Source organism: Magnolia sinica, chromosome 16 (assembly GCF_029962835.1).
Source record: "Magnolia sinica isolate HGM2019 chromosome 16, MsV1, whole genome shotgun sequence".
Taxonomy (NCBI): Eukaryota; Viridiplantae; Streptophyta; class Magnoliopsida; order Magnoliales; family Magnoliaceae; genus Magnolia; species Magnolia sinica.
The window spans coordinates 63,320,844-63,392,932 of NC_080588.1; the positions used below are offsets into that span (position 1 = coordinate 63,320,844).

Below are 72,089 nucleotides of genomic sequence, written 5' to 3' on the forward strand. Positions count from 1 at the left end.
AAATTTTATTATATTTTTCACTTATTTTTATATGAAACTAGACTTATCAAGTTTCAATTTGGCTTTTAAATCACTTAAATCGGAGTTATATTGAAGGAGATATGACTTTTTGAAGTCGGTCGAAAACTGCAAAAAATCGCAGCGAGGGTCCATCGAAATCCGGTGCACCGGCAGCGCGCCGTGGTCAGGGCAGTGGCGCCGCACCTCACTGTACTGTCTGGTGGTGGTTTTACCATCCGATATTTGAAACGGGTGTATTTTACAAACCGGAATGAGTTATTCGACTTGCAATATATGATTTTGGAGTAGGAGAAACTTATCTATCCAAATAACCTATTTATTTTGTGAGATTTCATAAGGTTAATGGTCAAAAATTCATTTTATTCATATATTTACTATTTATAATAAATTTTAGTTTAAGTATTGTTCTTCATTATTTAAACTTTACGATTAGTGTCTAATATGAAAGTACTAAGAAAAATTTGAAGAATAAGTTGGTGAAAAGTGAGATTTTGAAAAAAAAGGGTTGAAAGGGGATTTGAGACTTTAAGATTTGAGTTTTGAGAAGTCGATAAGATGTTATGATAGACTCTTTGCCTAAGGACGTCTAACTCTAAGTTAGTAAAAATCCGCGACGTTATAAAACTATTGAGTATCATGTCATACTTTTGGAATTATTGATTTATGAGATATAACGGATGATATTTTAATTCAGATCAAGGGACACTAGTGAGGAACTGCTATATGTTACAACGAGCTACGTGATTCAGATAATGACTCATGATAAGCGGTATCCTAGTTTCGCCAACCTGCTTTATGAATAGAACATAATAACTACTCTGTTAATCATACATATCAATCGCATTGCATTATATTTGACTATTACGATTTGGCATTGAAGTCGCATGATGGGAGAGTGTTAGCATTTGCGTAATAAGTGTTGAAATCGCTTGTGAGGGAGTGATAAATAGTAAGGTGCGTCCATCATTTCATAATCTCATTAATACATTTAATAAGATTATTTATTAAGTGTCTGTTTACCTGTTTTATCATTAATTGTGCTGATTGAGTTGATAATATGTATAACTTATAACTAATGAAACTACTAAGTTACCTATTCACTTTCACTTAAGATGACATTTTAAAACACCAACCAGGCAATATTGTATGTGCAAGTACCACCGAGTTATCAAATGATCAGGCTTACACTAGCATGCACCATCGCTAGGATATTTTGGAGTATTGTACGAAAACTGAAAACTTGACATATTTCTTTTATTTTGACCATGTTATTGTGACTTGTATAGTCTCCATTTGGGTGAACACCATTTTTAGAATTGTATAATTGAATATTAGGCATATATTTTCAGGTTTAGTTATATTTACTTAACTTTTGAAGCCACTAATTCAAATTTACCTTGATTTTGATCATATGTGAATGTTAATCAGACTGCGCAGGCACGCAAGAACTTGCCATGTACATTTTTACTAGCTTAACACCTAAAAAATTGAAATTAGACTCTCTGTACTCATGTGTCAATTTTCGCAGCATAATATACATTCTCTCCAAATATATCATACAGGGTGGGGAAATAAAGCTTGCTTAGCGAAGAAGAAACAAGCTAAATTTAGTTTTCCTCAAAGGATCATAAATATTGGAATAAGAAAAGACTCGTGGTGAAAGGAGCACCCCATCTGGCCATTTCTGATGAATCTATTCCCAAATCCAAGATTAGTAATGCAGTAAAAAAAAAAAAAAAAAAATGGTGAATACTTGACTTAAGAGTGCACAGGCACAAGATACAATTGCCATTGTTAGCAACTCTGAATCAAGCCCTCATGTCCTTAGTTTTTATCTTGGTGGGGAACGCCATCCAAGCAACAAAAGAATGTTTAGGAATATTCCCTTCAAATCCACTCCGTTCAGAAGGTCACACATTACTGGATGAAGAAGAAAAACAAATATCATATTGATCCAAAACTTCTATGACCCGAAAAGGATTTCAATGGCAGAAGTTCAATCTCCCATTGCTTTTTGTAGTGTGGTCCACTTTGTCTCTGGATCTGTCGTATTTTTCAGCTCAAGCCTTATTAATAGTTTGCCAAATGGACGGATAGTTTGGATATAACACATACCTCATGAACGGACCGACAGAACTTGGTGACATCAACACACTAGCTAGATCGCGGTGGTGTATGAAACACCACCCAATCCGCTTCCCAACACTGTGGTGCTGACCGTGGGGGCCATGTTGATGTATGCATTGTATATCCATGCTGTCCATCTATTTTTTCGGCTCCTTTTATGCCATGAATCCAATAATTAAGGAAATCCAAATCTCACCTTCACCGTACCATAGGAAACAGAGCTGACTGAACTCCCACCATTAAAAACTTCTTAGGTGGCCCCATAACATTTATTTACCATCCAACCCGTAGATAAGGTGACACACACCTGAATAAGGGAAAAATGCAAATATCGGCTTGATCCAAAACTTTTGTAGCCTGTGCCCTAAAATAATTGGAAAATTGGATGGACGGCATGGATTAAACACATACATCATACTTGGGGCCATAGTGCACCGTATGCAATCTCCATCCTCGTTAAAGGATCCTCCTCGTTGGTGGGCATTTTCTTCAATTTTGAAAAAATCATACATTAAACTGACAGAAATCAGAGAAAACTAATGAACTGTACCTGGTTTACATTTACTTTATTAATGAGGTAGCTTGTAGGCACTATATGTGAATACTATATTAATGAGGTGTTATTTTGTAAAATTCTTATATATATAACTTAGCGGGGACTCTTGTATATGGAAGATTGCCCATAAACTAAAATTAAAAAATACTGACCATTGAATTAACAAAAGAGAAACATTTCACATGCGTCGTCTGGTATGCTAACTCAACATACGGTGCTTCTGTTTTCTGATTGTGTTATTTTTTTACAACATCTGATGCGTAAAAAAGGTGGGCCACATCATAAAAATCACTTGTGCGAGGAACCAGAACCAGAATGATCCATTCATCAGGTGGGTTACACTATTGAAATAAATGGACAGCAAATGCTCTGACTGAATGTATTGTATGTGGCCCACCTGATGATTGGATAGTTCCAATTGTTTCTCCAGATGATTTTCATGGTATAATCCACCATCTTCACGGCTTGGATTTTCCAATGAATTGACATATCAGAGTAAAATGTAAACGTTGTTTATTATAGTTTACATAAAACGTTGTACGTAAACTACCGCTTAATCAAAGGGTCATTTCATCACGGGTTTCCTATTTTCACGGAGAGTGGACGTTTAAAATGTTTATGTCTATTTCTGCGGGTGTACTGTGAGATCACATGCGATGGCCCATGAATCATACGTCAACATGAGGTGGGCCACGTCTGTCAGTGAGGCTGTGACTGTGGGGCCCACCTTGATGTATGTGTTGTATATCCACTCCGTCCATCCATTTTCCAGCTCATTTAATGCATTGGCCAAAATGAAGCAGATCCAAATCTTAGGTGGACCTATGAAACAATGGTGATTGATCATTAAAATTTTCCCATGGGCCACAAATGTTTTGGATCAAGCTGATTTTGTGTTTCCCTTCATCTAAGTGTATGTGACCTTATCAACGGGTTGGATGGCAAATAAACATTACGGTGGACACGAGGAGGTTTTTAATGGTGGGTGGTAAATGAACATTGTTTCCGGTGGTGTGGTCCACATGAGATTTGTATCTGCTCTATTTTTGGGCTCGTGCCGTAAAATGAGCTGGAAAAATGGATGATCGGCGTGGATATACAATACAGACATCAAGGTGGGCCAACAGTCACAGCACATGCATGAAACGGTGGGGATGGAAGTTAAAAGTTGAAACCTTTGTGGGCTGATGGTGATGCTTATATGTTATCCAACACGTTCACGAGTGAAATCCACAGGGATCAAGGGAAACTAAAAATATTATCCTCATCCAAAACCTTTGTGGTCCAGGAAGGTTTTAATGGTGGTCGGTTAATCTCCACTATTTTTTATAGTGTAGCCCACTTGAGTTTTAGATTTCACTAATGTTTGGGCTCATGGCCGGCCAAACCGAGGTACGGAGTGGATATAGCAGAAATATCATGTTTGCGGGGTATTCTTGCTAGCACTGAGTTACGGGCAAGCCATGTCCCATAACGGTGGAAAGTGAAACAATTAAGAAGCAAATTGGCTTGAGTTTGATATGGACAAGTGGACTCAGCAGACTCGTTCAAACCCGACTCCACCGAAACCGATTGGGTGAGTGAATCAGGTAGACTTCACCTAATTTGAACTCAAACCGCGTTGCGTCCAGGTGACCCGGTAACTCAACTCGACTTGACCTAAAATTTAACTCGATACTTACTCGGCTTGATTTAAAACTCAACTCGACTCGAGTTCAGATTGTGTGTGTGTGTGTGTGTATACTAAATCTAATCTAACCTACCCGCCGCATTTGACCTGACCTCTTTTCCTCTCTCCTCCTACTCCTCTCCGATCCCGAGCCCAACAGCCACCCTCCTCTATCCTCCGCTCCCTCCCTCATCTCTCGCACCCGACGGCCTAACAACCACCAGCTTAGCAGTTGTCACAACCCAAAAATCGATACCCGAGTATAGAGACTCTGGTCCCACATTCCCAAGTGTGAACCAATGAAAATGCACGTGACCTTGTTCATTTTCACATTCATTCCACACACAAATAATCAGAGTGGCGCAGTGAAAGTGTAGTAGGCCCATAACCCACAGGTCCAAGGATCGAAACTTGGCTCTGATACCAACCTGTCATGCCCCGAAAATCGACACCTGAGTACAAAGACCACGGTCTTAAGTTCCTGAGTGTAAACCAAATGAAAATGCATATGTGACCTTGTTCAGATTCACATTCATTCCACAAATGAATCATCAAAGTAGCGTAATACTATTTTGTGGATCCAAAGCATGGTAAAGATAATGGAAATCCATCATATAAGGTTAACAGTTAAAGTACAATTTCAATAATGGTGATTGTCCAAAATTAGGATTATACAAGTCACAAAAATAATATAACAAAATTAACACAGAGAGCACGCCTAGCTAAGGACTCCAACATATACATGTATAAAATTTAAATAAAGCAGGGTTTTCCAATTTCGCCCGACACTCCCAAGACATCACGACAAAAGTGCAAGCCGTTTCAAGCTTATCCGTTGGATGCCTCGATAGCACCTACATTGACAATGTTACATGATTGGTGTTTTAAAACACTGTCTCAGATAAGAGTGAGTGGCTAACTTAGTTATTTCATTAGTTCTAAGTTACACATGTTATCAACTCAATTAGTGCAGCTAATGATAAAATAAGAAATCAATCACTTCCTAAGTAGTCTTATTAAATGCACGTATGAAGTTATGACATGATGCATGCCCTTACGATCTAGCACTCTCTCATAAGCGACTTTAACGCCTATTTCACAAATGTTAACACTCCCTCACAAGTGACTCCATCGCCCAATTGCAACATTCGTATGTTAGGCAAGTAGTTGTTAAATTCCGTTTATAGTCCCAACCGGATCACAAGGCTCAGGGCAACCGTAGCTGCTCATCACCTGTGTCCCTTGATCCTTTTTGGAGTTCATCACCTAACCGACAACTCTCCAGCCAATGCGGGACTAACACTGGCCTGAGTAATCTCAAAGGATCCCGATGATACAGGGTTAGTCACATCATCGACATGGTGAAAGACGACCATAATTGATACAAGAGTCGTCACCCAAACGTAATTGCGGTGCAATCGCAGCATTCATTCCATTTATGATATAGTAAGCTCGTATCCTTCATGATTGCTCATTGGTCACTATGAGGATGCTTGTCACCCCAACATAGGTCGACAAGTCAAACACGGTGTTTGTATATACGGAATGGATACGATTGGGTTGGATTTGTTAGGAGACTTTATCGAGGTTTTAATATTCATGGGAAATGAACTTAGGTTCGATGTGAAATACATTCTAAGGCCTAATTTATTTATTTCTTTATATAACTAAAATATTATCATGGCCAGTGTTCGAATTATCTCTGATACTATCAAAATATCTTCGATATTATCTTTATCTCCAGCTCAGCGATATCGATAACACTGGTAGCGATACCGATAACGCTGGTAGTATCAGAAATTCCATATATTAGCAATGTATCGCTAAGTGTCATGCCCCAAAATTCGGGTACCTGAATAGGGTGTCCAAACCCGAATTCTAGACCTGTGACCTATAAAAAAATAAAAATAAACATATAAAGTATGACAATTACATATGCATTTCATTTTCTCCCAGCATAGCCCACAATTTTAAAATCCAAACACATGCTAAGATAACTAATTACATAATCTATTACTACATCGATGCATAATTATTTAACTTAACTTGAAGTAAGAAAATCAAGTCAAACATTACTACATTCAGAGTTCTAAAATAAAATAAAATTGATCCTATATATGTAGAATGACATACCACGTGCATCCAACCACATTCAATGCTCCACTACTGATAGTAGTACCCTGCATCTTCAAAATATTCATAACCTGAAACGGTTAAAACATAATGAGTTGACAACTCAATAGGATCACATCAATCCTGAGTTGAAAGCCTCATAAATATTACCAAATTTAACCTCGACATATTAATCAAAATAAGGTGAACATTGGATGTACAATCATAATTAATGATTTGACATTCATAAATATGAAATGAATAAATTGTTTAACATAGCTTTTCTAAAAATACTAAGATTTGGAGTAGGCAAAACACTCATGTGTGCTGATCCTTTTGGGGGATGACCCACGGCAGAGCACCGGTGTTGATCCTTTTAGGGTATGACCCTCAGCAGACCATAGGTATAACCTTTTAGGGACAAAAGCCCAGCGCAGTGCACCCGTGTGTACTAATCCTTTTAGAGAATCACCCAGGCAGAGCACTCATGCCGATCCTTTTGGGAATGACCCTGAGCAGAGCACTCGTGTCGTACTGATCATTTCGGGAATGACCTGGGCAGAGCACCCGTAAGAATCACTGCATTAAAAAAAATAGTTCACATAATGAATATTCATTATCACCACTAGATAATATTAAATGGAAAAAAATATTATTTGCATTGGTTCAGTCAAATAAAGAATTTCCCAATGTCTAGATTATATAAGGCAATTACTTATGAATTTTTCAATAGGGAATGATCACCTACCTATTGTGATGATAAAACATTCTGATATATATATGAATTTTCGTGGAATTATTCTCTGGATAGCCAAGTCTGCTACAAATCTGATTCGATGTAATGATCACGAACAAAATTGGATTTGTATGCTAGAATTAGTCCGATCAGATAAGATTTACCTATGGCTCCAATACAATTCTCATAATTAAGGTTTTTATTTGTACAAAAACTTCTGAAAATAAATGAATAATTACAATTATACATTGCTTTCAAATTAACTATTTGGGAAGCAACTTACCTATTACAGGATGTAAATATACATACTAAGATCTTTGATATTAATTAATGGTCAAATCTAATTTTAATAGGCCTCATGGAAGGATTTACTTACTATAATGCTGGTTTACATATATCAGACAGTGGTGGTGTAGATGAAGAAGACGATCATGTCAGAATCTGGATTGATGCATTTTGCAACATTGACAGCTGTGGATGGTTCTTACGGGCCATATAAAGCTTGTAGGCTCCACAGATTGAAGCTTTAGATTGATTTTGTTGGTCGATTCTGAACTTGGAAAGTGCAACAGCTAGAAAGGAGAAGAGATTTTTTTTTTTAATCTTAGAGATCTCAATGGTAGGCTTTTCAACGGCTATGAATCGATGGGTAAGTGGGCTGGAAACACTTAAGAAAAATTTCTACGATCGTAAGAATGAAGATTTGTATAAGGAGTCTGAGAGAGGAGGGAACGTGTTTCAACGTGACTTCGTGCATAAGGCAAATTTCTACTTTCGGTTGTTTTAACCATGAGGAGTGGGTAGTGATATAGGGTCCAACTTTCGGTTGTTTTAACCGTGAAAAGTAGGTAGTGATATAGGGTCCACCATAATGGCTGAGAGAAATCAGGCCATTAATCAGGTTTCATAAGTCCTAGAGCTAAAAAATTTAGTCTAAATCAAGTTTCAAGGTGAGCCACGTAAAATGTTTTTAGGCAAAAGGTTTCAAGGGCTACGGTTAATCGAGGGTCCGGGTTCAATGGACGATTTAGATTGAGTGGGTCCCACCATGATAATGGCATGCATGGTAGATGGGTTCACATCCGCAACTGTACCGCGGAGAAGAAGGAAGGAGAGAGAGTCGTGGAGGAGAGATGGGCTGGTTTGTGACGCACGTCACTTTGCTTTTTTTTTTATATAGAAGTGGGCCCCACAGAAATGATGTGATAAATCCACACTATTCATCAGTTTTGGCCGACAAGGTTAGGGCATGTGCCCAAAAATAAGGGCCATCCAAAGCTTATGTGGGCCACACCATATGTAACGGTGGAACCCATTGTTTAAAAAGACGGAGTGTTACACTAAGTATCGCCAACGTATCAATATCGCTAATGTAATCGTCAATATTTTCAATTCTGTAAATTCTGCATCAATATCGCCAATGTAATGCCAATATTTTTAACTATCTAAATTTTAGGCAATGCTTATATCATAAGTGTATCGAAGATATTTCAATATTATTATTTTTTTTTCATGGGCACATGGTTGTATGCAGTGTTCAATGTGTCATTGATAATATATTGATAATATCTCGATATTATCAATATCGCAATTCACAACATACACGATATTGAGACCACAATCTTTCATTTCCTTTCCACTTGTTGATGATTTCTTGGTGAAATATCATGTGTTGTTGATATTTTGCAATATTGATGGAAGGTTGGACGGTTAAAGAGCGCGGAATGGATGGTTGGACTAATTTCTTACAACAACACATGTTTTTAAGGCTCCATTAAATAAAAACTTGTTATGTATACATTCTTTTTACAATTTATTTATTTCTAAATATGCAAATATGTCCATTTTAACTTTTCCTGAAGTTTCACTTAAAATTTTCATCGTTTTTCCCATGTTTCCTCGCATTTCCGATTATCAGCTATATTATCGACGATATCGATATTGTTTCTGTATCCTTGGCTAGCGAAACTTGTAGCGATACCGATACTTCGAACACTAATCATGGCTAACTAATAAGTTGTGGTAGCTTAATTCATGTGTTGATATATAGGGCGTGTGCATGTTGTGACTCTCTACGATGGGATATTTTGTGTGTGTAAGGGGTACATTTTGGTATTAGCTCTCACTTTCTATGTTTGTTACGTTTATTCTTAGACTTGAGAAGATGTATGGTCTTAACGGAGATTTGATCAATTATTTTGATTCACCAATATATGAGCCTCTTACGTAGATCATGGTAAGTTAGATGGTTGATTATGTACTCATGGGGATTAGAATTTTAAATAAAGAATCCATGACCTTATGAGTTTAGCTTTATGTCATGAATCAGAATGATTGATCAATATAGCCTACCAAATTAGTTTTGTAAATCTTTTGCTTCTTTATTCCAGTTCTTCATATTTTCTCATGTACTTCTACTAGTTGAGGCAATTTCTGTATCTCTCATTTCTTTTATTTCCATAGTTTTACATTTCATAAGAAATATATTCTCAAAGAATACTGCAATCTCTTGCTTCAATTATGGTATCAGGATATAGAATGAATTGTTAGTTTTTAAAACTAACAATTTATATGCCGCACTATGTTTTACATATCTTACAAATATACAATTATTTATTTTATGACATAATTTCAATTTTTTAGTATTTGGTAACCCGACCTTAGCAAGACAATCCTACACTATAGGATATTTATAATTACGAATATAATTTTTTCAAAGTTCATAAGGCATTCTTCTAATTATTTTATAGGCTATTGTATTTTGCATGTAACAAATGGATAAAATTACTTTTCCCCACAAATTAAAGGGCAAACTAAAACTATTTAATATTGCATTAAACATTTTTTTAGTGTTTTATTCTTACGTTTTACTATTTTATTTTGCTATGGTATATAGGGTGTATTTGTTTCATGAATAAATCCATTCTTTTCATAATAGTCTCTAAATTTAGAGATTCATACTTTCACTTTTTCCTATTCTAATTTTTTTAATTTTCTTATTTAGTTTTCAACTTTATTTTTAAATTTAATAAGAATTCTAAAGCTTCATCTTTATTTTTTAATAGATATACTTTGGTGCATCTCGAATAATCATTTACAAAAGTGATATACGCTGTCTGGTACCATTTCAAAACATATAATTTTTAAAAGAAAATTTTACAAAGAACTACCTAATTAATATAAAATTTACATCCTAATACCTTTTTTCAAAAAGTTTTTCAAACATCTACCTCATCAATCATTATTACTATCATTCCACTAGCTTCTCACACGAGTGGTTAGTGGGTGTGTGAGCAAAGGGGTTGGCTTCTTGGCTGGAGCCCACCATGATGTTTATGTTAAATCCATTCCAACCACCAGGTGCTTTACCTCAAGTTAAGCCAAGGATTCCAAAATCATCCCCATCCATAATTCAAGTGGACCACATGATTGGAAATAGTGTATAGGGCAACAATCATCATAAAAACAATATCCCTTGGCATGAGTCACCTGACTTATGGACGGGCTAACGTTTAGGCCTAGGCTTAAATTTTTGTGTGGCATCTAATAATGGTTCGAGTGGATTTCATTTCATTATCATGGTAGGTTCTATATAAATCAATTGTGGATGTCTCTCACCTAATTGTCTTCTTTCGTGTGACCTGCCTGAGCCACAAGTTAGCCTAAATTTTTTACTCTAGGACTAAACTAGGATTATATATCTAATAATTGGAGTAAATCTTATATAAAAAACATGATGAGCACAGTAAAAAATAAGTCCCCGGGTCCCTCTCTAGCGGTACACTATGAGTATTCACATAAAGGAAAAAAATCATATAGTACATTGCTCTTGATTTTGATGGGGTCCATTGCGATGTTTAAGTAACAACCTCTCCAACCATTAAATATTTAGTACAATATTAGGGCGGCAACCAAAAAAAATCAAGTTGACTTGTCGTTAAGGTGGAGGAAAATAGTTGAGAAAGAGACGCCCACCCTTGCTTTTACCGAGCCCACCATGATAATTATATGAAATACACTTGAGTCATTCAATTCCATACAAAAATTTAGGCCTGCTTCGCACAAGTCATTCCCATCTATGATTCACTTGGGCCACACTTATGGAAACAATTTGTAGGATGAGAGTTGCCTTGTACACTGTTTCCAATATGTGGTTCACTTGGCTCATAGATGGAGTTGATTTTTGAGTTCTTGACCTAGCATGGCTGGATTCACCTAGTGGTTGGGGTGGATTTTATACAAACATCATGGTGGGATTCACCCAAGCCACTACCCATTTTATATAAACTTCATAGTCGTCATGGAAGGTAGATGAGAAGAAGAAGAAGAGGAGAAAGAAAAGAAATGTAGTTAATAGCTAAATCAAATGAGGGTATATCCAACAATGCTTATAATATACAAGGGGAGAGATCATGTAGAAACACTAGGTTGTTTGATGTGAGGGATTTGGTGAAATCCCTGGATTTGGAATTTCCCATATCTACACCTCTATAAATCCATGGATTTGGAGCAATCCAAAACTTCCCGAAAAAAAAAAATGACAAATCCTTATAATCAAAGACTTTTAAGAATTATTATTATTTTTTTTAAAAGGGTAATTCCTTTGTAATAAATGCTTGTCGACTATAATAAATGCTCTATAAATTCATAGAGTTGTCTATTGATTCTCAAATAATAAATTTAGAAAATCCATAAATTTATCAAATTCACTTTCTCATATTCTTAATCCCAAACACGTTCTATAAGATCTAACTTGCGCTGATGCTATAAAAATAATAAATAATAAATAAAAAAAAAGAAATGAGAGAAGGTGCCATATATTTTATAGTGAAAGAGCTGAGTAAACATCACAAGCACCCTTATAAAAACAAGTCTTCAATCCTATTTACATATAATTATAGAACAAAACCCAGCAGACAATAGCACAATAATAAGGCAATGAGTTTGAGTTTCCTTTTGTGTTCAAAGCTTATACATGTAGGACCATGCCCAAAATATTTCTCAGATTTGAAGATTGTAGCCATTGGATCTTTGGTCTTTTCTCCATTGAATATGAATTGTCGGTGAACTTCTCTGTAATCAGGATGAAAATCCATGTTCATGATTTGATGGAGCTATCAAATCATTGGTTTAGATAAATCAATCATGGACCCACACGTACACACTTAATGCAAAACAGAAAAATTACATGTTTATTACAAACAGGTAACTCAGACCTCTAAAAACAAACACGAGTAGGAACTTATTTTCAAGAGTAAAGCTCCGGATTTGACAATCTCGGCGTTGGGATAGCAACGAGCGGTGTCGCTTTCTTCAGAACAATTCCAAACTTATCTGAAAGATCAAGCTTCATCCCCTCTGCCAATCGCCAATCGAACGAGTGCAAAAGCGAAGCCAAAACGTAAGTTAGCATCCGCTCTGCCAGGGGGACTCCAGCACACATCCTCCTTCCAGACCCAAACGGAATATAACGAACATCATTGCCATTGTAATCCCATTTGCTTGTAGAATTATAGAATCTCTCAGGACAAAATTCCAAAGGGTTATCCCAACCCTCAGGGTTTCTATGTATGGTCCATGTGTTAATAAAGACCCGGGAACCCATTGGGATGGTATAACCACCTATGGTGCATGGTTTTCTTGGGGACCTTGGAACTAAGAACACGACCGGTGGGTGTAAACGTAGGGCTTCCTTGAGGATCGCGTCTAAGTAGTGGAGTTTGGGCACATGTGATTCTTCTACCATGTGATCCATTCCCACAACTTGTTCTAATTCATCTTGGGCTTTTTTCATGATTTCTGGATTATGCATCATCTCAGCCATGGCCCACTCTATTGTTGTTGCTGACGTGTCCGTGCCACCTACCACCAAGTCCTGTTAACACAAATGTTGGATTTTTTATGTCATGGTTAGTTGGAGTGTTTTAACCATTTTTATGTTTTCTATCATGGGTTTTGGCGACCAGTTCATCTGATGGCTACGATACATCCACGCCAGGAGCAAATGGATGGATGGTCCTAAATGAGAAGTCATCCATCTAGTTGATCTGGGCCAGGCTCGTTAATAAAATGGAAGGCGTTTAGTTTAGTAATCGGCCTGGGCAGAGGCTTTGATGCCTGGCCGGTTTAGGACTACAAGGGTATTTTTGTCATATATCATGCACGGTGGGGCACACGTAATGAACAGCTGAGATGTTGCACAAAAGTAGGTGTGTGGACTCGGGCCTGAGCCAGGATCTGCCTGGACAAACCTGGGCCGGGCCCAAGCCCGGCCTATTGTTGACGGGTGGGAGGGAGAGAGAGAGAGATTCCATCTGCACCCCACACTTCAACCGGACGTCTGATAATGTCATGTGGCCTATGTTTGGAATATCCAAGCCGTCCATCAGGTTTATGCAACTATGTGGGTGGCCTGATCCAAAATTCATGCCAGTCCTCTCATCTGATGGGTCACAATGGACGGCTATAATAATCTTAGGAATGCATATATAGTGAGGTAAGATAAGAAAAAATTACATACCACAAACATAGCCTTGACGTGGTTGGGAGTCATGGGCGTTTTCGCGCCTCCTTCTTTCTGAAGCTGCAAAACCAACTGCAAAAAATCTTTGCTTTTTCCCTCTCCTTCTCCTTCCCCTCTATCCATTTTCAGCCGTTGATCTATGACCGAATCAAAGATCCGGTCCAACCACGATGAAACCCTCTTCATGCGGCCCACCACGCCTTGTAAATCAAACCTTGATATGATAGGAAAAAGATCCGAGACGTTAGGGCTACCCAATAAATCTACGGCCTCACCAGCCACACGTCGAAACTCGTGGCCCACACTACGTCTGTCCTCCGCATCGAGCGTGTCACCCCATATCATGCTCGTCACTACATTCAGCGATGCACCAAACGCCATGTCGCTTATGTTGACCGGCGTCCCCGCTTTGGTGCGCACGTAGCGCAGCGTCTCGTGCACCTCGCGTCTACGCAGGCAATAGTACGAGTCCAGCACCTTGGGGCTCATCATCTCTCTTGAGCACACCTTGCGCATCATCCGCCAATCCGGACCGTAGGGACTAAACGCGATGTCTATCCCACCGTACATCAAAGCTATGGCCGCTGCTGAGCTGTCGCGGTCGGCGAAGATGGCATCGTGGTCCTTGAGGACCTCCTTAGCTACTTCAGGCGAGCTCAATACCACACAGATCTTTCTACCTAGTTGTATCTTCATGACTGGGCCATAGATCCTGGCTAATTTGGCGAAGTAACGGTGTAGATCGGGCTCCACGAATGGGAGGCTGCCGATCAACGGTAGACCTCGTGGGCCCGGCGGCAAAGGAGGTGCCCCATTGCGTGATCTCTTCACCATCACCCACGAAATTATACAAAGTGCAAAGGAAAATGCAAGTGACATTTTCAGACCGTCGATCTCGCTGGGCCACCATGATCGGATCTGATTAGCAAGATCTTCCATCATGGTACTAACACAGTTGAACTTGATCTCATCTAAGTTCTACACTTATAATAGCAATGCTTGCTTGAGCTACCTTTTATAGGAAGCGGACTGACTGGTGTACCACACAACAACAACTTAGCTGGTGTGGGTACGTGTTCCTACGAACGGTTCAAAAGAGATCAAAGTTACATGGGCTCCACAATGATGTATTTATCATATCTACACAGTTCATTCATTTTTTGAGATCATTTTAGATCTTGATCCCAAAAATGAGTAATTTTTAATATCAACTGGACCACATTACAAATAGCAGTGGGACAGTGATTCTCACTGTTAAAATATTCGTGGGTCCATCTTAACGTTTACTTTCCATCCAATCTGTTCAGAAGGTCACACAGCCGTGGATGAAGAGAAAAATAAATAAATATCATATTGATCTAAAATTTCTGTGACCTCGAAAGGTTTTCAATGGCAAGCGTTCAATCCTCCACTGCTTTTTACAGTGTGGTCCATTTGATATCTTTATCTGTCTTAATTTTTTTCTCAAGCCTTGTTACGAACTCACCAAGTGGACGGACAGTTTGGATATAACTCATAGCTCATGATGGGACCCACAGAACTTGGTGACGTCAACACATCACACATCGGTGGTGGTGTGTGTGAAATCGGATTGCGTACTGAGTTACTTAAATAAGCTCTTATCGTACTGACTAAACTCTATTGGGCCCACCGTGAATTTATATGGTCTATCCACACCGTCCATCCATTTCTCCATCTTATTTTAGGGGTTGAGACAAACATTTAAGTGTACCCAAAGTTAAAGTGGACCATACCACAGGAAACTGTTGGAATAATGATTTCCACCGTTGAAAACTTTATAGGGCCCACAGTGATGTTTATTTCTCATCCAACCTGTTCATAAGATCAAAAAAACATGGATGAAAAGAAATCACAAATACAAGCTTGATCCAAAACGTATGAGGTCCCAAGAAATTTTCAATGGTAGATGTTCAATTCACACTGTTTCCTATGGTGTCGTCCAGTTGAGTTTGTATTATATTTCATCTTTGGTTTAAAGGCATAAAATTATCCATTAAAATGGATGGACGGAGTGGATAAAATACCTAATCACGGTGGACCCCACTGAGTTTACTACTCATCACGCAATCCGCTTCTGTGGTGTTCTCTTCTGGTGTCAGTGTCAGTTTGTCATTCCATAACTGGAAGCAAACCCTCCACTATCCACATTACACGTGGCATAGAGATAAGGCAGAGAATTTTATAACAAAACTGCCTAACTAATATAGAATTTACATTCCAACACCTTCTCTACAAAGGATTTTAATAAGCTACCTCATCTATCCAACTCATTAGCATTCCACTACCTTCATGTAAGATTTCTTAAAGCCGACTAATGCGTGTTTTTATTCTCCAATGATGTGTGAGTTTTTGTATAACATCCGATCCGTTAAAAAGGTAGGCCACATCATAAAATTCATCTGGGACAGGAACCAGGATGATCCGTTCATCAGATGGGCTACACCATTGAATTAAATGGACAGAAAGTTCTCTAACTGAATGTATTGTATGTGGCCCACTTGATGATTGGATAGTTCTAATTTTTTCTCCTGGTGATTTTCATGATATGGTCCACCATTTTCACGGCTTGGACTTCCAATGAAGTGACACATCAGAGTAAAATGTAAATGTTGTATATTACGTAAAACGTTGTACGTGACTACCTCTTAACCAAATGACAAATGTTCATTGATCATGTTTTTCCTATTCTAATGGAGGTTGGACATTTAAAATGTTTATGTCAATTTCGTGGCTGTTGTGAGATCACATGCAATGGCCCACAAATCATAAGTCAACATTAGTGGGCCACGTCTGTATAATAAAAGGGAGCGGATTCGGTCCCCTGGGGGTAACACCCAGTTCGGTCAGTCCATGATCATGGGCCCAATTTGATTTTTGTGTAGTATATCCACTCCGTCCGTCCATTTTTATAGCTCATTTTAGTACATCCACCTAAAAAAGAAGCAGATCCAAAACTCAGGTGGACAACACCATAGTAAACAGAGTTCTTGTCCGTTAAAAACTTCTTATGGGCCATAAATATTTTGGATTAAGCTGATTTTTTCTGTTTTCCCTTCTTCCATATCTGTGTGACCTTATCAATAGGATGGATGGCAAATAAACATTATGGTGAGTTATAGGAAGTTTCTAATAATGGGTGTTCAATCAACCACTGCTTTCTATGTTGTAGTCCACCTAAGATTTGTACCTATTTTATTTTTGGGTTTATGCCATGAAATGAGCAAGAAAAATGGATGGACGATGTGGTATGCAGCACATACATTGAATGGGTTTCTTAATAAATAAAAAATAGGCCACTTGTGCCTAAGTGGCCCGGTAACCCAAAAATATGTGGACCACCGTGATGTTTGTGCTATATACATTCCATCTATCCACTTTGCCATTTGATTTTAGGATATAAACTTAGATACGATCAAGATGAAGGTCTCATTTTAAAAATTAGGAAAGAAATGAAAAGGCTAATCAATTGTTTAATTAGTTATTTTTAGATTTCTTATCCTGTTGTCGTTATTATTGGCGATGAGATTCCTTTGTATTATGGCAGTTTAGCTTTGTTAAGATAAGTGGCTTTTTGTGATATTGGTTCTCATTATCAATTTTTTAATAAGTAATTGCGTTTGATTAGCCACTAAATTAATTGATTTTAATATTAAAAAATTCTTAAAATTTGCATGTTTTTCCAAAGCACCTATCTCCCATTTGCTAGAGGCATTTCTATTTCTATGCAGCTACAAAAATCACTCCCTTGTATCTCTCCTAGAAAATCTCTCCACGGTGTAGATTTGCTAATTCTATGCTAAGTAGGGCTATATGCATCTGCATAAGGTATAAGAGTAAATACGTGTTGTATCAAATTTTTTGACCATTTTGGAAAAGCCAATAGAAAGGCGACAAATAGCCTTACACGTAAGATAGGAAGTGCAATAAGATATACGTGAAAAGATTTTTTAAGATATTTGGAGTGTTTTTTTTCAGAATTATAACCAGCATACATTTAATGTTGCACGTCATCATATAACTGACAAGGTAGCAAAGTTGAGACATTCAGAAGCAGAACGTAGTTAAACTATGGTCGAAGGGAATAGAGCTTGGCCGAGAGAAGATGAACAATCAAAATGAAAAATGTAACAAGAGAAGGGTTTAGATGGAAATGTCTCAATTGTCATAATTGTCTAATAAAGAAAAAAATAATTGAAGAAGAGCACTGCAAAAGAAATTTATAAATGCTAAGAAGATTAACAAAGGAAAAAAAAAAAAAACAACCAAATTCAACAAACAAATCAAGTTTATCAATTTATCTTAGCTCAATCTATTTTAGGAGTAGTGATAATCTATATTAGCAGTGACTTCTTAGTTCTAATGTAAGTTTATCCTTATACACTGAACTTGATCATTATCTAATATAAGCAATTCTTTCAAAAGAAGCATTCTTATAATAGTTCTCAATGATCGATTGTAAGTTTTTCATTTTGTTTGATTGCAACGGGACACTGAAAAGTCCTTTCTTATGAAAGGCAAGGCACAACCTATTTTCACAAGAAAAACCTCACCTTTCGATTATCGCCTAATTATTGCAAATATTCTATAAGTGGTTGGGTAGGCAACCAGTCTCCTCAGATTCAATTATATATTATCAAGTTTAACGTATCTGCTTATTTTAGTACTTAGGGTCAAAGTTGATCAATTTAAATTGAGCCACTATATTGATTTTGGCACACCGTATATAACAGAAAACAAATTGAGTACCAACAATATAAAACATGTGTGTTAGATCTTATTAGAATATATTCCCTTTTAGTCCAATGACTTCTATATATGTTCTCCGATATTGCTTTATTTATTGCTCATTATTGTTGTATATCCATGGAATGGATATGATTGTGATGAATTCTTTAGGAGACTATCAAGGACTATGTATTTATGGGAAATGAAGTAAGATAAATTCAATGTTAAATATGTTGTATGCCCTAACTTGTTGGATTCTTCAAAGACTTAGAATATGGTTATGACAAACTAATAAGTTAGGATAGCTTAATCTATGGGCCAATTAATAGACATGGTGTTATTTTGTGCATACAATGAGTTCCTAACATGGGAAATTGTGTGTGCGCACGCTTTCGCATGCATACATCATTGATTGGATCTAAGAAATTAAGCTAGATTTAACATTTTAGTATTAACTTACACTTCCTATACTTGTTATGCTTATCTTTAGACTTGAGAAGACCTATGGCCCTATTGTAGACCTGCAGTCCTATTATAGATTTAATCAATTGCTTCAATTCACCAATATGTGAGTCTCTTAGGTGGATTATGGTGAATTGGGTTTTCAATCATGTTCTCATGGGGATTAGAATTCTTAATAAAGAATTTACAACCTTGATGAGTTTAACTTTATATCATAAATCAAAATAATTGATCAACGTGGCCAACTAAACTAGTTTTGTAAATCATTTTGATTAAATAATTTATTTTGAAATATCATATGCATTGGTTTGAAAAAATCAGTAGATCAATTTTATTTTTGAATGATCAATCATAGTTATAAGATATATTGGCTCTAGGACATTGGGCTGCCTTAGAGTAGTATGTAAAAGGATATATATATATATATATATATATATATATGATAGCATGAGATATGTGATTATGTTCATCCATGTAGTGTACACGTTAATCATCCAAACTTGAATAGTTTTGACTTGATAAAAGTTCTTATTTAATTAAGCAAATATATTATGAATGTTGCTCGCGGTTTAAGTAGCCTAAAAAGTTTAATATATATATATATATATATATATCCTTCTATAGCAAGAAAAAGTTCATAACAAATGCTTACAAGTTTATAAATACATAAAAAGTATTTTAAGAAGTTTTACAGAGTTTTATGCTTTAAAAAAGCTCCCCTAAGTACATAAAGAGTATTTTAGAAAGTTTCACAGAGTTCAATACTTTAAAAAAGGTTGGGTTTGATTAAGAAGTCTAAAAGCCTCTGCCTAAATTTTGAAGCAGGCCGGATTTGATTAAGAAGTCTAAAAGCCCGTCAACGTGGCCAAGGCCCATTAGGGGGATTAGGTGTGGCGGGGTAAAAGCTTAGTGAGTGAGTCCCAAACCATGGGCCCACCTCAATGAGCATGCTGTATATAAATGTTGTCCATCCGTTTCCCCAACTCATTTTAGGGCATGGTCCAAAAAATGAGACAGATCTAAATCTTAGATGGAGCACGCCAAAAGAAAATAGTGGTGATTGAACACCCACCGCTGAGAACTTCCTGGGGCCTATGTCCAGCGATAATGTTGTTTACTTGCCACCCAACCTATTGATAAGGTCACACAGAACTGAATGAAGGGAAAACACATAGCAGCTTGATCAAAAACTTTTGTGACCCCTTTGAAGATTTTAATGGTGGGAGTTCAATCATTGGGTGGTCCACCTGAGATTGGAACTACATTTTTGGGAACATGCCTTAAAAACAGATAGATGACATGGATATACAACACATACATCCGGGTGGGCCCACACGATCAGGGCCTTACCCACTAAGATGTTACCACTGCCTCACCTAGTCTGCTTCCCAGAAAGGGTTGCTGGCTCAAGTGGGTCCCACCATAGTGTTCATGTGAAATTCATTCTAACCATCAGGTGTGTCACTTCATGTTAGGCCTACAGACAAAAGATCAGCCCCATCTGTTTTTCAAGTGGACCACATGATTGAAAAGAGTCCTATATTGCAATGTTCACCCTCCAAAATTTCCCCTTCATATGGCCCACCTGAATAACTGATGGGGCTGATGTTTGGGCCCCTGACTTAGGTAATGGTTGACGTGGATTTTATATAATCTTCATAGTGAGCCCTGTAAATATCAAGGGTGGATGTCATCTCTGGCACACCTATTTCTCTTGGTGTGGCCCACCTGAATCATAAGTCAGCCCGATTTTTTAACCATAGGCCTAACATAAGATTACACATAGAATAGTCAAAAGTGTGGATCTTATTTACACATCAATGTCGGCCTCTTATAAAAAAAGGGTGAGCATCAGGAGAGTTATTTCAGGTACAAATGACATAATTTCATGTCTTTTGGAAAGAAGGCTCGATGTTGACTTAAAATCTACTTCATTCATTAGTTTGTCACATCATGTTAGGTCCATGGCCCAAATATCAGCTCCATTAGTAATTCAAGTAGACCACAAGTCAAAATAATATACAAGGTCACCCTATGAAGGATTTCCTTTTGCAATATATGCTCCCTTCCATTACAACAAATGCTATCCACATCCATAGGTTTGTTGCTTATTCTCAATCAATAGACTTTAGAATTTGTCAAATACCAAACTCTCTCTCTTTTTCTTAACCCCAAACAACATCTTTAAAATCTAACATGCACTGATACCATGAAATGAAATTAGGAAGGAGAGAAACCATAAGACCTGGCTCAACATCACAAGCCTCTTTATACAATCAAACTAAACCCAAACAGACAATAGTACAATGACAAATAAAGCAAATGAGTTTGAGTTCCCTTTTATAATTATTGTGCATGTGTACCCAACAATTGGTTTATCCAACCCATCAAGGACCATACCCAAAATATTTCCCAAATTTGAAGATCCGAGCCATTGGATCTTTGGTCTTTTTTCCATTGAATGTGGATTGTTGGTGAATTTCTCTGTAATCATAATAATCCATCCATGATGGAGCTATCATCTCAATGGTTTGGAAAAATCAATCATGGGCCCACATGTAAAAATTACATGTTTGTCACAAACAGGTAACTCAGACCTCTAGAAACAAATACCACTCTAAAATATTAATACAAGTAGGAACTTATTTTCAAGAGTAAAGCTCAAGATTTGACAATCTCGGCGTTGGGATGGCGACGAATGGTATCTCTTTCTTCAAAATGAGTCCAAACTTGTCTGAAAGATCGAGCTTCGTCCCCTCTGCCAATCGCCAGTCGAACGAATGCAAGAGCGAAGCTAAAACATGAGTTAGCATTCGCTCTGCCATAGGAATTCCTGCACATATTCTCCTTCCTGACCCAAACGGAATGAAACGAACATCATTGCCATTGTAATCCCATTTGCTTGTAGATTTATAGAATCTCTCAGGACAAAACTCCAAAGGGTTATCCCAAGCCTCAGGGTTCCTATGTATGGCCCATGTGTTAATAAAGACCCGGGCACCCTTTGGGACCGTATAACCTCCTATAGTGCATTGTTGGCTTGGGGACCTTGGAACCAAGAACACGACCGGCGGGTGTAAACGTAGGGTTTCCTTAATGACTGCGTCCAAATAGCGGAGCTTTGGCACATGTGACTCTTCTACCATGTCGTCCATCCCTACCACTTGTTCTAATTCCTGTTGGGCTTTTCTCATTATTTCTGGATTCTGCATCATCTCAGCCATGGCCCACTCTATTGTAGTTGATGTGGTGTCCGTGCCACCTACCACCAAGTCCTGTTAACACAAGGATATTGGATTTTTATGTAATGGTTAGTTTGGAATCCAGCATCAAGATGGGCATATGGTCCGAGTTTATTCGTTGGGGTACTGGGCTGACTTGACATTTACTTCAAGTCTGGCCTACCATCACATATACCATCAAGATCCACACCTTCTAGTTTTGGGATTGGAGGGTGCGTTACCTTACTTAAGGATGTTTAAATCAGGACTGTACATTTCCATCCAGTGGCGTCAATTATGGATGGCCTGTATTACAAAAATCACCCTCATTGGACAATCCTAGCCATCGATTCCCTTCGCTTTTGATGTGGGGAAGGACATGATAAGGTCGATCACCGTCTTTCTAATGGATAACACTCCGAATCACATAGATCCAGAATAAAATAGAAAATAATTTCTAATAATTTCGAAAAATAAATTGATGGATAATTGTCTAATATGTGTCCCTATTACATCATTAATAAACAAAAAAATTAATCAAAATTCATAATTACCAAAATTAGTAAAATTCTAGCTAAAATAAAAATCCTAAATTTAGTAAAACTCTTATAATGCCTGATTTTTAAATAAAAATGTTTACAAGTTATTTTTAAAAAAGAAAAGATTAAAAAAAAACTCTGAAAATAAGATAATATTAAAAAATCAAAATTACTAAAAATAATAATTTTTTATTTTAAAATTTTATTTTTGAGCTGAAAGCACGTATTTTTTGACAAAAGGGACGGACATTACCCACTCTGTAGGTGGGTTCACCTCAAATGATTCGTTACGGTGAAGATCAATACGTTGTGCACCCCGTGACACTCAAAACAAAAGTTACTGGCAATTTAATATTCACCTTCTTTTGGTCCAACGGGAATATATCTATCACGTCCTGCATCAACTTTTCAGCCCATCTGTTTCACCGTCCTTTGTTTTGTATCATGGTTTTGGTGACCATTCATCCGATGGCTATGATTCATTCCGATTTTTGTATTTGAAACCATTTACCATCCATCCACACCAGGGGCCACTGGATGGGCGGTCCTAAATGATAAGTCATGCATACAGTTGATACGGGCGAGAGAGAGAGAGAGAGAGTGTGTGTGTGTCCATCTGCACCCCACACATCATGCGGACCTCTGATTATGTACCACGGCCCATCTATGGAACATCCAAGCCGTCTCATCTGATGTGTCACAATGGACGGCTAATAAGCTTACATACGCATATATTTTGAGATAAGAGAAAAGTACATACCACAAACATAGCCTTGATGTGGTTCATAGTCATAGGCGTTTTCGTGCCCCCTTCCTTCTGAAGCCGCAAAACCAACTGCAAAAAATCTTTGCTTTTCCCCTCTCCCTCCTCTCGATCCATTTTCATTCGTTGATCTATGACCGAATCAAAGATCCGATCCAACCACGATGAAACCCTCTTCATGTGGCCCACCACACCTTGTACATCAAACCTTGATATGATAGGAAAAAGATCCGAGACGTTAGACTTACCCAATAAATCCATGGCCTCACAGGCCACACGTCGAAACTCATGGCCCACACTCCGTCTATCCTCAGCATCGAGCGTATCACCCCATATCATGCTCGTCACCACATTGAGCGATGCTCCAAACGCTACATCGCTTATATTCACCGGTTTGCCAGCTTGGGTCCGCACGTAGTGCACCGTCTGGTGCACCTCGCGTCTACGCAGGGCATAGTACGAGTCCAGAACCGTGGAGTTCATCATCTCTTGAGAGCACACCTTGCGCATCATCCGCCAATCTGAGCCGTAGGGACTGAACCCTATGTCAATCCCACCGTATGTTAGGGCTATGGCTGCAGCAGAGACGTCGCGGTTGGCGAAGATGGCGTCGTGGTCCTTAAGGACCTGTTTAGCTACTTTAGGCGAGCTTAATACTACACAGAGCTTGCTACCTAGTTGTATCTTCATGACTGGGCCATAGATCATGGCTAATTTGGCGAAGTAACGGTGTAGATCGGGTTCGACGAATGGGAGGCTGCCGATCAACGGCAGGCCTCGTGGGCCCGGCGGCAAAGGAGGAGCACCATTGCGTGATCGCTTGACCATCACCCATGAAATTATACAAATTATAAAGGAAAATGCAAGTGCCGTTTTGAGACCGGTGATCTCGCTGGGCCAACATGAGCGGATCTGATGAGAAAGATCTTCCATCATGGTTTTCACACAGATCTCATCAAAGTTCTACACTTCATAGGAATGCTTGCTTGAGCGACCTTTTATAGGGTTTTTCGCTACGGTGCGAGTTTGTCATTTCATACGGTGAAAGCAAACCCTCCACCGTCCACAGTACACGCGGCATAGAAATAAGGCACGAAACTTTAGGGCAACAGTACCTAACTCATTAATTAAATTGCATAGACGTTGAAAACCAAACCAAGCTTCCTAGAAAAACTCATTTGAAAAAACGAACAAAGCTCAAACTTAGGTAGTACCAAGATTGATTCAGCTAGACCTGATTCGGCTTACTTCGGCTAGTAGATTATATGCATATTATTTCCTATAGTGTGATCCATTTAAGTTTGGATTTGATTTAATTTTGAGAAAATATTCTAAAATGATACTTAAAATTGGATGGATGTCGTGGATATATATATATATATATATATATATATATATATATATATATATATACACTGTTTTGTTTAGTTTGGCCCTCTTGGCCTTTGGATATGATTCAATTTTGGATCATGCATGTCATAAAATGATATGTGAAAATGGATGGCCGACATGGATAATAAATATACATGATGGTGGCCCTAGAAAGTTTACCCAGTATGCTAAAGTGAGATTCGAATTGGCTGCTAACATCAACACCGGCCACATAGCTGGTGTCAAAGCTCTGTGGGCTCCACTATGATTTGTGTTCTATCCAATCATCCATTAAAATTTCTAGCTCATTTTATGGTATGGGATCAAAAATAAGAAAGTTCTAGTACTCCAGTAAACCACAACAAAGGATCCAAATTTGTTGGAGGCCAGAAGTTTCAAATCAATATTGTTTTTGTGTGGTGGGGCCCACCTCAATGTATGCAATGCATATCCACGCCAGCCATCCATTTTTCAGCTCATTTTAATGCTGTTATTTTTCAAATCTCTATGCAATGGTACCTTCTCTAGTTAGGTTTTATATATATATATATACATATATATATATATATATATATATATATATATATATATATTATATATACTATTTATTTAACAAAAAAAAAAAAAAAAAGTTACCCTTATTCTAACTTGGCCCGGCTCAAATACTTGGACCAAACCAAACCAAACCAAGCTTAAGTTCTTATAATTTGGATCAAACTAATCTCAAAGAGGAGGGATATAAAAAGCTTAGATAGTGTAAAGCTAGACACATAAACAAGCCAAGCCAGACTTGGGTTAAACTCAATTCAGCTCATACATGGTTCTAAATCTAACTAATTAGCATTCCACTACCCTTAGGATAGATTTCTTAAGGCCGACTCAGGCCATCGTGCAGTCGAATGGATAAGGGCTTTGGTGGACCCTACATTATGTAAAATCCACACCGACCATCAGGTGCGTCACATCATTCTAGCTCAAGCTCCAAAAATTTGTCTCATTTGTGATTCAAGTGGACCATATAATTAAAAATAGTGTATAAGGGGATGCTTACCCTCCAAAATGTTTTACTTGTTGTGGCCCACTTGAATCATGGATAGGACAGATTTTTTGTTCTTAAGCCTAAATTTTCGCGTGGCATTTAATGGTCTCAATGGATTTCATATAACATCATAGTGGGTCTTGTAGAAATCAAGGGTGACATGTCTTTTATGATGACTTCCTTTTCTATCGCCCATTGGAATCATAAGTGAGCATTCTTTTTTAGCACATGTGCCTAACTTAGGATTACACTCTTATGGTTGGATTAGATTTCACATCGACATTATGCTGGCCCCACCAAAAATCAAGGGCATCCTACCTTATAATGGTTATAATGAGAGAGAGAGAGATAGAGAGAGAGAGAGAGAGAGATATTTAAAAAGGCTTAATTTTATAGGATGCCTGCCCTTAATTTATTTTATGGGACCATGATGCATATGTAAGATCAGCTTGGACCATTAGATATATAAACTCATTTTAAGTTGAGAGCCAAAACATGAGCTGAAGAGTGACCCATGTGCACGATGGTGAAAGGAAAAGTTGGGAAAGAGACGTCTACTCTTGATTGATTATATAAAATTCAATCCAATAATTAAATATCAAACTAAAATTTAGTCATGGTCATCAAAAAAATAAGCCCATCCATTATTCAGTTGGAGTGTGAGCATTATACTTTAACAGTTTCCAATCATGGATGGAGGTGATTTTGGGGCTTTAGGCCTAGCATGGGGTGAGCCCCACCAGAGAAGCAGTTTGGAGTGTGAGCATTACACTTTAACAGTTTCCAATCATGGATGGAGTTGATTTTGGGGCTTTAGACCTAGCACGGGGTGAGCCACACCAGAGAGGCAGTTTGGAGTGTGAGCATTACACTTTAACAGTTTCCAATCATGGATGGAGTTGATTTTGGGGCTTTAGACCTAGCATGGGGTGATGCACCTAGTTATCAGGTTAGATTTCATGTAATAATCAGGATGGGACCCACTTGAGCCGCGGACCCATTTGCTATCACAGTGAGCTTGGGAAATAGATTGGCTACTCCCCTGCCACTGGCCCGATGGCTGGCGGTCGGTGCTCTGTGGGCCCCACCATGATGCATGTGTTTCATCCATGTCGTTCATCCATTTTTACAGATAATTTTAGGGCTTGATCCAAAAAATGAGATGCATATGAATCTCAGGTGGACCACACCACAGGAAAACAATAGTGATTGGATATCCACCATTAAAAAACTCCTAAGGTCCACTGTACTGTTTATTTGACATCCAATCTGTTGTTTAGGTCTTACAGACCTAGATGAAGGGAAAAAACAAATATCAACTTGATCCAAAACTTTTATGGCCCCCAAAAAGTTTTTAATGGTCGATATTCATTCAACACTGTTTCCAGTAATGTGGTCCACTTGAGATTGATATATACCTCATTTTTTCTCTCATACCATAAAATGATATATAAAAATAGATGGACAGAATGGATGAAACACATATATTATGGTGGGGCCCATAGAGTACCGACCATCAGCCATTGGGTGGTGGCATGGAGAGTAGCCAATCCGTTTCCAGTGAGCTGCATTAAACGAAAAAACAAACAAACAAAAACTACTGGAATGTAAATTATATATTAATAATGTAGATTTATTTATTTTTTGGAAAATCCCTTATAATTTAGCAGGCTCTCTTGTAGATGACCATTGCCCATGAAATAAACACTGCTTGATGTAAATTATATATTAATAAGGTAGGTTTATTTATTTTTTGGAAAATCCCTTATAATTTAGTAGGCTCTCTTGTAGATGACCATTGCCCATAAAATAAACACTGCTTTGCTGGACCATCTAATTAACAATAGAGAAGCGTTCGCAGCCGTCCTCTTGTATGATAGTGTTTTTATTATTATTATTATTATTATTTCTGATGATGTGTCAATTTTCTATAAAATCTGAACCACACAAAAGGTTCCATGCATCATAAACATCACCTTGGCCAGGAATCAGAATGATCCATTCATCAGGTGGGTTACACCATGGAAATAAATGGACAGAAAATGCTCTGACTAAATCTATTGCATGTGGCCCACCTGATGATCGGATAGCTCCAACTTTTTCTGCAGGTGATTTTCATGGTATGGTCCACCATTTTCATGGCTTGAATGTTCAACTGAACTGACACATCAGAGTAAAATAAAAGCGTTGTATGTTACAGTTAACATAAAACGTTGTATCGGAAGCAGCTCTTAAACAAATATAGTCATGAAACATGTGATTCTTAAAGTAATGGAGAGTAGATATTGAAAATGCTCATGGCAATATTGCACCACGTGTTGTATGACATCACGTGCGATGGCCCATCAATCAAAAATCAACATTAGGTGGGTCACGTGTGTATAACCCAGAGTCACGGGAGAACTTCCCAGTGACCAAAAACTTGGTGGGGCCCACCAAGATATTTGTGCTATATCCAGTCCGTCCATTCTGAAACACAAGGGAGATATTAAACTCAAGTGGGCCACACAGCATGAAATAGTGGGCATGGGAACACTCAAAGCTAAAACCTTCCTGGGTCCGTCGTGATGCTTATATGCTATACAACATATTCACGATCGTGAAATAAGCATGGGTGAACGGAAAATAGAAATCTCAGCCTGTTCCAAGACTTTTGTGGACCTAGGTAGGTTTCAAGGGTAGCCGTTCAATCTCTATTGTTTCTCGTGATGTGGGCCACTGGAGCTTTGCATCTCACTCATATTTGGACCCGTTTTCTAAGATGGGTCGACCAAACCGAAGCACGGAGTGGATATAACACAAATATCATGGTTGTGGGGTAAATATGGGAGCGGATTAGGTGGACCACACAACTGGACAAAGTGGTGAACGACCGTTAAAAACTTTTTGTGGTTCAAAAAAGTTGGATCAAGATCTTCGTATTTTCCTTGCATCCAGGTCTGGTTGACATTATCAACGGGTTGGATGCGATATAAACATTACGATAGGCGCTAGGAAGTTTTCAATGGTGGGCGTTCAATCACCACTGTTTCCTGTGGTGTGGTCCATTTGAGATTTGGATCAGCTTAATTTTCGGGACCGCTTACTAAAATTGGATGGAAAAACGTATGGACGACGTAGATATATGATAAATGATGAAGGTGGGCCCCACAGTTGGGTGTTACCCTGGTAACACCTAATCTACTCCCGTAAAATATAGCCAACAGTTTGTGTCCAACTGACACGTGGCCTGCATGGTGAGTTGGCCGGTTCGATCTTTCGGCCAGATCATGTGAAAGGAGGGCCCCACTTGATGAAATGACCAGATCTCTCATTTTCACTGCTGGCTGGTCTATTTCAGTTACGCATTTAACTAGAAAAATAAAAGGAGGACAAGGCTAATCGGTTGTTATTTGGCGTTTTCTTACGTTGTTGTTGCTTCCATTAGCGTTGAGATTCCTTTGTATTATGCAATTGTTAATTTAGCTTTGTTCAAATAAGTGTCTTGATGTGATTTTGATTCTCATTATCACTTTTTAATAATTAAATGTGTTTGGGTTAGCCACTAAATCAATTGATTCTAAAAATAAAAAAAAACAAAAATAAAAAATAAAAAATAAAAACCTTACGATTTGCACCTTTTCCCATAGGCATTTTCTGTTTGGGTGCAGTTTTGGTGTATCCCTGATAGTGGGGCTCACCCTGATATATGTACCTTACATCCACGCGTTCCATCTGTTTTGACAGCTCATTTTCAAGAAAGATCTAAAAAATGAAGTAGATCCAAACCTTAGGCGGACCATACCATAGGAAATAGTGGTGATTGAATATCCACCATTAAAAACTTCTTAGGGCCACTGGAATGTTTATTTGCCATCCAAATTGTTGATAAGGTCACAAAGACCTGGACGAAGGGACCAAACAAATATCAACTTGAACCAAAACTTGCATGGCCCACAAGAAGATTTTTATGGTCAATTAATCACCATTCTTTCCCCTGGTGTGGTCCACCTAAGATTTGGGACTGCTTATTTTTTGGATCATGATCTAAAATGAGCTGTAAAAATGGATGAACTAGATACATGTAAGGCACGCATATCACAATTGGCCCCATAATCAGGGATCCACCAAAGCCGTACCCATTTTTGTTTCTCACACTAACAAAATGTCACTCTCTTGTATCTCTCGGTGAAAACCCTTCCACCATGGAGGTTTGCTAATTCCACGGAGTGTAAGGTTGTACGCATCCACACAAAGATAGAACAGCAAATATGAAACATGTGTGGGATCTTTTTGGAATGTGCATTATTGTGTTACAAGAAATGGATACCTTTGGAATGAATTTGTCAGGATACTAGGTCTCTAAATTTATAGGAAATGAAGTAGAATAAGCTCAATGTAAAGTACACCGTTAGGCCTAACTTGTTTGATCTTTCAAAAAAACTTAAGTTGGGTGGTCAATAATCTTCTCATGGGAATTAGGATTCTAAATAAAAAAGCCTACAACCCTTGTGAGCTTAGCTTTATATCAGGATTTGAAATAATTGAATAGTATGGTTAACCAACGTTTGATTAAATGATAGAGTTTGAAACATCATATGATCAACCGTTCATATTTATTTTCGGATGATCAATTTTGGTCGTGCGGTATATTGGGCCTAGGATGGTGGATCTTAGATGTTATATATATATATATATATATATATATATATATATATATTGCATGAGATAGGGTGTTGACCTACATCCATGTAGTGTACGTGTCAAATCATCAAACTTGGATAGGTTTAGGTAGGTTAAAGTTCTCATTTAGGTATGCAAGTACATTAGTTGTTGTTTGCATTTAAGTAACTTAAATGATTAACCTAGAGAAATCCTTCTGTGGTAAGGAAAACTTAGCAGCAAGGCTTACATGTCTATCAATACATGAGAATTAAGTAGTTCTTTGTAAAATTTCCTAACAATAACAACAATTATTATTATTATTATTATGTTACGCTAAATCACTAATTAATAAAAGAGAAATGTTCCCGTAAATTGTTTTGTGCTAGCATAACATGCAAAGTTTATTTTTTCATTTTTGGATGATGCACCACTTTTGTATGACATCCTATGCCTACAAAGGTGGGTTACATTATTAACATTGCCAGGGCCATGAACTAGAATGATATATTCATTAGGTAGGCTACACTGTTAAAATAAATGGATAACCAATAGTCTAAGGGCTTGTTTGGTAAAACTTATTATGGAAAAAACTGAATTAACCTGACATGCATATAAGACATGTGGTGAAAAACCAAAAGAGTCAAACTACCAATGTATCAGCTACTAGGGAAGCTAGGCTGAATAAAGAAATCTAATGATCGAGCCGAACCAATTAACCAAGTTCATTAATAATGCTCATCAACCAACTCCAACCTCGACCTTGGAATAGAAATATCCAGAGAGAATCTTGCGACATATAAAATAGCATCAATCTAACGAAGTAATAACCGAAAATCATGTCAATCGAGAAATACACTCCCTATTATGAATAAAAGGTATACACAATTATTCTAATTATAACCTCACCTACTTCGAGTCCACATACCTGACTTAAGCATTGGAGGGTCTGGCCACAATCTATGCCCTTACCATCTTCTTATTCTCCATTAAAGTATAGGTACCCAGCAGCTCATATAGGGTGGGACAGGATTGAGCGATAACAAAACTTATTTCCACCACTTATCACTAAAATGAGCAATTTTCAGTGATTTACCTTGATTCAGCTCATTTGACAAAACTAAAAAAATTAAGTGCTTAATATAAATTTTCCCTGGAAAAATAAATTTATTTCTAAGCTTCCCTAAATTTGTTTACTTATTTTAACTAAAATATCCTTGATACTTTCATTACATTAAATGACAACTTTGTCTTTCTTCCAAGTTATTTTACGTCATGACCTAAAAAATGGGGTATATACAAAGCTCGAATAGGCCACATCACATAAATAAGTGCGGGGATGACGCCCACTGTTGAAACCTTGGTAATGCCTATCATGAGGTCACACAGACTTAGATGAAAGGAAGCTTGATCTAAAACTTCAGTGGCCCTAAGAAGCTTTCAGTGGTAGTACCCACTGTTTTATGTGGTGTGGCCAACTTGATCTTTGGATCTTCCTCAATTTTGGGTTCATGATTTATAATGATCTGAAAATAAATAAATAAACAGTGCACTTTCCCTGCTTCTGCTGAGACTGGATCTTGGTTAGTAGATTACGGGATCCCACCTCAATGGGTCAATTTTGGGTTCATGATTTATAATGATCTGAAAATAAATAAATAAACAGTGCACTTTCCCTGCTTCTGCTGAGACTGGATCTTGGTTAGTAGATTACGGGATCCCACCTCAGTGGGTCTTGCTCTGATTGTGGGGCCAACATCGAGGCATGTGTTGTATCACACCGTCCATCAATTTCTACATCTAACTTTTGACCATGATTTCAAAAATGACGTAGATTCAATTCTCAAGTGGATCGCACCACGGGAAACTGTGGTCATTGAAAGCCCATCATTAAAAACTTTCTTAAGGCCTACCATAATGTTTGTTTGCCATCCAACCTACTGACAATGTCAAATTGACCAGGATGAAGGGAAACAACAAATAATAACCGATCCAAAATTTTTGTAGCCCGTTATAAGTTTTTACCGGTGGGTGAGCATCTAATTCCTAACATTTGATCAACTTGAGATTTGGATCTCCTTCTTTTTATTTTTTTTAAAGGGTAAAATGAGCTGTAAAAACTAATGGACGGCATGGATATACAACACGTACTTCAAAATGGGCCCCGCGGTTCAGGAAATAACCACTAACAGGTAGCACATGATCCGCTCAGGACAAGGTTTGGGTAGTAACGCTGCTGGTAGGTGCTCCGTGGGCCTTATATGGTTTATCCATGCGGTCCATCCATTTTCGAGATCATTTTAGGGCTTGATCCAAAAACGTCTGAGGTGGGCCCCAACATTGGAAAATAGTAATGATTCAATGTCCACCATTGAAAACCTCCTAGGCCCACTGTGATATTTATTTGATAATCAACTTGTGAATTATGCCATACAAACCTGAATGAAGGGAATCATAAATATTTTAATAGTTGTCGAATGGATAAGGTCCACCTAAGATTTGGATTTGCATCATTTTTTAGCTCATGCCTTAGGATAAGTTCAGAAAGGGATGGACGGTGTGGATATGCAACACATGCATCAGGATGGGCACCATGGTTAGGGTCACACCCACCTGGTTGGTTGCAGCTTGACCTAAGCTCATGGAAGACCATTTTAATAGCTTGCCATAATGTTTAAATTAAATGGTGGCAATTTGTCCATCATACATGCTGTGTTGAATAGATGTGTGTCTTTTCGGACCCTCTAAGCTGTCGGTGCTGTTGTAAATGAATCATAGCCTCAAAATCAGGGTCATTTATAGTTCTAATAAATTAATATGTGGCTGTCAAATGGATGACTAAAATTAAATTATTCAATGTATAACTTGTCTTATGCTTCATAAAAGAAATAGAAATTGAGAAGAAAGAGGCTAATACGACAAATTGTCAATTTTCAGACATTTGTCAGTTGTGTTTACCACACAAGTTTTTTGTGAAAAAATTACTCATTTTCATAAATCAAAACATTTTTCAAATAAATCACCAAAAAAAAAACATTCAGTATTTATAAGTACTAAAATTCAGCACTTAATTTAATTTTCAGATTTTATTTTTTAATTTACAAAAAGCTACCTAAGTGAATGCATGTGTAACCCACCTACTCAGCAATTTCCCAACTCAGATGTACCACCGAGGGTACACATCTGTGGAAAATGTAAAAAATCATTTTTTGTTTGAAAAAGGATGGCTACATAAGATAAGGCTAAATCAAGGTACAAAAATTAAGGCTCAAGTTATTTTTGACTCCATGGACCATTCCATGTCGATCCATCGGACTGTCCAAAGTGACTCTATGGTTGATAATGGCTGCAAATGGCCTGTGTATAATCTGACTATCCATTAATACTGAAAAATGTATATTTTATATCAAAAATGGCTACGATATACCGCCAGTGGGCCAATATCATGGACCATCTTGGAATTGGACCTGAAGTTTTAGGACCAATAACTAATAAGATTGGATCATTGAACATAGGCACCTAACCAAACTTATTCACTGTTGGTGAGCTGAGTAATTTGCTGGGGATACGGACCTGGCTACTGGTTGGTGCTCTGTGGGCCGCCTATCATGTATTTGTTTCATCCACGCCATTCATCCATTTTGCCGGTGATTTCATGTCATGAGCCAAAAAATAAGGTAGATCTAAATCTAAAGTGGACCACATCACAGGAAAAACCTCATAAGTCTCACTATAATGTTTATTTGACATCCAACCTGTTGATTAGGTCATACATACCTGACTGGAGGGGGAAAAAAAATACAAGATTGATCTAAAACTTTTCTAGCCTCAAGAAGATTTTAATGGTGGGTGTTCAATCAACGCTGTTTCATGTTATGTGCTCCACTTGAGATTTGGATATATCTTATTTTTGGGTCATGTTATAAAATAATCTGAAATTTTGAATGGACAGTGCGGATGAAATACATACATCATGCCTGGCCCAGCTCGTGAGCTCATGGGTTGGGCTGAGCATTCCTGAGTTTCTCAGCTCATGGGCTGGACCAAGGCATGCTTCGGCCCACCCAAAGTGGACCACTAGCCCCACTCAAATTAAGCCATGAGAAGCTGCATTGTAAAGGGGAACACGTGTGGCATACATACTAATTTAGAGTGTCAAAACTGTGGGGCCATTGTGGTAGTATGGCCTGAAAATCTGATGGATCAGACAATCTGAACCATCACTGAACTACGATTAGCTCATCATTCTGAGATTGTTGTGATCCTATCAGGATCCTAACCGTCCAATTGGTGCCACTTTTGCCTACTAAATGTGGAAGGTTGATCTCCTTCTGGCCATCCATTTCTAGGCCATATATTGACCGTTGATGAATGGCTAATATTGTTTGCAATTTTGGTAACTGCCCTTCCTAGTGATGGCTTGTTGGACAGACTTCGGGCCTGCAAGTGGGTCGGGTTAGCCGGTGGGCAATTGGACCCGACTCGATTGTAAATGTGTCCAGATATGAACTTGGCCCTGTTGGGTCCGGTCCGGTCCAAAACAGCGGTCCAACTATTGGACGGATCGGGTTTAAAAAGGGACTTGCATATGGACCTGAAAAATGAGTAATGCTACAGGATAGTTAGTAGGGATGAAAGTCCGGCGGGTTGGGTCGGGTCGGGTTGGGTTGGGTTGGGTTGGGTTGGGTTGGGTTGGGTCGGGTCGGTGCTCAACCCTAACCTAACCCAAGGTTCCTATACCTCAACCCTAATTCAACCCAACCTCGGGTTAGGAATTCTCAACCCAAGTCCTACCCAAGCGGGCTCGGTCGGATAGATATATGCTCATATTTTTGTTATTACATTAGTCTATTATATTTTCAATACATATTATTTTTTGTACCAATGATTTTATTGGTTATATATGTAGTTATTTATCGTAAATAAGTTCATTTTTTCTAAACAAACAAGCTAAAATATAAGACAATCACTCCTTCAAAGTCGTATTGTGTATCACACAATCTATTTGGGAGAGAGAAATCCGGCGTATCTTGTTAGCTTGAAACATCAGAAATAACGTGGACCAATGAAATTCGACAGCATTGGAATTTCATGTGCCTTCAACACAGATGATCTACACTGACTTATAATTAATTTATAAGGAACTTATATATCGATCGGGCTCAGGTTGGATCGGGCAACCCAAGCCCAACCCAAGTTTTATTGGGTTGGTGTTTGTATGGCCCATATCTAAGACCAAACCCAATATATTCTGCCCAAGCCCAACCCAATGTCAGGTCTGTCATGGGTCGGTCGGGTTAAACCTGCCCACCTTTCAGCCCTAATAATTAGCCTGAGCTACTCGGCCTATGATAATTACCTATGGGACCCATCGAAATGTTCAAGTGAAATCCATTTCGTTCATAAGACTTGATCGTAGAAATCAGGCTCATCCAAAACTCAAGTGGGCCACACTGAGAACTGCGGGATACGACGCACACCATTAAAATCTTCTTGGGTCCTGCCAAAGTCTTGTGTAAAGCAGGAATTTCTTTTCTTTTTTTTTTCCTTCATCGGCCCTTTACTCACCTCATGAAAGGGTTTAGATGTCATATAAACATAACAGTGGGCCTAGAAGATTTCAACTGCGGAAGTCTCTGTTTCCATATTTGCCTACGGTGTGGCCCACTTGAGTTTTGTATCAGCGTGACTTCCAGATTATCTCCTAAAATGGCTGGCTCGGATTGGATGGGACATATACATCTTGGTGGGCCAGAGTAACTTGTGTTGCTCGCGCTGAGAGGAGAAGACACGTTTCGTTTCGTTGCAATAAATGGAGCATATTCATGCAATCTAGAGCGTTGGTTAATTCATTTAAGCATTCATTAGTTTTGTGTAACTCACCTGCCAGATTTTTACCCATCGCATCCGCACTTGGTCTTGCATGTGTGTTTTTTGTTAGCACGTGTGAAACACCACTCTTAAAAGTTTGCTTGCTGGGCTGGGCTCACATCATACAAGCTCGTGATATCAATGGGTCGGGCTGAGGTCTGTCCAAGCTCATCTCGCAAAGTGATTCCAAGACCCTAGTTCGGCCTGGCTCAATGTGTCCAATCACAAGATGACCATGCACAACATAAGCCTGAGTCTTACCGAAATACTTTGTTTTCAGTCATAAACAAATCATGTGTGTGTGTGTGTGTGTGTGTGTGTTGGGGGGGGGGGGGGGGCGGGCGTTATATGGTTATATGGTCTTATATGGTCTAGCTCATGGGAACTCCCCGTGAGGTCGAGCTGTGTGGGCCCCATCATGATGTATGTGGAACATCTACACTGTCAATCAGATGCACCATTCCATAGTGGGTCTAGGCATTAAAAATCAATTCAATCCGTGACTTGTTGGGCCACACCAGATGCAAAAGTTGAGAGGAGTTACCCTCCATTAAAACATTCATAATTATTTTTTGGGCCCACCGAGATGTGGTTCACAAATCCAGCCCATGTCCCACTTGTATGAGGAGTCCGACCAAGTTTCAGACGCATCCAAATTTCAGGTGGGCCCCACCAAGTGCTTTTTTTGGGACCACCAACATTCAACTTTTAAAACGTTGTCCAATAATAAAGATAGATGGTCGACCTACTTTAAAATATACTTAGCGTGGCGATATTGTCCAATAATGAAGATAGATGGTCCAACTACTTTAAAATATACTTAGCGTGGCTATAGCAATATGAAATCGAATTAACTCTCACCACATTAGGGCTGGAAACTCTCCATCCCAGTCCCACCAAATCCAGTTCTACTGGGATGTGGTAACGGTCCAAATTGTATATATAAAGCGATGGTCAAGATCATCCGGCCAGTGTATTTTTTTAATTCATCCGATTAGAATGATTTTCAAGCTATGGTCCATCCACAATGAGGTAGACCACTTGAACGGCCTGGACTGAACCACGTGTATGCGGCAGGTGTAACATGCGTAACCACCTTACCCAAATAGAACTTCGCTACGCCCCCACGGCCACGCACTTCTGCACCTGCACCATTACATGGTGCCGCACGTGGACGTGCGGTACATCTGAAGCGTTCATCAGGTTGGCCTTCAGACCTCAGTGTAGATGGCATGGCGCAGTAAGTCAGGTCATTTCAATGGATGGACGATAAGGGTACTGAAAAAGGTACAGACGGTGGGAGATCAATGTACACATGTGGCCCATACGATGAGTGGACGGACCTCAACTAATGCCCAGCTCATCGATATGTGAGGCCCACCTGATGCACAACTCGGATTTCCCACGTGCCATCTTGGAACGTGCGGTCGCGTATATCGGTGCATGTTGATTTACCAAAAACCCGTACAGGACCACACGACGTAGCGTCCAATGTTCGGAGATTTATCTTTTACAACCAGGTGTATTTGTAGGCTAAAAACAATCTAATTTCCAACCGTCCATTTCTAGCCCATCTACAATCCAAGCAGCCTCATTTTAAGTCCATAAGAACTAAACACCATGTCCCACCTGACTGAAGTCTCTGATCTCAAACACGTGTGTCCAGATGGGAAGGGGTTTACAAGCGTGTGGGCTTCAGCAAACATACATGCGCGTGTGAACTTTACCAAACAGTCCCGGACTTTGACTTCTAGGCCCAGTATTTGACCAGTTGGGCCCAGGCCAATGTTGAATGGCCCATCCCAGTATACCCGGCCCATTGGCCTGTTTCAGCCACGTTAGCCAAATGGACGGTTCAACACGGACGCAAGTAGTAATCATACACCATACACGTGTAGTTTAAAAACACTAGTTGGATCCGGTAATTCAAATTGTCTGTATGATGGGACCCGGCATAGACAGGATCCTTGGAAAGAAATTCTTCGATTGGACCATTTTAAACCGTACATGACTTTGATCTTTTGATCACTGGCCGGGTAGGGCCCACCGCTGATTAGGGCCTGGGCCCAGCCCATGGCCACCCTATAAAATCTGGACTCTCTACCCATACAAGAAGAGCAAAATAACTAATAAGAATGAGAGTTTCATTTGGAATTGACCGCTCTATTCCATTTCCTCTCCTCATTAATCCCACCAACAGAACCCCTTCTCTCTCTTTCCACCCATCTCTCTCCTTTTCAGGTACTTCTCTCTCTCTCTCTCTCTCTCTCTCTCTCTCTAGGTATTTTTCTTCTCTATCTCTCTGTAAAATTCCATTCCATAGCATAAATGATCTTCTGTAGAAGGCTGTTTTCTTTTTTAATGTTTCCATTGTGATTGAGGAATTTGCAATCTTTTTATTTCCATTCATGTTTCGAAATTGGGTTATTTTGGAATATTCTAATTGGGAATAATCACAAGGCGGGGATTCTGCTCGGTACGCTTGAAAGGTTGTTTCCCACTTGTGGTTTCTGTTGTTTCTGTGTCCTTTGATTTTTAAAGTATTCACAGATTAGAATTGCCTGGAAAGTTGAATTCTATGTTTGTGAAGGTTAGGTGGGTGTTTTGAATTCTTTGGTATTGCTTTATGCTGATGCGTCTTGGCATTCCATTTTGGAATTTTTGTGTATGGTTTGCCATTTGTAGAAGTTGTATGAGGTCCATCCAGGTCATGTTGGTGGTGGATGTTTATGGGGATGGAGACCATGGATGTGGCGGGGCCACTAATTTTGGTGATTGGACAATTCTGATAAAAAAATGTTATCAGTTTTGTCAATGTAGACCGCATCAGAGTCAAAATTTCTTGCACGCTTGATCACCGAACAGCCTGTGTTCGTGGCACTTAATGGTGCAGATTTGTTTGGGTCATCAATGGTTTAGATTTGTATCTTTGTATTGGTGGGTCATCTGACATAAAGAGTAGTCTAGCTGAATGACTCCCAACTCAACATAGTTTCCTTAAGTTGGATACTTGTAAGTTCTTTTAAGTTGTGACTTACCGGTAAGTCACTTACAACTTACAGGTTATCCTGTTTGGATGTAAGTTGTAAGTCACTTATAGGTAGATTGGTTTTTCTTTTTTTGGATAAGTTGTAAGTTTGTTATAGGTAAAAAGTTGTATATTCACACTAGGGAATCGTTCCAAAATGTTATAATCACATAAGAAATGTTGGTAACAAATATACCATTTTATTAAACCCATTTAAATGAATATTTAAGCCAATTCTTAGGCTAAATCAATCATCAAGTTGGTCATAAAAAAGGGCCCACGGAGAGGGACACATGGACAATCCAATCAATTGATCTGGACGTTTCTATCAAGTTCAGCCCATAATTAATGAACCACACACACACACACAAAAAAAAAAAAAAAGGTAATTACGTATGTGACATGTAGAACAGAGTTATTTTGGTGCACAATCTATGAAACTCAATGAAGTGTGTGCATCATAATAGCACACCTCTTCTACTTAAATACCATCTTTTCCATCATAACTGGTGTCAAGCCTATGGTTATTTTTTATGGAACCTCGATCCTTTTGAAATTGATGGACATATCATTTGAGATAATTTGTTGTGTAATTCTCTACTATGGTGTTTCCTCCTACATCCTTATTAAGTTTTGATTCTGGTCATCATCATTTAGGTGTCTCCTTGTTTCCATCTTTATTGGTTTCTTCTTCTTCTTCTTTTTTCTTTTTTGGTTGGAAGTGGTATTATGATATTCCAATATTAGTGCCTTTGTGGATTTGTGCCTGTGACATTATGTGCCGTTGTGCCATCATAACTTGGCAACCTACCATCTTTTTTTTTTAAAGGTTATTGTTGCGCAATACATCTGCAACAATAACCTACCAGCTATTGAACATCATCACTCGTTAGAATTTCCACTTTGCAAGCTCTAAATATATTTCTTAGTGGAGAACATCTCTTTTGTCTATCTATTAGAGCAAGGGTGTTGAGTGTGCTTGGCACTTATTGTTGGAGATACGCCCAAGAGTGCGTAGTGCATCCGTTTCTGTGTGTGCTAGAGTTACATACATCCATCAATGGGTTTTTTGAGTCATAGAGAGACAATTGAGATGTTTTGTGCATTTGCTATGAATACAAAGAACAGCCCTAATAAGGAGGGGAACTTTGATTAGGGTTAAAGGGAATGAAAGGAGGACGAATGGGAATCTTAAAGGACTTGGATTGAGATGGAGAGAAGCAAGGAATTCGAAAACGGTTAAGTAATGGTTTAAAATGGCCATAACGGCCCTGTAAGAGTCTGTTACAAGGCCGAAATAGTTTTTTTTTTTTTCAAAAAAATAAGGCATAATGGCCGTTATGGCCACCATTACTGTTATGGAATACCTTGGTGAGAAGGGATGTGAGGGCTTGTTCACTAAGGATAAAGCCTTGGAAATTATTGAGTAAACAGGACTCTAAAGCCAGACCAAATAGCTAGGACAAGGCTCTGATTATGATGACGGCCACAATGATAATGTGCACTGCATACGATCATTGCAGCCTCATCAAATCAAGCTTCTTAATGATGTCGGTACTCTTACCAATGTCAGGTGTGGATTATTATTTTTTCGTTAAACAAGCAAAATTTTTATCATGCTCTTTGTGGCTATATAACAAATTCTGAAATTAGATGATTCTTTTAAACTAATTTTTATATGGTATGTAGGATGAAACCCTTTTAGTATCTGCAAAAAACTTGATCTTAATTTGTTGAAATCCGTCATGTTTATTTTGAGGTTGCACATCAGCATCACATTCATTTTGGCTGATATGGAATGTGGTGTGCAGGAAGGAAAAAGCTCTTAGCATGTGCGCAAAGTCGTGGTCGTATCAGGGTTCAACATTCTAGGGCATCTATGGATTTGACAAAGGAATTTCCGACATTGAATAGAGATCTTTATCCAAATATAGAACCATACAGCTCAGGGTTTTTGAAGGTTTCAGATCTCCACACATTGTATTGGGAGCAGTCAGGGAATCCGAATGGGCATGTAAGTATGAATCTATTCCATTGGGTAACTAGAGGGTCCTTTCAATTAAACTAGTATGCTCATGTTGTTGATATCTTTCATTTTTAACATGCTTACAAATTTCTAGTTTGTCCTTTGTTATGGAATGATTGTGTTAACTAGAGAGGTATGCGCGCTCTTTTGCTTCAATCTGTAAACTTTTCATGTAGTGGAGTTACCTATGTCTTTCACGAGTCAATCCGAGTCTAAAAACCATGGTTATTATCCTCCTTCATAAAGCTCTCCAGAAACTTATGTCATGAAAATTTCAATTTGTGTTTTGTTTAATTTCTTGGCAGCCAGTAGTTTTTCTCCATGGAGGACCGGGAGGTGGAACATCACCTACTAATAGAAGATTCTTTGACCCTGAATTCTACCGTATCATCCTATTTGATCAGGTTCGCTGGCAGTTCTAGTTATGTGCTAGATTGTCGACTACGTACTACCTCTCCATGAAGTTTGTTTATGAAAGATAGTCTTTTCCAGCGAGGTGCAGGTAGGAGCACTCCACATGCGTGTTTGGAGGAAAACACAACATGGGACCTGGTTGACGACATTGAAAAGCTAAGAGAGCATTTGGACATTCAAGAATGGCAGGTTAAAACTTCCGTATTTGTTTCATGGGGATTCCTACTGGCTCTAGTTCTAACTGTTTCTCTTTCTAGGAATAATGCAGGTGTTTGGTGGGTCATGGGGGAGCACGCTTTCCCTTGCATACAGCCAAACACATCCCGACAAGGTGAGCAACAATTTCTTTCTTGCTATTCGAACATGAATTCAATGCGCCCAAGTAAGCACGGAGAGTTGGTGCACATATGATCTCCTGCTATTTAAAGACCGCAAGTAGGAACCAATAAGCATTTCATCTTTGCATTTTTAAAAGCCCAGTTTGAATGCGTGTTAGTATTCCCACTTGTTATTGTTGGATGGTGGGGGTTATGTGGGCACAGACTCTCCATGCATATTGAGCACATGCGTTCCTTTCCCTTATACTTTTAATCGCCTTATTGTTGTCACTGCTGCTTTTGAAAGCTCCCTTTGACAGAATATCATCCTCCCTTTTGTAAGTCATTTTCCATATGATCGGTTACAACTTACAACGAATCATTGACATTCTTTCCTTGAATGATTTTTGAAGGTTACTGGCATGGTTCTTAGAGGCATTTTTCTGTTACGGAAGAAGGAACTTGATTGGTTTTATGAGGGTGGTGCAGCTGCAATTTTCCCAGATGGTATGTTCTCTATGTTTTTCAGTGTATGGATGGTATGTTTTTGCTATTGCTCCTCTCAAGAGTAGGATTTTGAAAGTCTCCCTACATAGTTGCATGATCCTTCTAATCAAGTGCCACTCCCACTTCAAATTGCACTTTGGACTCATGCCCCTCCACTTCCAATTTGTTTATACCTGTTATCATTTTAAAACAGATGCTTCCCTGCTCCTTCACCCAAATAAGTTGCCACTTTGCTTTACGCTTCCTGCAATGCCAATGTGACATGTAGGTGCTAGATCTAGTTTGTTCATAAGGTGGCCCACCGTGTATGCAACGTGGCGAAAATCAGGTGGGCTGGGTCATCAGGTGAGCTGCCCCATCCGTTGTTGATCATTTTTTTACCATCATTTTTTTCAGAAACATGTTTCTGTGAAACAATCAGGAACACCCTAAACCATTCACGGTAGGGGTTACCGAAGAGAAATGAACAAATTCTTTGTTTTTTTTTTTTTTATACTTTGATTCCATAAGAGCCAATCACCCATCCAATATTGAATGACTTAACACTCAGATCCCATCACGAGTCTGGATGCAAAAGTCTCTTCAGTCCTTTAACCTGCTTACCAGATTGGATTGATTGGTGAGGCCTCCCTGATGACTGGCTTGGAACTTACACATACTTGCCAAATTGGCATGTCTGAGGACTGGGAGAGTTGGATTTTGGATCCTACTCTCACCAGTAGGTGTTGTGTTTTTGTCATGGTCCGGGATTTTACGTTGGGTGATCAAAGTTTAATTTCGGCCTGTTGAAGAAATGTTTGTTAGATATGACATTGTTTCACATCATGTGTCTTCAAATTACTGTCAAGAAATGCCAAAGAAACAAATATACTATCTCAAAGTATTTCGTTGTAGCAGTTCACTGCAGTGTTGGCAAAATGCCATACGGAAAAAGACTGTCTGTTAAATGTTTGCGTAATTTGGTTTTGATCCTTACAAAAGCGGTCAAAGAAATGGAAACACCACAAATTCAGAGAACAAAAGGTTCAGGTTTAATCTGGTTTTGATTAAAAAGAATGACATGAAGGGAAGATGGCTATATATGCATTTATACGTCTTTACATACTATATATAAACATTAAAGGAATTATATGATATGTAGCCTGCATATTTGCACAGTATGCATGAGTTTTCAGTTCTGATGAGTTGGGCCAATGGTTTGCCAGTCGAGACCATTGGCCTGTTGTGTCCTACCATGGATGGGCTATGCTTTAGAAATCTCCTCAATAGGATTACTTAACATTTGATTTTTGGCCTGCAGATGGACTGTTAAGAAGTGAAATACAATGACGGTCCACATTCAACTATAGAAATTCTTAACAATGGTTGTTGGGATCTTCTAATGTGGCAGATTTTTGGGGCATTGTCGTCCATGGTGGGACTCAACTAATTGATGGTCTAGATGGTTGAACCATGGACCCACTTTCCATAACATGCATGCTATGCAATTATGTGGGCCACATCATATTATTCCTCTAAATAAGATTAAAAAAATATAACTTTAATTTAAACAGGTAGAATTTGTATGTGCACAAGTAATTACTAATAATACACATGTAATTCAATTATTGAGTTAACACCATTCTTTCTCTTTCAAATCTTTCCTTTGCCAGTAATTCTTATATAATTCGATCCCTCTCCACTAAATTTTCCTGCTCTCCACTCAGTTCTATCAATAAATGATGATACTAATCCATCCTTAAATTACCATCAAAAGCTTTTATGCCTTGAAAGCAATAAGTTTAGTTCGGTTTACCTAACAATGAGTTTTCTGTGATCTTCTGAAATATATGGAGTTTCAACCATTAAAGAAATTGTATGAACTCTTTTTTCATAAAATGCAGAGTTTAAAACAGCGTTATACTAACCATTGCAATCCAACAACAAGGGATTCCTGAAGCCATTTCTTGTCCAGTTTATATCTGTTTAGTGACTCACTCCTTATAAGTTTTTATGATTGGAGTTGTAAAGCGATTTATGCCATTTCACATATATATATATATTTTTTCCATTTGATGTCCAGCTTGGGAGTCGTTTCGAGATTTTATTCCAGAAAATGAGAGGGGCAATTTCATTAGTGCCTACAGTAAGAGGCTGAATAATAGCAAGGATCTCGAAACACAGGTAAGAATTTCCCATTTGGCTCTGGAACTCGGGAAGTTCTTGTAGTTGGAGAGATGGTTTAGCTCTTCAACTGCATTCTTTTCCAGAGTCTTCTTATATGCTGTGATTATATATGAACTTATTGCTACAGGTATCAAGCATTGTGCATTTATGATTGACCATGAACTCTAGGTTCAATAATCATAGGAAGCTTCACATTTTTGTCCGTTGCATAACATGAACTTTGATGGCTTGATGGCTGATTTACAAGGGACATTGCTCAAAGTTCTATGGTGTTAAGGAATATACCTTAAGCTCACTACTAAGGGGAAATAGTGAGAAGCTGCAACAAGTACTACCTCACGAGCCAATGTTGTGCATTGGTGTGAGATACAGTCTGTTCTAATAGTGTGTGTGTTTGAACAGGCATGTGGGAATGAGATACAGGCTTTTCTGCGACAGTGTATATGTTGGAACAGTCACATGGGTACAAGATACAGGTTGTTCCTCGGGCTGGTCTAAAAGTGTATATGTCGTAACCCTGAATCCATGCCTGTCTGATCATCTGGTGGGCCAAATGTACAAAAAAATATGGATCCTTAAAAAAGAATTGATCAATGTCCACATACAATGTTTGCTACATGTGATGTATGGATAAACCTGATTTATGGGCCATAGCACATGCCTGTGGCTGCCTCAGTCCCACCTGATGAACCTCCACACATGCCAAGTGGGCACTTGGGGCACTCTTGCAAGTAGCTTATAGAGCTTCAACTGGGTTTTGGTCAACCTAAACCCGATTGACTCAACCTGAGTTCGGATTCCGATTGGGTTCAGGTTGAGCAAATGCAGGTCAGGTTGGGAATAACCTCATGTATTTGGGCCCGGGTTGGGTAAGATTGAGTCGGGCTGGGTTGAGTATAGAGGACTTTGGATTGGGTTTGGGTTTGGCACCTCGGGTTGGAAATTGAGTAATGCAAACCCCGAAAGGGGAAGCAAATAGATCAAAGAAAAGAAGAAAGAAATTGTGGGAAAGGGCCCAACAATCCTCTAGCCGAATGCTAGACACTGTGAATGCAAGACTATGAGCAAGCTCAATAGTCCTCTAATCTTGAACTAGAGATCACTTCCCCCCCTTCAACAACTACCGTAGAAATACGAGAATTACTCAAAGAAAATATCAATCAACTTGTCTTATTCCATAGGGCATAGACCTTTTTTTATAGTCAGTCCTTACAATCTGCAATAAGAACTATGGAATCTAAAAATAAAACTCTTAGCTAGCAAAGATTTGAAAAATAGGAAACTACCTAAGTAAGAAATCACTTAAATAAGAATAATAGAAGATTACTTCTTGCCTAATATAAAGATATCAGAGGAAATTACCTGATGTAGAGATTTAAAAGAAATAGAAAGTGAGGATATCTCCTAACGTAGAGATTTGCCTAAAAATGGAAAGTGGGTCATTTCTTGTGCACTTGTGCAAAACGTGCACATGTGGGATGTGGGGCGATTGCATCATTGGGTCAGGTCGGGTTGTGTGTTGGGTCCTCTTGAGACCAGTTTGGGCTCAGGTTGATCCTCAACCCGACCCGACCCAACCCACCCGAATTGCACCCTTACTAGCTTAACTTCTCTCTGATCACTATACGATGACTCACCTCAAACTTAGCAAAGTGAGTGCAAAACCAAAAGTCAAGTGAAGGGCTTCCCATTGACATGAAGCCTAAGTGCAGACTTCCCTTACCACCATTGAATGTGTAACACTAGAATCAATATCTTGTCTCCCGATGTTTTCCGATAAGGAAGGACTGGTATTTCTTATCTGTTATATGTGCAAATTTCAAAGCAGTTCAAGGAGTTTCGAAACCTGGAAAGAGAAACATACAAGAATGACCAGAACCGACCGAATGAGCCAAGCGAGAAACAAGGGAAGAGGGATTTCACCATTGCCAGTGCAACAAAGAGAGATAACACAATCGCTACAATCAAAGCAGAGCAATAGAAACATACACGACTTCCATAGCAAAAACCCGCATGGGGAATACCTCACCGCAGTGCTACACCAAACGTGGGGACTACCTAACCTCCTCAGTGAGACACAAAGCTTTAGTTACTCCTTTCTACAATTGCATTCCTTAGAACACTCCCATAGACCAAGGCTAAAGTAAGAAATTTGTAAAATATGAAGTGTGATATAGTTCACCTTATTTCTCATTTTCCTTGAGTAAGAGATTACCTCCCATTGTCTAATAGTCATTACAGCTTGTTGCATCAAGTCAAAGGTACATGGTAGTGGACTCGTGATTGTATACAGTATTGTCTTCTTGGTTCTTACACTTATAGTTGAATAATTGCACTTATAAATACCAAATTGATCAAGGAAAAAATTAACTCGAGCATTAAGCAGGATTATTTGTAGTTGTATTCTCTATGGGTACATATCGATTAAGGTTTTACTGCTTGCCTTCCACTTGTATGAAGATAATATCCTTCACATTTTCAAAATGCCTTCAAAGAGCTTCTTCATGTGCACTTTGCAAGCAAAGGTGTATACTGACAAGCTTCTCCCCTGCTCATTATTTAAGGCTTCCTCTTTTTTTCTTTTTTGCTTTCCCTTTATCTCCTACCTCTGTTCATTTATCACATTCTTCACAAGGTCTGTGAAGTATGTATATGACCTAGTGAACTATGAACATTAAAAGGGAATGCTCAATGCTGTCATGTAGCACTTGAGTGACTTGATTTTATGTTTCCTTTGTAGCTTTCTACTGAACTTGACTACCTTATTTCATTCAGTATGCAGCTGCTAAAACATGGACTAAGTGGGAAATGTCTACAGCACATCTTCATCCAAATGAGGACAATATCAAAAAAGGGGATGATGATGCCTTTTCATTAGTAAGCTATTTTTCGTGCTTGAAGCTCTCTTCTTCTTTTTTCACTCTTTCTTAGTTGTTGGTTAATTCGTGCTGAACATAGCCACCCTTGCAGCTATATTAGTTGAACTTGATATAAAACATTAACAATCAACTATGGAATGTGGTCTGTCTATATGGTCATGTATTGCTTATATAGTTTGAGAAGTGTTTTTGACGCAGGACAGCCCTAATTATGATGCATGCTCATGGAGATAATTAAACAGCGGAAATAAAAGGAATAAATGATCTAAAATTCTAACAATAATCATCATAACTGAGAAAATCATAAAGGAAACATGCAATGGAGCGGGCCATCACTACAACCATGGAGTATGGAATTCAATTACTACTTAGGTTGGATCCGGCGAGGGATGAGACCTCCCGATCTTGCATGGTCACACCCAATCGATCAATGAAGATCACTAGTCCGAAGAACCAAGAAGTTTCTCGGATTAGGGATTTGAGAATTTGGGGATTTAGGGTTTAGATCGGTTCTCAAGATTTTGATCGAAGAGGAATTAGCCAAAACAAAAAAATAGAAGAAAGAAAGTTATTACCTTGAGGAAGTTGGAGGGGCACAAGAAGAAATTAGAAGAAGAAGATCAAGGGGAGAGAAGAAGCACCATTAGAGAGAAGAGAGGAAGGAGGCAACCAAAGGGTTTGCTTTTCATTCATCAATAGTTGAAATTCGTGTTTAGGGCTTTACCCCACTTAAATAAGCACATAAAGACATAAAATTACTAAAATACCCCTAGGATAAGCAAATAAAGATATAAGATTACTAAAAGACCGCTAACTAAGTCAAAAAACGTGCAAATAACATAAGTATGGGAAAGTTTGGGCGCTCGGTCCTCTTTCTCCAATCTTCCTTCACATGTGTCTTCCCTAAGTGGGGTCTTCTATATGTCCAATCACATGTGAAAGGTCTTCAGCTCCTCAATATTCGCCTATCCACAAGGACGGCACTTGTGGTTGGCGCTTTCTTCGTTGGTACACCTTGAATGCACCTGTGTCCGCATCAATTCCCCTCGGGTGAGAAAAACTCGACCCCGACGAGTTGAAACTTTTGTAACGCTCAAGTAGATCTGGATCAATACCCTGCAATGCGTCGCCCGACAGCCACGTAGATTCAGACGATGGTTTGTTCTTCCACTTGACAAGATACCTTTGGAAACCCCCATCTCTCGTGGATACTATCTCGTCATCCAAGATATCCTCAATTGCTTCTTTATGGGTAATGGGTGGAGGAGGGGGTGGAAGGGGTTGGGTAGCAAACTCAGAAAAAGGCCATGAAAGGGATGATGTATCAACAATGGGAGTATGGGCACGGACTAGATCTTCCACATTAAAAGTTGGATTAATGCTCATTTCAGATGGAAGGTCAACCCGATACGCGTTGGACCCAACCTTTTGTAATATCTGGAATGGTCCAGCACTACGCGCTTGTAATTTCTTTGCAGATCCTTGAGAGAATCGCTCTGGCCTTATTCGCACCATTACATAGTCTCCTTCTTGAAATTCTTGCACTCTACGATGAGAATCAGCTAAAACTTTATAATCATCATTGCTCTTATTTAACCGCTGTCTAATATGTGTATGCAAATCATGAATATGGCGTGCGAATGCATCGGCTGACTCAGAAGACCTTTGGGTAACAGACATAGGTAAGAGATCTATGGGCATTCTAGGTTTATAACCACTGACAAATACAAAAGGACTCAACCATGTAGATCTAATACCTGACCCATTATAAGCAAGTTCAGTTGGTAAAATTAGGTCCCAAGTCTTAACATGTTCACCCACTAGACAACGTAGAAGATTTCCAAGGCTACGGTTTACCACTTCGTTTGACCATCTGTTTGTGGGTGGTAAGCAGTAGAAAATTGCAAATGAGTTCCCATAATGTGCCACAGTTGTCTTCCAAAAATAGCTAGTAAATCGAACATCACGATCAGACACTATGGTTTTAGGTAACCCATGGAGACGCACCACACCATCAAAAAAGAGACGAGCAACATGAGACGCATCTGAAGTCTTCGAACATGGGAGGAAATGCGCCATTTTAGAAAAACGGTCCACAACGACAAAAACGGAATCGTGCTTTTTTATAGTCTTGGGAAGCCCGAGCACGAAGTCCATACTAATGTCCTGCCACGGAGCATGTGGCACTGGCAATGGCGTGTACAGCCCGGTATTTTGCTTTCTTTGCTTTGCCAGCTGACATGTTCGACACTGCCCTAAAACTTTGGCTACGTCTCGCTTGAGGCTTGGCCAATAGAAACGATCTTCCACGAGGGCAATGGTCTTATCACGACCAAAATAGCCAGCTATCCCTCCTGAATGAAGCTCCCAGATGAGGAATTCACGAAGGGACATACGGGGAATACAAAGTCTGTCTCCCTTGAAAAGAAAACCATCTTTAAGAACATATTCACCCATAATATGCTGGTCACTAGAGAGCGACGCGTAAGTACCCCCAAAATCAGGACATATGGGGTATTCATCTTTTAATTGCTCAAATCCGACTACCTCTACACTCAAAGAGTTGAGCAACGCCACTCTCCTACTAAGGGCATCCGCTGGTTTGTTTTCAACCCCGGCCTTGTGTTTCAAAACAAACGAATATTCCTGAAGAAACGCTACCCACTTGGCATGCCTTGGGTTGAGTTTCTTCTGAGAATGCAAATATCTCAAAGCCTCATGGTCAGAAAACAAAACGAATTCTTGCGGTAGGAGGTAGTGTCGCCAATGTCTCAGGGATTGCACTACCGCATAAAATTCTTTGTCGTAAGTGGAGTATTTTTGTTTTGCCTCATTCAGTTTTTCACTGAAATAGGCCACTGGGTGTCCTTCTTGACTCAACACTCCACCTATACCGACACCAGACGCATCGCACGCTACTACAAAGACTGTAGAAAAGTCAGGTAGACGCATGACAGGGGCTTCCACCATCTTGCCCTTAATTTCTTTAAAAGCCTTGACGGCGGCTTTAGACCACACGAACTCTCCCTTTTTCATGCACTCAGTAATGGGAGCCATGATCGTGCTAAAACCCCTAATGAACCGACGATAAAAAGTTGTTAGGCCGTGAAAACTTCGCACCTCATGAATGTTCCTTGGTTATGGCCACTCATGTTTGTCCCCGACTTTTTCAGGGTCTGCACTAATCCCTTCAGATGACACTATAAATCCTAAGAACACAACTTGGTTAGACATGAATGCACATTTCTTAAGATTAGCGTACAACTTTTCCTTCTTAAGGACACTACAGACCTTCTTTAAATGTTCAAGGTGTGATTCTTTAGTGGTACTATAAATAAGAATATCGTCAAAGTACACCACTAGGAATTTTTCCATGAACGGCCTCAAAGCTTGGGTCATCACCCGCATGAAAGTACTGGGTGCGTTAGTCAAGCCGAAGGGCATGACCAACCACTCATACAACCCATCTTTCGTCTTAAACGCCGTCTTCCACTCATCTCCTGGGCGTATACGAATTTGGTGATATCCACTCTTGAGGTCTATCTTAGAGAATATAGTGGACCTGGCCATCATATCAAGCATATCATCAAGTCTAGGTATAGAGAACCTATACTTGACAGTAATTTTGTTTATGGCACGGCTGTCCACACACATGCGCCACGCGCCGTCTTTCTTTGGCGTCAACAATGCAGGGCACACGGGCTCATACTCTCTTGGATGAAACCCTTTTGCAGAAGCTCATCAACTTGCTTCTTCAACTCTGCATGCGCTGCAGGGTTCATCCTGTGGTGAGGAAGGTTCGGTAGAGTAGACCCTGGGACAAGATCAATGGCATGTTGTATGTCCCTCATAGGTGGCAACTCATTCGGTAAGTCTTCAGGAAATACATCACTGTATTCCTTCAGGACCGAGATCACCTCACAGGGCAACTCTGATGGAACCTCAGGTGTAATTTCTCTAGCCACAAGGGCATACACCATAGAATCCTCCTTAGCCTCTTTTTCAAACTCTCTTGCGCTGATTATATGTAAAGACTTAGGTTTGGATTTCCCCATTTCTCTAGGCTCACTTGCCTTCTCATCCTTCTTCTTTCCTAGTGTATTCTCAGGTGGCATGGGATTAAGTTTGATCTTTTTACCATTATAAATAAAAGTACACGCATTCGAACGGCCAAAGATCGTGACATCATTATCGAATAGCTACGGTCTACCTAGGATAACATGCCCCACATCCATAGGTAAAACATCACACCACAGGGACTCTTTGTATGACCCAAACTCGATGGGGACTAGACATTGCTGGGTGACAGGTAGGGATGTCTTGTCAACCCAAGAAACTTTATACGGGTCTGGATGAGGTGTGGATTTCAGTTTTAAGCGATCTAAGGTGCTCGTGGAAATCACATTCTGACAACTTCCACTGTCCACTATCACCTTACAATTCTTTTCACCACACTTGGCAATAGTGTAGAAGATAGTGCTTCGACGCCAGTCAGCACTACTTCTAGACTGAGCTAACACACGCCTGACTACTGCAAGCGTTGCTTCTCCATCCACTTCTTCATCAGTAAGTCCTCCTTCAGGGTGATACTCTTCAACTTCATAATCACCCTGGTCATCTCCACCCTCGTGGGATTTGCCTATAACTAAGGCTCTCCCACGGCTCTTCGTAGGACACTGATTAGACATGTGGCCAAGGTTGCCACACTCATAGCACCTCACTTGGCTCATGTTACTAGGACCGGCACCAAGAACCCCTTTGCCCTTGTCCTCCCTAGGCCTAGGCGGAATGGTCCCCTGTGCCCTAGGTTGATTACCAATATTAGGTCTAGTTCCTTGGGAACTAGATCTAGTATTGGAGTCTCGGGACTCAAAACGACGAACGACAGGAGCCTTCAGATACTGCTCTAACTCCTGCACGACTTGATATGCTTCATCTAAGTCCGTTAAGGGCCGAGTGATAAGCTCGCGCTGAAGATCCGTACAAAGGCCCGTCTTAAAACGCGAGAGCGTTACTAGAGGGTCTTCTCGGATATCACATCGCATCACATACTCTTCAAATTTAGCGATGTAGTCAGCGGCAGACATTGACCCTTGGCGTAAGGATTGCCATTGGTCAAGGAGCTTCTGACGGTATGAGAGAGGAAGGTACTTCTCCTTCAACTTCTCTTTCATCTCATACCAATGTGTGATAGGGGCTCTACCAACTCTCTCTACCCTACGCTCGGTGTTGGTCCAGAAGAGCTTGGCTTGACCCACAAGCTTCATCTTAGCAAACCGCATTTGACGGTTTTCTGACATGCCATACCACTCAAAGTAGTGGTCCATGTCAGCAACCCAGTCAAGGAATGCCTTGGGATCCAAGCGTCCATCAAAACTCGGGGCCTCAACTCTCACACTCTTCATCGCACGCTCATCTGGATCATAACGGTCTTGATGACCACATGTGGTTCGTGTCTCTCGCACCACACCACGACCGTTACCACGATCTCTATCCTCACTACCACCACGTATGGCAGCACGTTCTTCAATGATTTCTTCCACTTGGGAGTGCGCATCTTCCCCTACAGCGGGGTTTTCCTTTTGGGACGCCTCTAGTTGCTCCACCTTAGTCATGGTGGTGGTAATTTGGTTCTCAAGGCGGGCAAACTCACGCCTTTAACTCGCTTCTAGGGCGGTTATCTTTTGTATCAATTGAGCAAGTTGCTCAGATAACTGCTCGTTATTCATGGTAGGTTGAAGTCCGAAACCTCTACCTCTTCTCGTGGGCATACAATGAAGACTTGAACCAAACTCTACCTAACTAGACTACCAGGTGTTATGACTTTCAAGATGAATGCGATGAATGCAAAACTACTATGAACTGACACAATTAAGTTGAAACAGGAAACAACTCAAATCTGAAAGTTTTCCAGATTAGAAACTTTCTAAAATTGGAAAGTTTCGAAAATTGAAAACTTTCTAAACTTGAAACTTTTCCAAGTTAAACCTAAAAATCAAAACCCTAATTTGATAACTCGATCTAGACAAAAACCATGCAAGCCTAGGCTTTGATACCAAATTTGACGCAGGACAGTCCTAATCATGATGCATGCTCATGGAGATAATTAAACAGTGGAAATAAAAGGAATAAATGATCTAAAATTCTAACAATAATCATCATAACTGAGAAAATCATAAAGGAAACATGCAATGGAGCGGGCCATCACTACAACCATGGAGTATGGAATTCAATTACTACTTAGGTTGGATCCGGCGAGGGATGAGACCTCCCGATCTTGCATGGTCACACCCAATCGATCAATGAAGATCACTAGTCCGAAGAACCAAGAAGTTTCTCGGATTAGAGATTTGAGAATTTGGGGATTTAGGGTTTAGATCGGTTCTCAAGATTTTGATCGAAGAGGAATTAGCCAAAACAAAAAAAATAGAAGAAAGAAAGTTATTACCTTGAGGAAGTTGGAGGGGCACAAGAAGAAATTAGAAGAAGAAGATCAAGGGGAGAGAAGAAGCACCATTAGAGAGAAGAGAGGAAGGAGGCAACCAAAGGGTTTGCTTTTCATTCATCAATAGTTGAAATTCGTGTTTAGGGCTTTACCCCACTTAAATAAGCACATAAAGACATAAAATTACTAAAATACCCCTAGGATAAGCAAATAAAGATATAAGATTACTAAAAGACGGCTAACTAAGTCAAAAAACGTGCAAATAACATAAGTATGGGAAAGTTTGGGCGCTCGGTCCTCTTTCTCCAATCTTCCTTCACATGTGTCTTCCCTAAGTGGGGTCTTCTATATGTCCAATCACATGTGAAAGGTCTTCAGCTCCTCAATATTCGCCTATCCACAAGGACGGCACTTGTGGTTGGCGCTTTCTTCGTTGGTACACCTTGAATGCACCTGTGTCCGCATCAGTTTTCTTCCTATATCAGATTTCTTTGGGTCTTTTCTAGGCAACTTACTGTAGATATGGTAGATTTGAATGTATATTAACCACTGGGAAATGTTTGAATGTTAAATTTACGTTTCTGTTTATTTATGCCCTCATAACCTATGAAAATTCTTTTTGTTTTTTTTCACAATCATTGGCCTGGTGCTAATAATTTGTTTTTTTTTTTAAATCTTCTGCATCTTCTGACCATGGTTACAATTTAGTAGAAACATAAAGGTAGGATCCCGCCATGCTATTACTATTGATACTTTCTTGTGTAGATAAATCATCATCATCTAAACCTTATCCCAGTTAATTAGGGTCTGCCACATGAATCCTGTTGGGCCACACCTTCAGTTAGACCATAGATCATCAAATTTTTTCTTACTACTTTCATCTATTTCCTTTTGTGCCTTCCCCTTTCTGGCGTGGTTCTGGTCCCCGTTGCAGATGACCGAACCGTCTAACTTTGCTTTCCCTCATCTTATTATCTATTGGTGCTATTCCTAATTTCCCTCAAATGCATTCATTTCTAATTCTATCCTTCTTGGTCTTGCCACCCATCCATCTCAACATCTTCATGTCAGCTACACTCTTCCTATGAACATGTTCGTTAACTGCCCAACATTCTGCCCCATAAAGCATGGCTGGTCTTGTAGCTAACCCATAAAATTTCCCTTTCAGTTTGAGTGGTACTCTTGTTGTTACTAAAATTGCACTCCATATACCCTTCTTTCTTTTCTTTTTTTTTGAAAAGTTACTCTGTATACTCTTAGTCAGAGTAAATTTTAAATCCTTTAGATTCTAAAGCACCCCTCCATAAATCTAGCTTTGTGTTTACGCCCTCCTTCATCTTGTCAATCAAACTATGTCATTTGTAAACAACATACAATATGGGATCTCTTCCTGCAAATGCAGAGGAGAAGGGGATAAAAAACTAAGATGCATTCAAAAGAGGAACTTTACTAGATTAAACTTTGAGTATGTAGACCAACTGGGGGAGTCTGTCCATCAATGTTATTTCTAGAATTCGTTGTTCACTATTTTTTTTTTTTTTTTTTTGTATAAGCATATGGTGACGGAAGCTATTTGCTGAGATGAAGACTTCTTTGCGTTGAAACCTCCCTTTTGAGTGATTAAAATGGTCACTGTTAACAATGTTTGCAATATGCAGGCATTTGCACGGATTGAAAACCATTACTTTGTGAATAAGGGATTTCTGCCCTCAGATTCATTCCTGTTGGACAATATTGAAAAGATACGGCATATTCAAACAGTAATCGTGCAGGTAAATCATCTACTTGCTTGAGCCATTCATTGGGATATGGTAGCATGTGATATGAGAAATGCTTAAGCAATCTGTGCCAGGAGAGATTGAAGCAATGAATCTCAGTACACATGTTGGTCTACTCGTCAGGTGGGCAGCATATGGACTGTGAATATAGGCTGTTAGTGTATGCTTTCTAACTGTTCATTTTCCTCAGACAAGTTTGGCCTGGAATTTTCAAATTTGGCTCCACCTAATGATTGGTCCAGATCTCACAAATGTGTGCCATAATTCACCTCTTCAATCTCTCCTTGCACTCATCTCCATAGCATTCCTCCATTTGACATATTCCATGTGAAATTTCCCTCGATAATTCACATAACTAGAGGCTAGTCCTCAGTTGTCTATATCAACTGCAAGTTTGAGCTTGCACCAACTTCCTCATTTGGGCAGTTTGTTGCTTGACGACTTATTTCAGAACTTGTAATTACAAAGAAGATATAATAAACTTCATATATAGTATCTTTCGAATAGCAGCAGCAGGCAGGCATAGTAGCAGCAGCAGCAGCAGACACTATTATAATAAATAAAAGTAGTACCATTATCATGCTTTCCAAGACTCGGACAAGTCCAAGTCAACTTGGATTTGGTTTGGACCCGATACAGGTTGATTACACAACTCTTAAAACCCAAGGCTGACTCAGGTTGACTTGGACGAGTCCCAAACTTGGGAGATACGGCCAAGCCAACCTGAGCAACTCATTTATTGAAATGGCAGAGTCGGGCAAACCAACCCGAGCGACTTGTTTGCCCGAGAATTTGTACAATGTACTCATGTTTTTATTTATGGCAAGTGGGCTGCTGTGATTTGGCAATCCTAAATGGTGTCATTGCACGCCCCCCTGTGGATAGGCTATGCCTCAATATTCTCTCAATAAGACAAACTGACCTTTCAATTTGTGGCCTACAAATAGACGGTTAAGAAGAGAGAAATAACAACAATGAACATTCAACAGAAAAATGTCCTAGTATAGGCCTTTGGATTCTTCCAATTTGGTAATCTTTTTGGGGCATGCTCCATCCAAGATGCAAATCAACAGAACATGGTCTATATTACCGAACAATGGGCCCCATAAAATTGGAAATTGGGACCAGGGCCGCTCCCAACTTGGCCGGTGCAACTCAACTTAGGACCAGACAGGCTGTCCAAGTTGCCAATTCTTAAAACCATGACTATCATAGTACTACAAAGAATTCAAATTTAGCCTCTCCAAAAAAAAATATAATAATAATAATAATAATAACAATAAATAAAAGAAAAGAAAAGAAACTTCACATGCATTGTTCTTTTCAAGTTTCCATTTTTTATCTTTTTCTTTTTGCTTATGGTGCGATGATAAACGTTTCAAATTCATAGACATTTTTTCCTGAGGCCGGATCAAATACAAATATTTCTAGGATAAGCTTAATGTACAAATCGAAGTGTGGGCCCCATTGTGTGTCTTAATGACATCCAATCTGTCCATCACGTATGCCTCCTAATGTTCTCCTTGGATCCCAAAAATACGGACTACCCAAAACTCAGGTGGACCACACCATGTAAAATCATAGTAAGACATCTAAAATCACATGGTGTGGCCCACCTGAATTTTGGAATGGCCTTATTATTTGGGTCTCCATTCATCTCTTTTGGATGCATCTTCTGAGTGGATTATTTGGCATATACAAAACACAGTGGAACCTACATACAATCTGGAAGGTTTTAATGGTGGCCATCCCCATCTCAACTGTCCCATGTGGTATGGTCCACCTGAGTTTTTGATCGATACATTTTTGGGTACCAAGGGCAACATTTGCGATCAAACATGCCCCACAAACAATTTGGAAGGTTTTTAATGGTGGGCGTCCCCATCCCAACTGTTCCATGTGGTGTGGCCCACCCAAGATTTTGATTAGATCAATTTTTGGGTACCAAGGACAACGTTAGCAACCGAACATGATGGGCAGTTTGGATGTCATTAAAACATCATGGTAGCCCTCACACATCGATTAGTATGTTAAGGTTATCCTAGAAATGTTTGTAGCCTCACACATCGATTTGTACGCTAAAAATTTGTATTGTATCCAGCCTCCTTTTGCTTTCTTAGACCTCATCATTTCAATATCCATACTCACCAATGTTTTAAAAATCAAACTAGAGGCTGAGCTATTGAAGCAGACATCTCAGTCCAATCAGGTTCACTTGCCAGTTTGGACCAGACCAAATGGTGCCACCATCAAGATCTGATATCAATATTAACCTTTAGCTTCCAGGCCAAACTGGTTCAATGGATGCATTAGTTGAAGGAAGCATGTTTTTGTAAGATGCCATTGTGTAGCTTGACATTAAATGCAGTTTGAGAAAAATCAATGTCCAAGTTTGATTGCAGCTCATTTTGTATCTTGAACAACTACACAGGGAAGATATGATATGTGCTGCCCAATGATGTCGGCATGGGATCTTCACAGAGCATGGCCAGAGGCAGAATTAAAGGTCAGATTGCTATTTGATCTCTTCCTATAGGTTTTTCATTCAAAGCCCCTAGCTTTTGGAAAGTGTGTCGTACATGCCAACTGTTGGTGCAAGTTGCAGCATGCCATACATGCCAGTTGGCATGTATAGTGACTGTTGCTTGGCTATTTTCCTCTTTTGGCACTGTGTTAAATAACACTGCCACATGGAATATCTTCTCCTGCTGGAGCCTTGTGGCACATGCATGCTGTATGGTTTTGCCACATCGAAACGTCGTTACATGCATGCTTTTGCCAAGACGATACTGTTTTGGAAGTGCCGTGCTTTTAGAAACTGACAATGCACGTCTACGTTATTACATTTTCCTATATTGGTGTCCTTGGGATATTATACTTTCCACATTTCTGAGTTCCCTTTCAGAGAGTCCTGTAAATCACCATCAACATTTGGGTTCCACGTGTTAAATATTTTATTGACCAGCCGGCCATTTGATCAGATCAGAGGGTTGGGAATTTGTTTCATTTTTTAAAATCTTTTAAGATGATATTAGAGAAACCATGGGGGCTGTTTGGGTGCGCCCCACCAAGAATGAGAGTGAGGTGGACTGTGGCCCCAGACACATCTTGCCAAGGCAGTGCCATTTGGAGCATCCACAAAATGCAGATGAAGGGATGCACTAAATGAGACTGTCTGCAAAACTGCCCCAAAATGATAATGCAATGATAAGAGGTAGGACCCATTATCTCACTTGAGGCAATGGATGCATGTGTCCGCGTGCATTTGTAGGATGCTCTGGACAGGCAGCCCTTAATCAACTGCTCTACCATCCACTGAAGAGTAATCACATTTGCTCCATATTCAAATATACATTTAAATTCTATATATATTTTTTAATAGCATAGCCAAAATACACAATAAGACAGGCACTGATACATCCTTAACATGTCTGAAACAGATCGTCCAGGATGCGGGCCATTCCGCAAATGAACCTGGGATTGCTACTGAGCTAGTGGCAGCCAATGAGAAGCACAAGAACATTTTGAAAGCAAATGGGGTAATTACATGAGTAGCCGTGGGCTTCAAGTTCTTGCAACTTCAAACTGCTGGATTGTCTGAATGTAAAAGAATCAAAAGCAATATAGGAGCCCATCTTGTCCAGTTCAATGTATATCTGATATTCAGATTTCAGAATAAAGGAGGGAAATTTACAATGATTAATAACCCATTGAGCTTGTAAGATTCAGGTGTTGTTCTCAGGTTACAAGTTGGATTTCAGCTTCTTAGTCTTTCCAAAAGAAATTTCAAAATGTTATGTTTGGATATTGATGTGGTACTAAAATGTTTTTGCTTTTGGATGATGTCTTCCCATCATTTTATCATAGCATGCAAAAGACAGCACAATTTCTTTTGGAGAATTCCATGGTAGAAGACGTCAAGTCTGCAATAATTACAATTTCCTCTTCTACCATGTAGGAAGGAAGCGGATTGCATCCTGCCCCCACCTGGACGGTAATAGGCCCAGGTAGGGTCTCTGTGGAGTCCACCGTGATGTATGGGTTTTATCCATGCTGTTTATCCATTTTGGAAGATCATTTGATCATACATCCAAGGCTTATGTGGACTACACCACAGGAAGCAGCTATGATAATGATGCCAACCGTTGAAACTTCCTAGGGCACACAGTGATGTGTATTTTCCATCTAACCCGTTCATAAGGTCACAAAGACCTAGATGAAGGGAAAGCACAAATATCAGTTTGATCCAAAACTTGTGGCTCCTATGAAGTTTTTAATGGTGGGCGTTCAATCCCCACCACTCGAGCCTTGGATCAGCCTCATTTTGGGCTCATGCTATAAAATGATCTGCCAAAATCGATAGACGGCATGGATAAAACCCATAAATCATGGTGGGCCCCAATGCAGATTGCTTCGGGAGGGGGATTGCCTACTGAGTAAATTGGTAGGCTTTATCGTACTGAGTAAACTGTTGGGCCCACCGTGAATGTATGTGCTTTATCCATGCCGTTCATCTAGGTTTTTTTTTCAGCTCATTTTAGGGGTTGAGCCCAAAATTGATGCATATCTATATCTCAGCTGGACCCCGCCACAGAAAACAGTGGGGATGACTATGTCCACAGTAATGTTTATTTGTCATCCAACCTGTTTATAAGGTCACACAGACATGGATGAAGGATCCTTGTAGGAAATGCATTAGATTCCCTTTCTCCACAAATCCAGCTGCATCATTGCTTACAACCAAAACAGAGGAGATTGTAATCAGATCACTAGTGATTGATTTACCACAAATCTCTTTATCCAAACTGGTTACTCATTTGGATAAGAGAGTTCTATGGCAAAAGAAGAAATCAATTCTGCAATTATTACAAATTCCTTTTTTCCATTGTAATACCTTTTTTCCACCATGTAGGAAATGTCTTGAATTCCCTTTTCTTGGAATCTAATATATTTATATTGCAATCCAAAAACAGTAGAATTGTAATGATACTTATTGCAATCGAAACAGAGGAGAATTGTGTTCATTTCAATGGGATGCATAAGACACTAGTTCAATCAAAAGGTAAAATGACAATTTATGATGTTCCCTTAGTCGGGTTTCTTTCCAGTCCCACTGGTAAGTAAGATAATTGCAATTTCAAGCCAGTTGAGGAAATAACAATCTGGTTATTTATACTTAAGCTAATAACTGCAATTCAATTCCATAGTGCATCCAAACATGGCCGGAAGAAATGCAGCTTAGGCCTTTGAGCTGTAAGTAAGACTAAAATCCATTTTGAACAACAAAATTTTCTTACAAAAGAATAAGATCCAAAAGAATAAAACAGCTAACAGAACGGAGCCTTATCTACACCTCTACAGAGAGGAGATTCTTCTTTTCTTTTTCTTTTTCTTTTTTCATTTTTCTTTTTTAATCCTTGGGGAGGGAGCTCGCCCTCCATGCATTCTATCTATTCTTCAATGGCACGCGCATGTGCCCATTTCTGTATATATCCCCTTCTGATTCATCCAAACCGTTCTTTCACTCAACTTGTTCCCCAATCAGATCAAGGCCCACTAGTAAGAACGATATCCCCTGAAAGAGCAAGAAGTAGAAATGTATACCCTGTGCTGAGAGTAAGCTCCTGGCTGAAGCTGTCAGGAGAAGGAAAGCAAGCGCCAGCTCCTTCCTATATATCCTGTTATGCTTCTTCTTTGATTCCCGCTGCTGCTGTTGGGTTTCCTCTCTTTCGATTGTATTGAGATTGGGCACGGAGCCACTGCGTTGGTGCTTGGGCTCCTTCTCGACAAGGGAGAGGAGATCTCCCTCAGATGAACGGCCTGACTTCTTGGTAACCACCCATTCATAGGCACTCCCGAGCTGGAAGAGACCCGAGATCATGGCATTGAACTTGGTGACGGACATGGTGTTCTCGAAGAGGAGGTAGGGGACGATGAAGGGGAAGGATTTTGGGGTAGGGAGGATGTTGAGGAAGGACATAGTGGCAGGAATGTAGCAGACGACCCATGCAGGGAGCTCAGCCTCGGGAACGAACATGGTCATGGGGAGGATGATGCAGAAGAGGGTAAAGGAGTAGAAGGGTAGTATCAGTTTTCGTAGGAGGAAAAAGAGGAATATGAGGTTGGTCTTCTTCCAAAAGCTGATCTGCACTCATCACAAGTGTAGATAAGATGCATTGTTAGAGAGAGGCTACAATAGTTGCAAGTTGCATTACCATAGAAATAACTGTATTTGTTAATCTACATGTCCACATTCATGCAGCCAGCCACCATGTATGCATCCTGGCCCCAAAATCAGGCCCACCCGAACATCTGGCAGGCTGCATGTATGTTGAATATGGATTGTTCTTTTAGTACACTGCAGCCGACCTGATGATTGCACCAGCCTGATTTTTTGGCCATGGCATCTACACGGAGTCACAACATAGCTGTGAGGTAGCTGAGCATAAATAGGTGGCGAAGACTCGGTTCTTGATACACATGGCGAAAGTTAGCTCCTGGTAAAACCCATCGCAGACTGATCCATGATCAAATGGTGATAAGAAAAAGGCCCACCTGCTGACCTTTTAGAAATGGTGGAATCAAGTGGGGCTGCTTCTCATCATTGTCCAAACTTTGATCAGGTAGCTCCAAGGTCGACCAGCAGTTAAATTTCACAGCATCCAACACCATGATTGTCTTCAAAGCTAATGAGTTACAGTTGTATACATACCTTAGACCGGATGATGTCGGGCAAACATAGGCGAAACAACTGCATGGGGCCAGAATGCCACCGGTGTTGCTGCTTCCTGTAAGCTTCATATGATTCTGGTAGTTCGCATTGGCACTGTAACAGAAAAGAAACAACTGATGAGAAGGGATTGATGGGAATTCAAGATGGTAACCTCAAAAGACATTCCCCACCAAAAAAAAAAAAGTACAGCTCAGCAGACTCTTCAACCACCCCAAGTTGTCTCAGCCATTCAGTAGTCAGAGGTTAAAGAATTCCATTCAGTGGGTGAAAGTCTATTGGGAGATGGGTGTGATTGGTCCTATAGGTAATCTGCGAAGGTAGAAAAGGGTGTCGGTGGTGTTGGCTCAAACTCAAGGTGGACCCATCACTGCAAGCTGGGCTACTTTTTTCTATTTGGAGAGCACTCATTGCATCTCTTAAAAAACACAAAAGGCTAAAAGCATTTTCCATTAGATGAATTATATGATCCTTGGCCTAAGGATATGCACAGTACTCTCCGGCACTTAGTTCTTGCAAGTGAGTGCTGTTCATTGATCCAGACCTTCAATCTGATGGACCCCTAGCGGACGGACCAACCATTAAAACTATCCACATTGGAAGATCGTAGCAACCGATCTTTTGCCTTTGCTATTGATTTTTTTTTTTTTTGGTCTTAATCATCTATTTGTTGGACAGAGATCAACCAGTAGGATCTTCCAATCTATGGATGGATTTAGGGGGCACAGTCCATCCACTGCATGGCTATCGGACAACGATGTGGATCATAGAACCAAGACCCTCAATTAACAGGAACACATGGCCAAGGATGCTAGGCATATATGCTGACTTCAAAAGTCCATATAATGCCTCTTTTGATCAAGTAAGAAACTGATAGGGTCATGTTTGCCAGCTTTACTTATTCCATGCGTCTTGTGCTTATTCCACCGCGCACCCACATGACAACTTAGAACATTCCACAGAAGCAACAGGCACAATTTTCTTTAAGTGGGTCCCACTAATCCTAATCCCAACAAAAAGTCTTTATTTCAATTCAAACACTGATTTGCTCTCAATTATGCATATTCAATGCTGTTCGTAGGTCTGGCCTAAGTCATACGTCATGCATAATATGCGATTGTTTTTTGTAGAGAAATAGTCATATACAGGCACTATATGTAAACTTCTGCATACACCCAAGACGTGCAAAAGACGTAATTTGAGTGAAATGGCCGGCATTGTCTGACTGGTATACAGGTATATAAATCATTTCTAATTTCTTATTATAATTAGAGATTTGTCTCATAAACACCTAACTGGATTCCATTCGGTTTATTCCAAAAGACGAGATTACCCCACACCTCTAATCAGTACTAGCGCATGAATATTCTCTCATTATACCACATCTAATTCTTCAAGAAATGGGCCGTCCCTAGTCATTTCTCGCTTACAGAAGTAACACCGTTTCAAACCGTAAAAAATCTTCACCATCTATCAAGGGTATAAACTGGTTTCACAGTTGCATCTACACCAATCAGCGCAGATACATTGACAATCCCAAATTGCCCCCACCCAAATCTAGCCCTATTTATGCCACATACATTGACAATCCCAAATTGCCCCCACCCAAATGCAATCTTCTTAATCTCATCTACCTAATTCACATTCAAAATGACCCCACCCAAGTGGATTCTATGGCAATCTGCAAATCTATTATAACAATTATTCCTAAAATGCCCCCACCCTAATCGACTGTCCGGCAATCTGCAACTCTGCTTATGACAATTATTCCTAAAATGCCCCAACCAATTACAACCTCAACCTTGTCTACCAAATTCACATTTAAAAATGACCCCACGAATTGTATGGCAATCTGCGACTCTATTTATAACAACTATTCCTAAAATGCCCCCCACCCATTAGATTGCAAATTTCACCCCACCTATTTTTACATCTTCCACATTTAAAATTTTAAACTGCTCCAATATATCAAATAGAAAATCTGCAGTCCTATCTAAGGTTCATCTTCCCAAAACTCAGCCACACCTGCACACCATATTGTGAATTAGCAACGCTATTCATACCATTTATTCCTAAAATAGCCCCATTTACTAGATTGGTACCTCTTATACCATCCATCTTCTTTTTGTCATTTTTTTTTTTTTAATACCATCTACCATTAAACAGCGACGCCACCTAAAATCGCACTAACCCAAGAACCAAAATTTACATACATTACCTATCTTGAAATTGCCCCTCCCATTTCAACATCATTCATACCATCAATTCCCAAAATACCCTCCACCCACCCCATCACATACCACCTATCTTTATCATCCTTTCCAGACACCATTTTTTCTACAATTCATTACTCATTATCACCCTAACAGACCCATTTTTTATAATGATAATTGAAGGACGTAAAATAAAAAATAAAGAGGTTTAATACTAGCGACGGCATCTTACCTCGACATCATTAAGGAAGATGAATTTCCAACCATGCAAATGCGCCCGGACTGCAATGTCCATGTCCTCGACAGTCGTCCTCTCCATCCACCCTCCAGACTCTTCCAATGTCTTTATCCTCCACACCCCGGCAGTCCCATTAAACCCGAAGAAATTGATGAAAATCCCATTCACCTGTTGCTCCACTTCGAAATGAAACGATAGATTTACATTCTGCAATCTTGTTAGCAAATTCTCATCTTTGTTCACGAACGACCACCTTGCTTGAACCAGCCCAACTTCCTCATTATCCTGCTCGCATCCGAATAATAGTTTATTATATTTCAGTTTCAGTCTGCCAGAGAGCATAATTCAAAGGATTTGCATTTTCCAAACCTTAAAATGGGGGACAGTCTTCTTCAAGAAATCCGAAGACGGCTGGAAATCGGCATCGAAAATGGCAACGAATTCATAGTCCTTGACATAGCTGCAGCCCATCGCCGACTTGAGATTCCCAGCCTTGTAACCGTCTCGGATAACTCGGTGCCGGTAGATGATATGAGCCCCTTCCTGCTGCCATTTCTGCACCTCTTCCTTAATCAGCATTTGTGTAGTCAGGTCATCTGAATCGTCGAGGACTTGGATGAGTAAGTTCGACCTCGGCCAGTCTAAATTACAGACCGCAGCGATCGATTGCTGATAAACCTGAAAAACCCCAAAATTTGCAAAAACTCAGATGAGCACAAAATAGGGAAAAAAGAAAAGTAAGAACAGAGAATCAAAATCTAGCAAAATCACATACCTCTTTCTCATTGCACATAGGGATCTGAACTAGAACCATGGGGAAGAAGCTTGCATTACCATCTCCACCTTCGAGATCTTCGACAGGCTGCTTCGGAACAGGCCTTATCTTCTTGAATTTGATCCAGAAGCACCCCAAGCACAAAACTAGCCGATCGGCGCTCTGTATCAAGAACAGCACAACGCATGCATTGGTGAGGAATTGCAGAGGGGGAGCGAGATACTCCACGCGGACTGAAACCCATCTAGAATACAACGAATCAAAGAGCCCCCAAACTCCCAATGGAGACGAGATCAGCTGCTGTAGCTGCAGGCGGGGAGCGCCGAGATGCCACCCTTGGAAATAAGCGAAAATCTCAAAACCCAACAACACTACGGACAGTAGCAAGAAGGCCTTGATGAAGGAGTAGAACCTCCTCCTAACGGTAGGATTCTCAGACTCGGCGGCCATCTCCGAGTCTGTCCGACCAGAGGCAAGCCGCCGCCTAACGACGGCGGCTAGCCCAAAGGCTGCCGAAGCTATTGAAGATAGACACCCGGCAGCCTTATGGGCTTTGAGGAGAAGAACCCAAGTCAATTGCTTGGCGTTCTTCCCTCTTCTTCCGCTCTTCGCAGAACTTGCAATTCCATGGAATTCATCTTCATCTGGGCTTTCCAATTCCACAAGGGAATAATTAGGATTCTCCATCTTGATCACCACCGGCGTCCCACGGTGGTTCTCCTTTCCCCACCAGTCGAATGATGGGGCCATTTTGCTCCCTATGATACCTTTCTTCTCTCTAGTCTCTCAAATGAGAAGAGAGGTTTGAGAATGGATTCCTTTCTTTCTCCTTTAATCTCTTAAATGCTGAGAGTGAAGGAGAAAGTATGTATATAGAACAGTTTGCTCCCTCACTATGCACTTTTCTAATATTAGAGATGACAGTTGGATATGAGAAAATTTTATCATAACAAAATAGATATGAGTTGGGAAGTGTCCAAAAATCTCCGTTACTGATTACAGCTAGCAAAGAAATTACTTCTAAGAAGAAAAGTGAGAGATTGAAATAGATAACAGCTCAACACGTTTTTGATGAAGAAAAAGACACGGTCTGAGTCAAAAACATTGAGAAATTTGTTTAAACCTTCAAATAAGGTGGTGGGAAAAATAGAAAAGAAAAGTGGGATTTGAAAATTTTCAATTGGAGAAAGAAATCATTATAATAATGATCTTTCGCATCTCCTTCCTTTGAAAAGTGGAAACGCATTCGTCTCGTTTGAAAACGAGATAGCTAAAAGCGAACGCGTTTGGAAGGGTTAAAGAAGGAAAGCCGTCTTATATGCTGCTCTAGTAGTCTGTGATACTTGATACGCATGCACTCTGAAATTGCACTCGTGGCATAAAGTGCTCTAATAAACCAGCCTAAATCAGAATCCTCCACGGTTGAGCCATGCTAACCTTTAATTTTTAGATCTTTGTTTTTTAGGAAATAGGAATATGGGATACTTTTTCATTTTGACCGTCTAACAAATGTCCAGCAATCTGATAGATATGTAATCAAATAAGTGTAATTTTTGGTACATGATACAACTAAACTTAGATTTATAATTTTGACGGTTATAATTTGAATTACTTATGTGCTTAGTGTCTAGTTTTCAGTGCCTGAGTATCATCTACTATTGCCAGAGTACCAAAGGTTTTACCAAGAAAGAAATGCTGCCTGGGATAGATGGCTGTAGTTTTTGTCCTCATCCATTCCAGAACAGACCAAGTGAAAGCATTAGCGGTAGGGCCTCAGGTAATTGACATCCTACACCATATTAAACTACACATTATTTAGGTGTATAAAATGACAAATACCGAAAATGGCATTAGCTGTTTGAATAATTACGGAACGCCCGCGGACATGGTCTGAAGGAGGAGAGGGTGTTAGTGGGTAGAAAGGTAATACTAAAATATGCAAGGACATTTCTCCTCCTGTTTGAATTTCATGCAACGCCTGATACCGAAGAGGAACTCGTTGATATATTCGTTGTCCATCTGTTTTGCTAGCTCATTTTAGAATATGGTCAATATGATCTAAAAATAAAGCCAATATATATTGAAGTGGATCTCACCAAAGAAATAATGTTATTGAACACCCACCATTAAAAATGTCTTAGGCGCCCCTGACTTCAATGAGGCCGTGATCATGGGACCAGCCTTGATGTGCATGTTCTATATCTTTGCCGTCTATCCGTTTTGCCAAGGTCATTTGTAATGTTTATTAGCCATCCAAAAAATGAAATAGATCTAAATTTAAGTGGACAACACCATAGAAACAATGTTGATTGGAAGCCCATCATTAAAAAATTTCTAGGGCCTGCGATACTGTTTATTTGCCATTCAACCTCTTGATAAGGTCATACCGACCACAATAATGGGAGAACATAAATATCAGCTTATTCAAAACTTCCGTGGCCCACAAGCATTCAATCACTACTGTTTTTTGTGATGTGGTTCACTGGAAATTTAACTAGCTAAAGGATAGATGGTGTTGAGATTATAGCTCAATTAGGTTAGTTAAAGAACATAATAAAAATGATTATAGTCATTGCACTCGCACTTTCTATTCAAATTCAAAAAATATTTTTTGAATTTCATTTTACTTCGAAACTTTGTTTGAAAATGATGTCTCACCTGATTTACATAGGAAAAACTAGGTGGATTTATAAGCTTTGAGTTCTTTAATATTCTTATTTAGATAATGAAGAGAGAAGAAGACTAACTTTTGTGTTCTAGAGCGAAACATTGGAACACAGGCATGCATGTAGTGCGCGTAGTGCGGCTGTAGAGGTGCTAGTGGTGCGAACTAAAGCGATTCAATGCGAGTCACGATACAACTAAGTAAGCTCAACCATAACCAATATGTCCATCACAAGATTGACCGAAAGAGAACAACTGTTGTTCAGTCCACCATCTACAGCTATTACACCAATCGGCTGTGAGAACGGTCATTTTACCTATCAGTTGGCCATCAATGGTTGTTGTACCAATCGACCAAGAGAGCAATTGTTTTACCTATCAATTGTATCATCCCACCAATTGGCTAGGGGATTTCAACCGTTTCGTAGAACGGCCTGTAGAAATGGCCACGTCACCTATCATCCAGCCGACTAATCTCAACCGTTCCTAAATTTTGGCCTGCCCGATCTTACTGCTGCATCAAATGACCAATGGATTTCGACCATTACACGATTCAACTGGCAGATATCAAAAGTAATAATGGTTTGGCCGTTCAGAATCCAATTGTTGTGAAAAGCAGTTACTTCCGCCTTTTGAGTAAATCGCTTCTCTTATCAAAAAACATAAATATTTTGAATTGTTTCATATGCGTCTTTAAGAAACTCCTCTTGTGAAAATGCATTACTTTTCATTTTATATAAAATCCCTTTGTAAATCGAAGATTAAAATAATCACCTCCTCTCCATCTGTTTTCCTTTATAAGCACGTGAAGTGAGTTCTTTGTTTTCACAATATAAAGTCTACCAGAATAATAAACTGTGTACCAAGTTCTTGCTGTGGAATCTTCATGATTGTTGCACACAGATCCACCAAGGCTCATCGTATCATAAAATTGATTCGCTAGCAAGCTGGCAGGGCGAATAACGATTTAATTAAAGCATATATGATATGTGCTTCGAGCCTAGTAGGATTTTCTATTTTATTTGATTTCGGTTTCCTTTGTTATTAATTTCTCAACATATGGCACATATATCTATAGATAGCCTACCTTAGGCTAATAAGCTGATAGAGTTTGAACGAATAGATGGACAGTCGGACCCCAATCCTAAACCCTAACCCTAAAAGCCTAAATCATAGGAACTCGAGTACTAAACCCTAAACTTAACCCATTCAACACAGTCAACCCAGTCATTCCAATTAGCCCAACCCTAAACCCTTAGGAACCCAAAAACCCTAGAGCCATGAGTTAACTCAGCGAGTCAACTCACTTGATCAACTCTCCCAGTCAGCTTACCTAACCCTACAACCCAATTAACTCACCTAGTTAAGTCCAAAATCAAATCTAAACCCAAGCCCAAAACTAAACCCACGGAGAAATGGCTGAAAAATCAAAGCAACAACCCTCACCACATAACCTCCACATGCTTGAAAAATACTACCTGCCAAAGTAGGGAGTCCAAGTGGGGACTGGTGGCAACCAGGCTGCCGCCGGCCACATGGCACTCCCCCTCTTTAGGACAGCATCCCTCAAGCATATGGAACTCCCATTTTTCAAACCTCAAGTGTGCGGTTGAAGTGCATTTGCTCCAATCCCCATCTCCTTACTCAAAATTATAATTTTACCACCTTATCTAACCCATGAAATGATATCATGTGGCAACCTTCAATCTCAGCCCTTCAACCACTTTTTACCCCTAGGATTACTGGGAATTACCAAAAAATTGGGTTGGGAGACTAAATAGCCCTCTCCCCTCATCGTTTAACACATTAAAGCATCAAGGAGCATCAATTCTCATTTCAGAGAGCACACCCACCTAGGAGCTATCCTTCTACCAATGAGAGTGAGAGTGAGAGAGAGAGAGAGAGTCCAGCCCTGGTCTAGCCTAGCCCAGTCAGAGTCGAAGTTTCCCGAGCCACCTAAGTTCAAATCTAAGTCACTCAATCTAGCCATATGACATTACCTTTTATCCAAGTGTTCAATTCTCTATCGATTTCATCAAATCAGTGCATCAACATCATGTAACATTTATTTCCTTCTCAACCCTCTACTCTTTATATGCATCAACATCATAGTGCATTTTTAGCATTTTCACACATCTGACTAGCGAGCGTATGCTTTGTGGTTTGTCAATATAATCAAATCTTTCCCATAAAAAACTTTAGCTAATTAGCCGTCATTTTAGCATATATACCACATTCCATCATTTTCCATCATATCTGACTGGTGGGTGCATGCTCTGATACCTGCCGATATAATCATGGCAGGTCCACCAGAAACCTTAGCTAGTTGGCTGTCATTTTATCATATGCATGCATACAACATCGTAAACATCCTATACATATACCCTATACTTGATCGTTTCAAATGTATGCTTTGCGGCTTACCGATATTGTGAGAACCTACTCATAAAAAATTAGGATAGATCAATCACCACTACTATTGCATTGTATTATATTTACTGCAAGCGAGAATTACCACTTATTCTTCAGAAATTAGTCAGATCTCTTAGAAATTAGTCAAATGTTGTGAAGTAAATACTGTACATCCATACGAGCAGAGTGGATGCCTAACAGCTTTCCTCGCTGTAACCACAGTTCCTTTGAATATTTGAAACATAAGCTTACGAGTCATCTTATGGTTAAGGATTTTTGAGTTCTCAATCTTAAGCGTTTATAAATGATCTAACCGACTGTAAAATCGTAATAATTGGTTAGTGACGACTTTGGTTAAATATCGCATCCTTTACGCCCTCACAAAAACCCTCGAACGAGGCAACTAAGTGAAAAGAAGAGAGTAGATCTCCCATACTCTCGAAAAATCTGCCCTCCAACATATACAATATCAAGCCACCTCATAGAAGTTAGTATTTCCCTTGCCTAACTATTTCTATGTTAGTTACAAAGGATTGTGTGATACAATTGGGAGTGGATTGGTTAAGTCTAGAGCCTCATGACAGCATACTAAGGCCCTAACATGGCTACATGGTATTGGTTAACCCCAAGTGACAACCATTTTCAAATATGTTTTATGGGCCCGATCTCTAATCGTGGCATATTTTATTGAATCTACTCCCAATAAAACTTTTGTGGGGTCAACTGTCATGTCTATCTTACATCCACTATGTTGCTTTATTGTGCCAATTTAGGTTAGGATATAATCCATCCGCTATGTTGCTTCATTGAGCCAATTTAGGTTAGGATATGAGCCATAAAATCAAACATAGTAATAACTCAATTGGGCCACATCACAAGGAATATTAGAGATAGAGATATCACCAAAGAAATCTTCTAAAGCCACCAGCACTTTAAATCAAGATGATATTTGTGTTTTATCTTATGTGATTCCCCTTAGGGCCCATTTTGGAGTTTATATTTGGAATGCATCGGAACCTGAATCACAATTATATTGGAATCAATGTAATTTTGAATTCTTAATTATAATTGGCAGCTTGTAATTAAAATGCTCGACTCAG

At 39.4% G+C, this 72,089-nt stretch overlaps 4 protein-coding genes and 1 long non-coding RNA gene across 5 annotated transcripts; 1 reads left to right on the forward strand and 4 right to left on the reverse strand.

The window, feature by feature from the left end:
• Positions 1–12,022: 12,022 nt before the first annotated feature.
• LOC131229399 (cytochrome P450 71AU50-like) lies at positions 12,023–14,715 on the reverse strand. The gene is made up of 2 exons (XM_058225348.1): positions 13,742–14,715; positions 12,023–13,096 (listed from the first exon to the last, which is right to left on the reverse strand). Exons 1-2 carry the CDS (start codon positions 14,684–14,686, stop codon positions 12,470–12,472), a joined length of 1,572 nt encoding a protein of 523 aa, XP_058081331.1. The 5' UTR covers positions 14,687–14,715; the 3' UTR covers positions 12,023–12,469.
• Positions 14,716–21,600: 6,885 nt separating this feature from the next.
• On the reverse strand, positions 21,601–24,399 carry LOC131229658 (flavonoid 3'-monooxygenase CYP75B137-like). The gene is made up of 2 exons (XM_058225645.1): positions 23,473–24,399; positions 21,601–22,227 (listed from the first exon to the last, which is right to left on the reverse strand). The coding sequence occupies exons 1-2, from the start codon at positions 24,301–24,303 to the stop codon at positions 21,601–21,603; spliced, it is 1,458 nt and encodes a 485-aa protein (XP_058081628.1). The 5' UTR covers positions 24,304–24,399.
• A 14,108-nt stretch (positions 24,400–38,507) lies between these two features.
• On the forward strand, positions 38,508–59,797 carry LOC131228562 (proline iminopeptidase). The gene is made up of 11 exons (XM_058224315.1): positions 38,508–38,638; positions 41,237–41,439; positions 41,757–41,855; positions 41,944–42,054; positions 42,134–42,196; positions 42,596–42,689; positions 44,752–44,852; positions 47,631–47,732; positions 55,838–55,951; positions 58,389–58,463; positions 59,398–59,797. The coding sequence occupies exons 1-11, from the start codon at positions 38,533–38,535 to the stop codon at positions 59,506–59,508; spliced, it is 1,179 nt and encodes a 392-aa protein (XP_058080298.1). The 5' UTR covers positions 38,508–38,532; the 3' UTR covers positions 59,509–59,797.
• On the reverse strand, positions 42,704–43,301 carry LOC131228563 (uncharacterized). Its single transcript, XR_009163006.1, has 2 exons — positions 43,071–43,301; positions 42,704–43,039 (listed from the first exon to the last, which is right to left on the reverse strand). It is a non-coding gene; the product is annotated as an uncharacterized LOC131228563 (long non-coding RNA).
• Positions 59,798–61,176: 1,379 nt separating the features above from the next.
• LOC131228681 (probable xyloglucan glycosyltransferase 9) lies at positions 61,177–67,173 on the reverse strand. The gene is made up of 5 exons (XM_058224523.1): positions 65,914–67,173; positions 65,508–65,816; positions 65,133–65,423; positions 62,670–62,783; positions 61,177–62,102 (listed from the first exon to the last, which is right to left on the reverse strand). The coding sequence occupies exons 1-5, from the start codon at positions 66,661–66,663 to the stop codon at positions 61,479–61,481; spliced, it is 2,088 nt and encodes a 695-aa protein (XP_058080506.1). The 5' UTR covers positions 66,664–67,173; the 3' UTR covers positions 61,177–61,478.
• Positions 67,174–72,089: the final 4,916 nt, after the last annotated feature.

Excerpts from the sequence above, each read along its gene's own strand:
- LOC131229399 (XM_058225348.1), bottom strand. The coding sequence starts at position 14,686 with ATGATGGAAGATCTTGCTAATCAGATCCGATCATGGTGGCCCAGCGAG. Across the intron at positions 13,097-13,741 it reads ACGTCAAGGCTATGTTTGTG|GACTTGGTGGTAGGTGGCAC; the intron begins GTATGTAATTTT and ends TTGTGTTAACAG.
- LOC131229658 (XM_058225645.1), bottom strand. The coding sequence starts at position 24,303 with ATGGTCAAGCGATCACGCAATGGTGCTCCTCCTTTGCCGCCGGGCCCA. Across the intron at positions 22,228-23,472 it reads ACATCAAGGCTATGTTTGTG|GACTTGGTGGTAGGTGGCAC; the intron begins GTATGTACTTTT and ends TTGTGTTAACAG.
- LOC131228562 (XM_058224315.1), top strand. The coding sequence starts at position 38,533 with ATGAGAGTTTCATTTGGAATTGACCGCTCTATTCCATTTCCTCTCCTC. Across the intron at positions 42,055-42,133 it reads TGGACATTCAAGAATGGCAG|GTGTTTGGTGGGTCATGGGG; the intron begins GTTAAAACTTCC and ends GGAATAATGCAG. Across the intron at positions 44,853-47,630 it reads GCAAGGATCTCGAAACACAG|TATGCAGCTGCTAAAACATG; the intron begins GTAAGAATTTCC and ends TATTTCATTCAG.
- LOC131228681 (XM_058224523.1), bottom strand. The coding sequence starts at position 66,663 with ATGGCCCCATCATTCGACTGGTGGGGAAAGGAGAACCACCGTGGGACG. Across the intron at positions 65,817-65,913 it reads CTATGTGCAATGAGAAAGAG|GTTTATCAGCAATCGATCGC; the intron begins GTATGTGATTTT and ends GGGGTTTTTCAG. Across the intron at positions 62,784-65,132 it reads TCTTCCTTAATGATGTCGAG|TGCCAATGCGAACTACCAGA; the intron begins GTAAGATGCCGT and ends TTTCTGTTACAG.